Below are 72,089 nucleotides of genomic sequence, written 5' to 3' on the forward strand. Positions count from 1 at the left end.
AGCTTATTGAATATAATAAGATGAATGTTGGAGGTAGAATCAAGATGACAGAATAGCAGAAAATACAGTGTTTCCCTCAGTCTCTCCCCTCCAAAAAAAAATCTTCTAAACCGTTCAGATCAAATTCTATACAGAAAGTCTAAGAAAGCAATCACAGTGAGTCATTTTTCCAGTCTAGGTTAGTATAGAGAAACATAGATTGATGGATACTGGGAATGGGGGTCTAATCATGACTAGGAAGAAGTTGTGCTACAAGAAAATAGGAGGTTCCAAACCCATCTTGGTACCATGTCAGGAATGGGTATATACTGGCAGTTTTCTGTCTCTTAACACATAGTTTTGAGTTATAGGCGCTGGGTGTTCTGAAAAAGGAACCTGGACTGTAGGAATAGTGGTCCAGAGTGAGAAACAACTGTGAGTCTTAAACTGTGGACTGAGAAAGGAACAAAATTCTAAAGCTAGTAGCAACTATGTGACTCCCAACTCTCAGAAGAACAATGTCTCAGTTCCAAATGCTAGCCCTATCTGAAATAGGCAACAATATAACCAAGGCAGGGGTCCTAGACCAAAGGGAAACCTACAGTTCTGTCATCCTGGACCAACAGAGTTTTCCAGATGATTGATAGTGGCTGAAGCCAGCAATAGTCTATTGAAACTCCAAACAGGGTAGGACTACAAATCTGTTCCTCTGACCTATATCCATGTGAGAAATGTACAGAACTCAAACTATTTTGAGCAGTAATCAGACTTTGCTATGAACCAAATGGCTTGAGGAGCATTGAAAGTTTTCACATCTTCTACCTTGAACTAGTTCTAAGATCCTGAAATAATACAACACTTAATACCCTAGAGAAACTCAGACTTCCCTTCAAAAATTCACAAAGTCTAATCCTAATTTCAAATCCAAAGTCAGGAAATAGAATGAAAAAATGTACAAATAAGAAAAGAATCCCACCATAAAAAAAGTTATTATGGTACAGGAACAATCAAGATACAAACCCAGAAGAAAAGAATGGCTTTAGAACATCTATAGGCAAAGCCTCAAAAAAAAAAAAGAAGAAGAAGAAGAAGCAAAAATTCAACTACAATTCTTGAAAAAGAAGAGGAAAATAAAACATTTTAAGAGTTTAAAATTTTTTATAAATGAAATGAGAGCACTAGAGGAAAATATTTTAAAAAGAAATGAGAGTTATGAAAGAAAGAATTGGAAAGGGAATTAATAATTGGCCACAAGAAACACAAAACCTTGTCCAAATAACATATTCTCTGAAAATAAGACTATCCCAAATAAAAACTAATAAATCTTTCAGGCAATAAGAAATGTTAAAACAAAGTCAATGGACTAGAAAAAAAGTAGATGTAAGGGTTCTTATAGCCAAAAAAAAAAAAAACTTACCTAGAAGACAGATGGAAGGGGAAAAAATTAAAAATCATTGGCCTACATGAAAAGTGTAAGCAAAAACAGAACTTGGACATTATATTTCTTTTTTCTAGTATATGTATTTATTTTTAATACACATTGCCTTATGAATCATTTTGGGAGAGAAAGATCAAAGCAAAAAGGACAAACCATGGGAGAGAAAAAACAAAATGGAAAAAAGAAGTGAACATAGCATGTGTTGACTTACATTTAGCATCCTTAGATCTTTTTTCTAGATGCAGATGGCATTTTCTGTCCAGAGTCTATTGGGATTGCTTTGGATCACTGAACCACTGAGAAGAACCAAGTCTTTCATAGTTGATCATTTCACATTCTTGCTATTATTGTGTACAATATATTCCTGGGTTCTGCTTGTTTTGCTCAGTATCAGTTCATGCAAATCTTTCTCAGCCTTTCTAAAATCAACTTGTTCATCCTTTTTATAGAACAATAATATTTCATTGACCAACAGGATCATTTCAGAAAGGCCCAGAGAGACTTACACGAACTGATGCTAAGTGAAATGAGCAGGACCAGGAGATCATTATATATTTCAACAACAATACTATATGATGATCAATTCTGATGGACCTGGCCCTCTCCAGCAATGAGATGAACCAAATTAGTTCCAATGGAGCAGTAATGAGCTGAACCAGCTACACCCAGTGAAAGAACTCTGGGAGATGACTAAGAACCATTACATTGAATTCCCAATGCCTATACTTTTGCCTGCCTGCATTTTAGATTTCCTTCACAGGCTAATTGTACAATATTTCAGAGTCCGATTCTTTTTGTGCAGCAAAATAACGGTTTGGTCATGTATACTTATTTTGTATTTAATTTATACTTTAATATATTTAACATGTATTGGTCATGCTGCCATCTAGGGGAAGAGGTGGTGGGGAAGGAGGGGAAAAATTGGAACAAAAGGTTTGACAATTGTCAATGCTGTAAAATTACCCATGCATATAACTTGTAAATAAAAGGCTATTTAAAAAAAAAACAACAATATTTCATTATCTTCATATATCACAACTTGTTTAGCCATTCCCTAATTGATGGGCATCTACTCATTTTCCAATTCTTTGGAAAATATATTTCAAAAAATATAAAAGAAAACTTTCCAGACCTCTTAGGACCAGAGGGCAAAGTAGAAATAGGAAGAAAAAAAATGTCAATCATCTCCTGAAAGAAAACCCAAAATTAAAACTCCCAGAAAAATTATACTCAAAATCCAGATTTCCTAAATCAAAAAAAAAACTTCAAACACTCAGAAAGAGAATTCAAGCACTGTGGAGCCACAGTCATTATCACACATGATTTGGCAACTAGCATTATAAAAGAGCAGAGAGCTTAGAATATGATATTCCAAAGGATGAAAGATAAGATTTACAACCAATAATAATTTATCAAGCAAAATAAAATGAAAACCTACAGAAGGAAAGGGGATCTTTGGTGGAAAAGAGGACTTCCAAGTATTCCTAAGGAAAAGAGTCAAACTTTCTGGAAATTTTGAAGTACAAGCACTGAGGTTAAGAGAGACATAAAAAGGTAAGTGTGCAAATTCTAATATGGAAAAATGATATTTATGTGTTCTGTGAACCCAAACATCATCAGAGGTCATAAAAGGAGTCTTCTAAGATTAAATGTCTAGAGTTGGTATGTTACGTTTTGATGACTTAGAAGAAAAATAGAAAGGAAAAAGAAGAGGAGTATATTAGGAGAGGGAAAAAAAAGAAAGATTAGGAGAAAGTATTTCATGTAGTTGGGGTACAAGTAGAATAGGATTAAAGAATAGGGCAGTAGTTGACACTTTAACACTCATTCTCACCTGAACTGATCAAAGGAAGAAAGGAGAGAAGGGGAAGAAGGGGAGAGGAAGAGGAAGAAAGAGAGGGAGAAAGAAAAGGAAAGGGAGAGGGAGAAGGAGAAGAAGAGGGAGAGGGAGAGGGAAAAGAAGAGGGAGAAGGAGAGGGAAAAGAAGAGGGAGAAGGAGAGGGAAAAGAAGAGGGAGAAGGAGAGGGAAAAGAAGAGGGAGAAGGAGAGGGAGAGGGAGAGGAGAGGAAGAGGAAGAGGAAAAGGGAAAGACATGGAAAGAAAGAGAGAAAGGGAAGGAAAGAAGGAAGGAAAGGAAGGAGGGAGGGAGGGAAGAGTTGGGTACAGAAATATATTTCACTCAACTGTAATAGGAAGGAAATGGGAGAAGGAAGAAAAGGAATTAGAGGAGGGGTAGATTGGAGGGAGATTTGTCCTTAGCAAAACAAACTCTAAATAAGATATATAAAAATATTCACAGACCTTTTTGCAGTGGCAAAGGATGGAAACTAAGAGGGTACCTATAAATTAGAGAATGGATATCCAAGTTACAGTATATAAATGTGTCAGAATACTATTGTGCTGTAAGAAATGATGAAGGGCATCATTTCAGAGAAACCTAGGGAGACTTGAATAAACTGATGCAGAATGAAATGAACAGAACTAGGAGAATAATTTATACAGTAATAACAACAATATAAAGACAAATAATTTTGAAAGATTTAAGAACTCTGATCACTATAATGATCAACCATGATTCCAGAAAACATATGAGGAGACGTGCTATTTACCTCCTTACAAAGAGCTGAAAGACTGAATTTTAAAAAGAGACTTAAAAATTTTGGGACAAAGGCAATGCAGAAATATGTTTTGTTTGACTCCACATATTTGTAAAGGGGGGTTTGTTTTTATTCTTTTTTTAACTGGGAGGAGGTTGGGTAGAAGGCAAAAAAGCAAGATTTTGGCTGCTTTAAAATAACCTTTAAAGACTGAGTGTAAATTGTCATGAGATTTTGTTTTGTTTTTCTTGCTTTATCAATTGAGTGAGAGGAAGATGAAGTGTATCTTCATTTTATAGAATTAACACTAAAAATAAAAAATTCATAAAGGTATAAACATATTTGAATTTTTAAAAAATCAACTTTATAGCTACAAGATTGGGGTAGAAGAGAAAGATTGGGATGGTCAGAAAATCATTTGCCAGAAAATGATCTAGGAGTCTTAGTGGACTGTGAGTTTACTATAAGCAAAAAAGATAATTCTGGCTTGAGTTCAGGAAAATTATACTATCAATTCGAGCTATGCAAAGCTGGGATGAGTTGCTCAGAAAGGAATCCCTACTTCTTAGGGATTTTATCATGGAGTTTCAGTCTTCTAGTTATGGGTTAGACTGGATGAACAATGAGGTCCCTTCCATTTCTGAAATTCTGTGGTTCTAAATGCTTCGTGTTTTAAGGTCCTTCCTAGATTTCATCTTCTAAGTTACAAAGTCCCTTCTACTCTGACATCATCTAAAATCCCTTCCAGACCTATCTAACATTCTATTGCTCTACTCATTAAGCAACTAGACAACAATATATAAGTCAGCCTATATCAGGTACTGATTAATGTTACAGATAGAAGGTCTTAGAAATCTGAGAACCTTAAGCTCCAAGCCATCTATTCCAAGCATTAGGCTTCCCTGTCCTACCACTGCAGCTGCTGTTATCTCTGCAGAGAAAAAGGAGAAAAGAGACCCCCCCACACCTTCCAGACACGCCACTCCCTCCGCCTCCATCCCCAAACAAAGGAGGAGGGGAGGCAGAGATCTGCTGCAGAGGACGCCCCCTCCTCCTTACCCCCCAAAAGGTCCCCACAAAGGCCCCACGCGGGAGGCTGCTAACCCAGCAACCCAGCACCATGCTAATTTCCACATATGATCACCCTCCATGAATGGCGTAACTACCCTAAGTACAGAAATGTACAATTTACTTGAAGGAATTACATGCTGCCGGCTACTTTTAAAATAGAGAAAAGGCCCCCTGCAGAACTGTTTACTCTCCTCAAGTGGCATAATCTTCCACATCAAATCTGGCCTTCCCTTCTAATTGTGCCATCTGTGCTGGCAAAGGGCTGGGGGTGTTTATTCTAATTCTGTTGCCCCATCTCAAAACCTGCACATCACCCTTTCCATTTAGGGGTTCTACTGTACCTCAGTTGCTTGGGGACCTTCCAGGACAGGCACCTCTCCTTTCCCAGGGAGGGAGGGAGGAAGGAAGGAAAGAAGAAAGAAAGGAAGGAAGAAAGATAGGAAAGAAGGAAGGAAGGAAGGAAGGAAGGAAGGAAGGAAGGAAGGAAGGAAGGAAGGAAGGAAGGAAGGAAGGAAGGAAGGAAAGAGGGAGGGAAGAAGGAAGGAAGGAAGGTAGGAAGGAAGGAAGGAAGGAAGATAGGAAGGAAGGAAGGTAGGAAGAAAAGAAGGAAGGAAGGAAGGAAGGTAGGAAGGAAGGAAGGAAGGAAGGAAGGAAGGAAGGAAGGAAGGAAGGAAGGAAGGAAGATAGGAAGGAAGGAAGGAAGGAAGGAAGGAAGGAAGGAAGGAAGGAAGATAGGAAGGAAGGAAGGAAGGAAGAAAAGAAGGAAGGAAAGAAGGTAGGAAGAAAGGTAGAAAGGAAGGTAGGAAGAAAAGAAGGAAGGAAGGAAGGAAGGTAGGAAGAAAAGAAGGAAGGTAGGAAGGAAGGAAGGAAGGAAGGTAGAAAGGTAGGAAGGAGGGAAGGTAGGAGGTAAGGAAGAAAGGAAGGAGGGAAGGAAGGTAGGAAGGAAGGAAGGAGGGAGGAAGGAAGAAAGGAAGGAAGGAGGGAAGGTAGGAAGGTAGGAAGGAAGGAAGAAAGAAAGGAAAGAGAAAAAGAGAGAGGAAGAAAGAAAGAGAGAAAGGAAGAGAGGAAGGAAGGAAATAAGATACATCAAAGAAATACTAAAAAGAGAAGGGCAGAAGGAAGTTCAGAAAGGGATTCAAATAAGTAGGGAAGGCTTTTTCAAATTATGCTTGTTTTTATTAATGTGTTCAATTTAATATAAACTTTTTTTAATTACAAATAGCATAGTTCACAATTTCATATGCATTTCTTTTTTCTATTCTTAGTATATTTAAATGTTCAGTTCTTATTTGTTGTTAAGTTCACAATAACAAAGAGAATTTTAAAAACAAAAATTAAATTAAACTAAATTAAATTCTGGGGTTGAACTAGCTCATCTCTAAGATTCCTTGGGGCTCCATATCTGTGATCTTTAATAACTGGCCTCTGGTCCTAGCTCTCTTTACCCTCCTTCCTTTGTAGCAATCAGTGTCAGCTCTCTCTCATTCCTATAGACTGGACCAATTAGTACCTTCCTGTGTCTATCCTCCCAGGATCTGTGCATTCAGTGGCAGTTTGTGATATTTGCAGGAATCCTAGATACTGGGGATCCTGTTCCTGACTCTTCTGTGTGATTTTTGGTCTCCATCTTCAGACCTAGTTTGTAATCTTTAAAAGAAATGGATTAGACTAAATGATCTCTGAAGTCTCTTCTACTGCCAATCTGTCTTATAATTCTGATAGTCTACATTTTAAAGTCCCTTGCAGTTCTAATTGCCTATGACCTAAGATCCCCTACAAAGTTTTCATTTTCTAATTCTAAGGTCACTCTGAACCCTGACTCTATACCCTATGTCCTGCCCAGCACAAACATTTAATATTCTAAGTACCTTTTCAGTTCTGACATTCTTTTAATGTTCTTCCCAGTTCTGATATTCTGTTTTAAAGCCTTTCTTAGTTCTGATATTCTGTGTTATAAAGTCCTTCCTAATTTTGACATTTTATGTTCTAATGTTCTTTTTTGTTCCACTATTCTATGTTCCAATGTCTTTCCCGGTTCTTACATTGTGTCTTAATATTCTTTCCAGTTCTGACATTCTATATTCTAAAGTCCTTCTTAGTTCTGATATTATATGTTCTAATGTCCTTCTCAATTCCGACATTCCATGTTCTAAAATCCTTTCCAGTTCTGACATTCTGTTTTGTAAAGTCCTTCCTAGTTTGACATTCTATGTTCCAATATGCTTCCCAGTTGTGACATTCTATGTTCTGCAGTTCTGATATTCTATGTTCTAAGTACCTCCCCTCATTCCAGCTCTGACAGTCTACATTCTAAGTCTTCTTGTCAGCCTATTAGTCCGTGTTCTGAGATTTCTTTCAGCTCTGAAATTCTAGGTTCTAGCATCCCTCACATTATTAACATTCTGCTCTCTACAAACCCTTCTAGCTTTCATATGCCATATTCGAAGATTTCCTCCAGCTCAGTTGAGCTATGTTCTAAGAAATCTGGCTCTAGATGGTCAATGGAAGCTGCTGGAGCAAAGAAGTTAAACTGAACCTCCAGGTCCCTCCTGCCCAATTTTCTGTTTCTTGGAGCCCAACTTCCTTTCCCAAGGTGCTTCCAAAGCATAGAGCAATGGCTAACTGATTCATTAAGAGAAAACACCTAGAGGACTGGAAACCCAGTAAAGGAATCTTAATATCTTCTTATTTGGAATCTGAAGGAATTGATCCTTTCCCTGTTATTCTTTAACATGCTTAACATGCTACTTCTTAATATTCCTTAATCTATTCTCTCTTGTCCAATCTTTTTGGCTTTAATTCATGTATTCAAAGAATGTTTATAAAGCATCTACTTTGTGAAAATGCTGGGAGAGAAACAAAGTGTAGGTAAAAATTCCAATTCTCAAGTAGTTTATAGGGTAGGAGAAGGAAAGACACAAATACAAAAAACTCTAATAAACAGTATTGTGTTAGAAATGATTACCTATACCCATAGTCCCAACTACCAGGAGACTGAAGCTGGCTAAACTCTTGAGCATAGAACTTAACTGAGTGACAGTGGGCTAAGCTGACTTAAGGCTCATGCTGATGTTATCACTAACATGGTGAATTTTTAGGAGTTGGGGTGGGATACCCTCCTTACATATAGAGGGGGGAACAGACTCAGGTCAGAAATGGAGCAGGACAAAGCTCCTAAAGAAGAAAAAGGAGGGAGGAGAAAGGAGAGAAAGGGGGAAAGGAGAAGGAAGAGCAAGAGAAGGTGAAGAAGGAGGAAGAAGAACACAAGAGGAGGAGAAATAAGATAAAGACAAGGACGAGGAGAAAGGAAAGAAGGAGGAGGGTGAGGAGGAGGAAGAATGAGATAAGAAAGAGGAGGAAGAGAAAGAGAAAGAGGAGAAAAAGGAAGAGGGAGGAGACAGAAAAGGAAGAAGAGGAGGAAGAAGAAGAGACTGGACAGTAGAAAGAAGAGGAGAAAGAGGAAAAGTTAAAGGAGAAGGAAGAAAGAAGAAAAAGGAAGAAGACAGGGAGAAATCAAAGGAGGAGGAGGGAAAAAAAGAAAAGTACAAGGATAAGAAGGAAAAGGAATTAATTTTCCATTTGCATTATAGTTACCTCTAGATCTGTCCCGGAGTGGGTTTTCCCTGACAAATAAGTAAATCCCAGACCTGTCGGCCCTCTTTCCAATGATATAAATTTATTTCTGTCACTGGCAGGAACAAAACAATGTGTAATTTAAAAAAATAGGAAAATTCCTTAAAACAATCAACAAAAGGATCTTTTAAAAATTAAAGCTTTTTTAAAAAAAATGTTCTCTCATACTTTTAATTATCTGCATCTCCACACATCTTAATCCTTTGACTTAGAACAACTGATGAATAGTTCTATAACACAAGGCAATAACAAACAATTTTGACCTTATGAGGCATAAGTGCCAAATGGCATTTGAGAAAGTGATACCAGGCATTCCTCCTAAATCACCCTGAGAGGCAGAGATTTCAGAACCCTGGCTTATCTTTGAAGAAAGACTCCTTGATTTCAAAATTCTCTCTTTAAGTTTATTATTTAAATATTTACACACTCTAATTGTCAGGGCACTGGGGCAAGGCTTCAGTCATCCACCCTAGTTATAGCTCTAAGATAACAAGTTCTATTTCTATAGCATTTTAGGCTTATAAAGAGCTTTCATTGAAACAGTGCTGTGAGACAGGAAGCACAAGGACTGTTATTTTCCTCTTTTGCAGCAATGCAAACTGAGCAAGGATTTAGGAACCAGAAGAATAAGAATTTCCTCACTCGTCCCTAGAGCATCGTTATATTCCAGAAAATGAGGCAGGATCCTACCATCTTTTCTTTTCTTCCATCTTTTGTTAATGTCTTTTGTTTTTATGTAACAACTTCCAAATATAATCCATTCCATTCCCCTTGCCAATAAGCTTTCCCCTCAATAAAGATTTTTTTAAAGAAAAAAAAGTTCAGTAAAATGAACTAACACATGGACCACATCTGACAATATATGTAACATTCAATACTTATATCATTTCCTTATCTCGAAAAATTAAGGGTGAAATGTGCTTTCCCTTCAATTCTTTTAGCTGCCCTTGCTTATAATTATATCACATTCAGTTCTGTTTCATTGATCTTTTTGTTTACTTTATTCTAAACTGTGGTGAATAGAATGTAAGCTTCTTGAGGGCAGGACCTATTTCCTCAGTGCCTTTTCATTCTTGTTCCTAGCGCAATTCTTGGCACTGTCTGACCCCACCCTGGTTTAGTTCTCATCACTTCCTGCCTGGGCTCTCTACCTGCTAGTTGTCCTCCCTTTCTGGGAATGTGTCTTCCCACTCTAGTCCCTCTTTCACTCAGCTATCAAATTGATTTTCCTAAAATGCAGGACTGACTTTATCACCCCTCTACTCAATAAACTCTAGTAGCTCCCTTTTATTTCCAGGATCAAATATAAAGTCTTCTGTTTGACTATTAAAGTCTTTCATAATCTGGCCTTTTTCTGCTTTTCCAATATTCTTTTGTCTTCTTTTTTAATATTATTTTTCCAATTATATTTCAAGATAATTTTTAACATTCATTTTTAGAAGATTTAAGGTTTCAAATTTTTCTCCCTACTTCCTTTCTCTCCCCTCTTCCAACAATCTGATACTGGTATAAAACATGTTTCCATATTAGTTACAGTTCTGAAAGAAGAAACAAAACAAAAGAAAAACAACAAAAAATAAAGTAAGTGGGAAAACAATGCTTTGCTCTGTATTTACACTTCTTCAGTTCTTTATGTGGGTATGGATAGCATTTTCCTTCATGAGTCCTTTGTACTTGTCTTGGATAACTTTGTTGCTGAGTAAAGCTGAATCATTCATAGTTGATCTTTGTACAATGTTGCTATTACTATGTATACTATTTTTTTGATTCTGCTCATTTCACTTTGCATGAATTCATAGAAGTCTGTTATGGGTTTTCTGAAATCTGCATGTTCATCTTTTCTTACTACACAGTAATTAGCATTCAATTACATTCATATACCACAGCTTGCTCCTTAATTGATAGACATGCCCACAATTTCTAATATGCTGCCACAAAAAAAAGCACTGCTATGAATATTTTTGTACATGTAGATCTCTTTCTTTTTTATGATCTCTTTGAGATACAGACCTAATAATGGTATTGCTGTGTCAAAGGATTTGAACAGGTGGGTTGACTTTTGGACACAATTCCTCTCAAGAATGGTTGGATCAGTTTACAACTCCACCAACAATGCATCAGCATCCCAATTTTCCCACATTCTCTCCAATATTTACAATTTTCTTTTTTTAATCATATTAGTCAATCTGATAGGTATAAGGTAATACTTTAGTTATTTTAATTTGCATTTCTGTGATCAATAGTGATTTAGCACTTTATTATATGCCTATGGATAGTTTTGATTACATCTGAAAACGCCTGTTCATATCTTTTGATTATATATCATTTTGGGAATAGTTTGTATTCTTATAAACTTGACTCCATTTTCTACATATTTGAGAAATGAAGCTTTTATCAGAGACCCTTGCTGTAACGATTATTTCCCATTTCTGCTTTCCTTCTAATCTTGGTTGCATTGGTTTGGTTTGTACAAAAGCTTTTTAATTCAATATAATCAAAATTATCTGTTTTATATTTTGTAATGTTCTCTATCTCTTGTTTGGTCATGAACCTGTCACTCACTTAACTTCTTTAAGAAGTTGCTATACCACTTGGTGCATATGTTTAGTATTGATGTATTACTTCATTGTTTCTGTTAGCTTTTAGCAAAATTTAGTTTCCTTCCTTATCACTTTTAATTAGGTCTATTTTTGCTTTTGCTTTCTCTGAAATCAGAATTGCTATTCTTGATTATTTTTAACTTCAGCTGAAGCATAATGGATTCTGCTCTAGCCCTTTAACCTTATTCTGTGAAACTTATCAAGTGTGGTTCTTGTAAATCACATATTGTAGGATTCTGGTTTTTGATCCACTCTGCTGTTTCCATTTTATGGGAGATTGCATCCCATTGACATTTACAATCATGACTACTAAATGTAGTTAGCACTAGTACTCCTGTAGGTCAGGGGAAAGAAGAGAGGTGGGGGGAGCTAGTTAACATTTGCCTGCTCCACTGCACTGGGGTTCATTTGCTAAGTTCCTCTTTTACTCAAGTGAGACAAATCTTTTCCCCCCAATCTTCCAAGTTTCTTGGGTTCAAAGATTTTTTAAATTCTATCATTTTTGCTGGTTCTACTATTCCAGGATATCTTTTAGCACACAATTCTGTGGTTGTTTGAAGGTGAATATGGGGAAATTATGACAATTTACTACTTACTCCCTTTTCCAGTTTTCTTATACTTTGTCCTCTACTCCCACCTTCTCTAATTGGTCAACTGGTAAATTAGATAATAAAAACCCCTAACTCAAAGAGCTGTTGTGAGAATCAAATGAGATAAAATCTGTAAAATGCTTAGTACAATGCCTGGCACATAGCAGGTATCATATATAAATGCTTATTTCCTTCCCCTCCACCTCCCACTATCTTCTCTGAATGCTTCATAATTGTCATTTCTTACAACACAGTAATATTTTGTTAAAACCGTGTGCCACAATTTGTTTGGGCCTTTTTATTTCTAAGGGGCATAATTAGCTGCCTCAGTACCTAACAGCTATCCTAGTCTACAGGGAGATTCTCTTGAGATACTACCCAACCATATTTGGGCAGTGCTCATTCTCACTATGTAGTTGTGACTTCTTTCCTCTTCCCCTTCCCCTATGTGGTAAATGGAGGTGCCCCCCTGCCCTGATTGTTGGCTGAAAACAACTCACATCCAAGGTGGGCTTTGATTATGGCACAACAGAAAGGTGCCTTGTTCTTCCAAGCAAAGAGATGGGAGATGTGTGCACTCCTGCCCAGCTCCCCAGCCCTCCCAGCTCCACACCCACAATAACCTATAAATAAGACTGAAGGATGTGAGGAACACCAAGTCACAAGCAGCCTCCCTCCTACTCAGGAACTTGACAAGGGACAAGGTGGCAACAGCAGCAGCCCTTTCAGGGCTTAAATAGAGGCTGGGGTGGGGGGACGGGGGTGGAAGGAGCAGAGAAAGGAAGGGAAACAGAGATATGGGGAAAGCACTGATGAGTGAGGAAAGACATAAGGTGGGGGGGGAGAGAAAGGCAGTGAAAGAATTGGGAGGGAAGGGGAGGAAAGAGGACGTGCTCAGAAAAATCAAATAAGGAAAATGGAGAGAGACAGAGAGAGAGAGAGATAGAGACAGAGAAGCAGACAGAGACAGACAGATGGATAGACAGAGATTAGACAGAGGCAGACAGGGAGAGACACACAGAGAGAGACAGATACACACACACACATACACACAGACCGAGAGACAGAGACACAGAGAGAGACAGAGAGAGAAGAGAAGGGAAGGGAAGTCAGAGAAGAATCAAGAAAAAGAAGGGGAGAGTAGAGATGAAGAAAGAGAAAAGAAGAAAGGAAGGAAGGAAGAAGGAAGGAAGGAAGGAAGGAAGAAGGAAGGAAGGAAGGAAGGAAGGAAGGAAGGAAGGAAGGAAGGAAGGAAGGAAGGAAGGAAGGAAGGAAGGAAGGAAGGAAGGAAGGAAGGAAGGAGGAAGGAAGGAAGGAAGGAGGAAGGAAGGAGGGAGGGAGGGAAGGAGGGAAGGAAGGAAGGAGGGAGGAAGGAAGGAAGGAAAGAAGGACGGAGGGAGGGAAGGAAAGAAGGAAGGAAGGAAGGAGGGAGGGAGGGAAGGAAGGAAGGAAGGAAGGAGGGAGGGAAGGAAGGAAGGAAGGAGGGAGGGAAGGAAGGAAGGAAGAAAGGACGGAGGGAGAGAGGGAGGGAGGGAAGAAAGGAGGAAGGAAGGAAGGAAGGAAGGAAGGAAGGAAGAAGGAAGGAAGGAAGGATGGAAGGAAGGAAGGAAGGAAGAAGGAAGGAAGGAAGGAAGGAGGGAAGGAGAAAAGGAAGGAAAGAGAGAAGGAAGGAAGGAGGGAAGGAGCAAAGGAAGGAAGGAGAGAAGGAAGGAAGGAGGGAAGGAGAGAAGGAAGGAAGGAGGGAAGGAGAGAAGGAAGGAAGGAGGGAAGGAGGAAAGGAAGGAAGGAGAGAAGGAAGGAAGGCGAGAAAGAAGGAAGAAGGGAAGGAGAGAAGGAAGGAAGGAGAGAAGGAAGGAAAGAAGGAGGGAAGGAAGGAAGAATGGAGGGAAAGAGGGAAGAAACTTAAGTGTCTATTATATGCCAGACACCATGCTAAGAGCTTTATAAATGTTATCTCATTTAATCTTCACAACTATCTTGTTGGGACCATTAATATGCACATTTTATAGTCAAGGAAATTGAGGTTAAGTGACATACTCAGGGTCTCATAGCTAGCTAAAGTTTTATGTGGAATGTGAAATCAGATCATTAGTTAACTGCTTCTAACTCTTGATCTCTTTTTAAGGAACTTTGTAACTCTGACATTCTGTGTTCTAACGTTCCTCCCAGCTCCAACATCCTGGGTTCTAAGGGCCCTTCCCAGCTCTGACTATGTTCTAAGGGCCCTCCCAGCTCTGACACCCTGGGTTCTAAGGTTCCTCCTAGCTCCAACATTCTGGGTTCTAAGGGCCCTTCCCAACTCTGACTATGTTCTAAGGGCCCCTCCAGCTCTGATATTCACTTGTCTTCAGTTTCTTCCAGCTTTGACATTCTCCAGTTTTCTAGTGTCCCAACTACACTGTAAAATCCATAATGGTAGGGATTGCTAGATTCTTATTCACTACTCAGTCTTCATCATATCTCCACTTTTAATTGCAACAACAAAGACTACAGAAGGAGCAGGAGATCTTGGCTCTAGGCCCAGGAACCTGGAATATTTGATTCCTCTTTTCTGAGTCATTTTCCTCATCTATAAAGTGAGGTTATCTATCTACATGTTCTAACCTGTTCTATCATCTGTAATTTTATCTTCCATGAGAATATACTAAGCCAATGAAACGAAATAAAATGGAGTAGCACTAAATTGTCAGAGCTGGGAAGAAATTTAAAATACAGATTACCAAAATTGGAAGGAACCACCCAGATTCCATAGGACAGCAGAGACAAAAAACGAGGGTTCTTTGTGCAAAAACAAGGAGGGAGGTTTTTCCTTTAACAGTCCCCTATACTCCATCTGGGCTGCCTGTAAGGAAGAACAAAATGGCAGGTCACATCATCTGAATGAGCCTTCAGTGAGATGATCACCCATGAGGCCTTATTAACTGCCTTCCCACTAAGACCTAGACTCCAGGGCACTGTCATCCAACCTGCTGATGGATCCTAAGAACTCATAGGCTTGGCTATCCATGCCTTCACTGAACTTTGGGACTTTATAATCTCTCAGTTCTACATTTTTACACAGGTTAGTTTCTATCCATGTTAGTTCCCATATGATCTCTTTGACAGGACTCTCTTTTATGCAGAGTGATTGACACATAGTAAATATTTAATACATCCATTTATTTAGTTGGAATGGACCTTACATGAAAGAGAGTCAGTTCTAGGAGGTATCTTAGAGCATAGGATGTCAGAGCTGAGAGGAATATTAGAACATAGACTATCAAAGCTGGGAGGGCCCTTAGAACCCAGGAGGTCAGAGCTGGGAGGGTCCTTAGAACCAGGATGTCAGAGCTTGGAGGGCCCTTAGAACCCAGGAGGTCAGAGCTGGGAGGGTCCTTAGAACCCGGGATGTCAGTGCTGGGAGGGTCCTTAGAACCCAGGAGGTCAGAGCTTGGAGAGCCCTTAGAACCCAGGAGGTCAGAGCTGGGAGGGCCCTTAGAACCCAGGAGGTCAGAGCTGGGAGGGCCCTTAGAACCCAGGATGTCAGAGCTGGGAGGGCCCTTAGAACCCAGGAGGTCAGAGCTGGGAGGGTCCTTAGAACCAGGATGTCAGAGCTGGGAGGGCCCCTAGAACCCAGGAGGTCAGAGCTGGGAGGGTCCTTAGAACCCGGGATGTCAGTGCTGGGAGGGTCCTTAGAACCCAGGAGGTCAGAGCTTGGAGAGCCCTTAGAACCCAGGATGTCAGAGCTGGGAGGGCCCTTAGAACCCGGGATGTCAGAGCTGGAAGGACTATTAAAATACAGAATTTCAGAATTGGGAGGGACCTGGGAAACAACCTCCTTCCTTATCCCAAAGGAAACCATGATTTCCCCACGTTATACAACCAATTGGAGGCTGAAACCAGACAAGAGGCTCAGTCCCCAGACTCCCAGTCAAATCCTCTTTCTCCTTACCTCATTGTTTCCCCCACTCTCTGCCTGACAAGTGGAGTTTAATTATTTACGGCGGGGCTTTATAGCCACTGGTGAACCCACCAGAACATATTTTGTAAAAGTAATGAAGGTTCAGTAATGCGAGACCGCACTCCAGCTCTCTTCAGTAAATCTTGGCAAGGAGTAGCTCAGAACCACGTCGGCAGTTTTTCCCCCTTCTCTCTTTCAGGGAGAAATATTGAGTTTGCATATTAGGGGCGGTGGGGGCACAGGGGCTCCCAAGATATTTTTACTTCCTTAAAAAGGAGATTTCCTCCTTTGAAGTTGCTGAGGTTTTAAGCCTCTCCAGACATTTAAGACATTAGACTTCAGTCAGATGGGCTCTTAGGGCTTAGATGTTAGAAATGGAAAGAACTTTGGAGATTATCGAGTCCAGCCCCCTTGTTTTATTGATAGGGAAACTAAGGCTAAGTTACTTGCTTAATGTCACACGGTGACTAGAATTCAGGTGACCTGATTCTCAAAGCCGCTTTCTCTGTGTTTCATCACAAGCTTTTCTTGAAGCAAGCAGCTGATTCGGTTTTGTCTTTGTGGCTCAGCCCTTGGAATGGGGCCTGGCAACTGGAGGTGCCTAATGAATGCTTGTTAGTCGATTGATTAATCCCCATAGGCCCTATTGCTCCCTATCCCCCTGATTTTTCCCCAATCTTAGGATAACAAACACATTGCACAGTGAATGAAGATGGAGCGGAAGGGAGAAACACACAGCAACAAAAAATGAAGCAAACAAAACCCTACCCACAGCTATTGAATTTTAGCTGCTGAGCCTTTATTAGTGGTGATAAAAGCCAGTAAAAGCAGCTCTGGGCCTTCAGCTCCCAGGTGAAAGCTGCAGTGTTCAGAATTCCTTATATTGTGACTGGTAGAATTAGGGAATTTATAATACAGGTCTCGGAGAAATTAAACATGGATTTTGGCCACCCCTCCTGCAGTGGCCAAATTCTTCTGGGGATAGCAGATCCGTCAAAGGTTCAACATCCCTTAAATGCTGATTTGGCCACTAATGTAGGTAGAGGGGCCCAACTTGTGCTGCTCCAGGCAGCCCCTCCCCAGGACACAAGGGGCAAACCCAGGAGGTCAGAGCTGGGAGGGCCCTTAGAACCCAGGAGGTCAGAGCTGGGAGGGCCCTTAGAACCCAGGAGGTCAGAGCTGGGAGGTCCTTTAGAACCCAGGAGGTCAGAGCTGGGAGGGCCCCTAGAACCCAGGAGGTCAGAGCTGGGAGGGCCCTTAGAACCCAGGAGGTCAGAGCTGGGAGGGCCCCTAGAACCCAGGAGGTCAGAGCTAGGAAGGTTCTTAGAACACCAAGTCTTGAAGAATATATGGATGTTCTCTACCTGCTGCTAAGCCAGCAACATTGAATACTGTTTTCATCAATAATGACTCAAGGACTTTACTATGGAAATTCAGATCCAGAAGGATTCAGAAATCAAGAGGTATTTTGGAACCACATTTGCAGACAAGAGGATTGATTCTCCCTTTCCTTGACTATTTTAGTCCTTTTTCTTCCAGCTGTTGAGGCAAGAATGACTAGGAGCCCCCAGGTAGGGGAAAGAACATCAGTGAGCTACTTCCAGACCCAATCTGGAGCCATGGATGTCTGAGCTCATGATGCCCTTTTCTTGTGTTTGGTCTTTCCTGATCTGACCCAGTTACAAGTCTGTGAGCTTTGAAAGGTCAGAAGCACCATCAGACACGCTCTTAATAACCAGTGTCTATAGCAGAAACCCCCAGAGCCCGTGCCACTGGTAGGCGAGTCTAATGAAGAACTAGTCCAGATGAGAAATCGGAGCCTTTTGTCCAAGGGCCCTCCCAGCCCTGACATTGTGTTCTAAGGTTTTCCCCAAATAAGATCCAGGGCTTTACAGCTCTATCCTTGCAGGGCACATTATAGAAAACTAGATTAAGCAAGCAGGGCTTTTCCCTAGCACTTGGTCATTCGGGGACAGGATGGGCAAAAGCTTTGTGGAGAAATACAAATAAAGGCTCAACAAGATGTCGGCTTTCTTCACAGGATCAGCTGGAACAGATTTCCTCCAAGGCTTCCCGCCTGACCACCTGGGCCCAGAATTTGAAGACGACCAAGCACAGCTCCCCCTCCCCCAGTGGGCATCAATTTGCCCCAGGCCCTGGGTGGCAGACAGGCAGAGCAGTGGGCCCCATCTCGCCTGCCAAGTCCTCTCCTCCCCCCTGCACCTGGCTGACCCCGGCAGGAAGCTGGGGCCTCTGCGTAGAAGATGAGCCAATTCTGGCTTTGTTCAGCTGCCAGACTGCCGGGCATCTTCTGGGCACCGCTCTCCACCCTGCTGGCCCTGGCCTGCCGTCAGATCTCTGCTAACTTGATGGGCCCAGAAAAGCAATACTGAGTTGCTATTTTTATTTTAATTGGAGTAGCAGAGAGGAGAGAGAAAGAGATGTTACTTGGTGAGGAAGTTTGTAAAAGATCTTTGGGATTTTTTTTTTGAGGGAGGAGGGATAAAAGTTCATAATTATACACCAGGTGATTGGTCTTGATGCTTGAGCCGAAACATTGTCTTTTACATAAATGAGAGAGTATTCTTCTGATTGCATTTCCTCAGAGGTCAAAAAAGGAAGGGAACAATGAAGAAAAGAAGAGAAAAGTCCTAGAAAGAAACCCTAGCCTCGGTCCACATTGCTAGTTATTTTGTCCTGGTCATGATGTCAACAGATCTGAGTTAGGATCTGAGCTCCCTCCTAGCTAAGCCTATCACTTAATCTTTCTAACTCTCAGTTTTTTCATCTGGGGACTGGGACATAATCTTTGCAGACTTGGTTCCCAAGAGGAGCTCAGGTGACACTGGAAAGATTGGCAAGGACAGCTCCATTTCCTCTACCAACAACAACTGAGCCTTCTGTAATTCTTCTAAGTCTTGATATTCAGGGAAGGTAAGTGATTTGCTTAAGCTCTCACTGTTAAATGGTTTTTCAGTGGCCCCATTTTGGAGTCTCTTGGCAAAGATAATTAGAATGGGTTACCATTTCTTTCAACGGCGCATTTTATAGATGAGAAAACTGGAGCAAACGAGGTTAAATGAGATGTTTAGGGTCACATTGGTAGTAAGTTTCTGAGCCAGGATCTGAACTCACGATCTTTTCACAATTAGTGTCAAAAATAGGATTTGAATGTAGAACATTCTGATTCAGAGTCCTAACATGCTATATAACAATCTGGAAAGAATTTAATAAGTGTTAAAATTTGCATTATTCTATGGTCTCCTTCCAAAGTGAAAGAAATACACTCAATATGATATTTAGTTAGGTAACACACATTTAGTAGTGTAGTGTGGGCCAGTGTTGGGAATACTGAGAAAGGAGAAATTATGGTCCTTGCCCTTACAATCTAAGGGGGAAGATCACATGCAAACTATCTCAAATACACAAGATGTAAATAATTGCATAGGCAAGTGATCACATGGAGATTAGAAGAAGTATAACAAGGATAATCTCAAGGTCTGTCTGAAGAACCTTGGAATTGATTGCAAGACAGGGGAGATGTCAACACAACGTACTCACATCAAAGAAGTGCTCTGTGAGCAAAGCAGATGAGATGCACAAATTTAGAGACATCTCCACTCCAAGTGTTCACATGGATTATTTGTGTCTGACCTGTGGAAGAGCCTTCTAAACTCACGTTGGACTGATCGACTGAACACACACATCAACTGAACTACATCTGAAACACTATTTCCTAACCCCAATAGCATGAAGTCATTGGTCCTCTTCAAAAATGAAGGAGGAACAACAAAATGTAAAATAAGTAGAGAATAATCTCAGAGGAAGTACTAGATTTGGGAGAGAACACTAAACAACCTCAAAGGGGATACTTGAGTTGAATCTTAAACACTGGATGTTGCCATAGTCAAACTGAGACCTAGCTTAAAAAGGCCAAGGTCTCCCATTGAATCCAGGGCCATCTCTGGTCATCCTGATCATATCTTGCCAATGGATGCAGATGGCTGCAGAGAAGAGAGCTGGTGACTTTGCACAGCCCTGCCTCACTTAAATCCAATCCACTTGCATCACCTTTCTGATGTCATTGGTCTTCTTCCAGAACAAAGGATAAACAATAAGGAAAGCCAGGAAGAAGGGTTTCAAAATTAATGGACAACTAGTGAAAAGCCATGCAATCTGGAGACGGAGCATCATGCCCAAGAAACAGCAAGGCCAGTGGGTGGATCATATAGTATGTAAAGGGAAGCAAAGAATAAGAATACTGGGAAGGTAGGAAGGAACAAGGATAAAATAGGACTTAAAAGTTCAACAAAGCGTTTTATATTTGATCCTGGAGGTCTTGGGGATCACTAGATTAATTGGATCAATTAATTGGCAGCTGAGTAGAGGATGCATTGGAATGGGAAGAGACTTGAGGAAGGAGCGCTAACCAGAAGAGTCTTGAATTAGACCACACGTTAAGTGACAAGGGTCTCTACCAAAATGGTAGCTCTGTGAGTGGAGAGAAGGGAACAAGAAAGGCTGGAAAAGTAGAAACTACAAGAGTTGACATCAGATTAGATATTTGAGGTAAAAATGGCAAACAGAGCTTGGCACTAAAGCTGTGAGCCTGGGTGACTAAAAGACAGTGCTAGTAATAAGAAATTTGGGGAGAAGGGAGAATTGGGGAGAAGGGTAATGCGTTCAATATGTAGAGTTTGAGAAATTTACAGGACTTCCAGTGCGAGATGCCCAAAAGGCAGTTGACAGTGCAGGATCAGAACTCAGGAGAGAGACAAGGGTATATAGACTTGGGAATCAACTGTATAGAGGGCGGGGGGGGGGGGGGAGGGAGAAGGGAGAGGCGGCAAATGAATCCATAGGAACTTATGAGATCACTGAGACAGTGATTAAGGTTCTTAATCTTTTTTGTGTAGCACAGATTCCTTTGATATCTAAAAACTTATGGATATCTCCTCAAAATATTTTAAATGCATAAATAACAATAATAGCCAGCTTTATAGTTTGCAAAGTACTTTACATATAGGAGCTCATTTGAGCCTCACAACCACTTTGAGGTAGTTGCTATCATTATTTGCACTTTACAAATGAAGTAATAGGCTGAATGAGGTTAAGTAATAGCCCAAGGTGACATGGCTAGTAAGTGTCTGAGATAGGATTGAAATATGGTTCTTTCTAATTTCAAGTCCAGTGTTAGAGGAGAGTGAAAATAAACACATAATTTTTCCATCTAGATGCATATATTCACTGAAATCTATACAGATCAAGAACCACTAGTATAAAGAAAGAAGAGGAGATCCAGAACAGGTGCATTGAGGATACCCAAAGTTAGAGACATGACCGATGGACAAAGACTAAAAAAGGAGACAGAGAAAGAAAGGTCAGATAAGCAGATGATAAATTGAAAGGACAATGTCAAGAAAATCTAGGGAAGGGTGTATCCAGTGGAGAAAGTGATTACGTGTCAGTCCATAGAGAGATCAAGGTCACGAAGGATGAGAATTGAGAAAAGATCATTCAATTTAGTGATTGAGAGATGGTTGGTAATTTTGGACAGGGTAGTTTAATTTGAATGATGACATACATAAATATTGTTGTTGTCATCCAATCTATCCAAATGGAAGGATCTGAAATGTGTAGGAGTCTCAAAAATATGTAACTGGTCCTTTGGGGAATGGGAATTAGAGCAGAGTTAAACTGATTTGGGAATAGAAAAGAACACAATACTGGTCTTAAAAGTATTTGAATGGTTGTCTTGTGGAAGAAGAATGAATGGTCTGAGCTGCTAATATTTCTGACCACAATTGTTCCCTAAGGTTCTCTCCCTAACTTTCTACTCTTCTCAATACCCTATAGGCACCACATTTGATAAACTAAAGAAGAGGATAACTAGAATGAATAAACGCTGGAATTTATGCTACATAAAGATTAGAAAGGAAGCAAGCAAATTGGAGTTACAATCTCTCTTTTCATCTTTTTTCAAAATCTTTTGTAACCTACTATCTTCTATAATCTTTTTGACAATGAAGTAGCCTTCTCTTTACCAAGATCACTTCTATATGTGCCTTTGATCGCATCCTCTCCCACCTCCTGTATTAATCAGTCAATATTTATCAGTCATTTACTGTATGTCAAGAAGGTTCCCCTCACCATCTTCCTCTCTCCAGTCTTCAGAAGGGCAACTAAGGAGTAGAATAGATAGAGCAATGGACCAGAAGCTCAGGAAGACCAAAGTCCAATTCTGCCTTCAGATCTGTACAAGTTGGATAACTCTAGGAAGTCATTTAACTTTTTTCTGCCTCGTTTTCCCAACGGGGATCCCAAATGGAGATGATAACAATAGCAATCTCTACCTCACAGAATCATGTGGATTTAATCCATTTCCAATCTCATTCTCTCCACTCACAGGATTAAATGAAATAATATTTATAAAGTACTTAGTAAAGTGCTTAGCATATAGATATTTAATAACTGTGTTCTTCTTTCCCTATCTATTGATTTTTCCAGTATTATCTTCCAACATCCTCGAGTCTCTCAATTAAAAAACAAACCTTCACTAGATCCTATCATCCTCTCAAATTATCACCTCTCCAATCTTTCTCAAACTTTTTTTTTTTTTAATGAACTGCTGGTAGTTTGTTGTTATATAATTTGAATACTCCCTAATATTCTGCTGGGCACAACAGTGTTCTCTTTTGTTTTTTTTTTTTGTTTTGTATTCCTTTTTGTTTCTTATTGTTTGCTTTTTTAAATAATTTTTTGATTAAAAAATTATCTATACTTGCTACTTCAATTCTGCTTGCTCGTGCTCGCTCTCTCTCTCTCTTTCTCTCCCCCTCCCTCTCTCTCTTTCTCTCTCCTCACTCACTGCTCAACTCTGTCATGTGGCTTCCAATCTCAAAACTCAACTGACACTGCTCTCTCCAAAATTATCGATGTTCTCTTAACTGCCAAATCTGATGGCTTTTTTCCCAGTCCACTTTTTTTTTTGACATTTCTGCTACACTTGACTGTACTGACCACTCTGTCCTCAAATACTCTCTAGGTTTTCATTATATTATATTCTTAGTTTTTTCTCTCTAACTGGCCTTTTGCAGCTTCTTTTACCTAATTATCATCCATATCATGTTACCCATGACTGTGTTCAAGACTTTGCTCCAGGAACCCTTTCCCTTCCCTCCTTCTCCTCCTTTTTTTCCTCCACAATGTTGCATATATCTCATATGTTCTCAGTTACTTATGTGCCAGTTCTCCTTTCTTACCAATCAGAATGTATGTTCTTTGAGGGTAGGTCCTGCTTTTTCTTTCCTTTATATCCTCAGCACTTAGTACAGCCTAAGTCTGGCATGTGGAAACGATTTGACAAAAATTCAGTGACTAATTTACCGACTCTCACGTGGTGACCTCATAAACTCTCTAACTATAAATTCCATGTTGGTAACTCCCAAATCTGTCTATAATTATGCACATGTGTATGATTGTGGGGAGGGATATACACACATTTATATATACACACATACACATATGTGTATGTATACGCACAAATATACACACATACCAGTCTTTCTGAGCTCTAATTCTGCGTCATCACTGGCCTGCTGAATGTTTCAAAATGGATTCCCAAGACCTCAGACAAAATCTAAAAGAGAACATCCCCTTCTCCCCAAACCCATTCATCTTCCAGCCTTCCACATTATTGTCAAAGGCATCCCTATTCTTCCAAGTTCACTCCCACTCCTCACTCTCCCTTGAGTCACACAACTAATCAGTTGCCCAATCTTGACTTTCTACTTTTACAACATGTTTCCAATCTTATTCTCTCCACTCGCAGACCTCACCCAGCCTTGGATCTTCATCGCTTCTCACTTAGACTACTGAAATAGCCTCTCATTGATCTCCCTATTCATCTTTCCCCACTCTAATTCATCCTACACACAAATGCCCAAGTGATTTTCCTTAAACACAGATTTAACCATGTCACTATCTTACTCAACGCAAGTGGCTCCATGTTTCCTCCAGAATATATCGTAACTCCTCTGGCTCCTGAAGGCTTTTATAACCTAGCCCCAAGCCCTCTTCCCAACTTCATTATATATTACGCCCCCCCCCATCCTCTTCTCTGAACCATATGGTCCAATCAAATTGCCCTTCTTTCCATTCCTCCCTAACAACTTTGTTTTCTACTTCCCTGCCTTTGAATTCACCATCCCATGTGCCAGAAATACATTCTCTCCTGAGTTCTACCTCATGAACTCCCTCTTTTTTTTCAGCTCAGATATATTCTCCTTAATGTTTCTCATTCCTTCTCCTGACTTCTAAAGCTCTCCCTCCTTCAGGTTTATCTTCTATCCCCCAATAAAATGTAAAATCCTGGCGGACATAGATTGTTTCGGTTCTTATCTTTTCTTTCCTTGGTAGTTGTACCTCTAGTGTCTAAAGTGTGGTAGGTACTTAATAATTGCTTTTTAATTGAATGAGGGCTGTTCATCCAGGAGAGACAAAGAGGAAGAGGGAGGGGAATGAGTATCTTCAAAAGTTTGAAGTTCTGGCTTGGAGACTAATCTGAGGGATTAGCTTTGTTCTGCTTGGCCACAGAGGGTAGAAGAGAGAAATGTGTGGAAGTTGCAGAAAAGAGGATTTTAGATTGGATATTAGGAAAAAATCCTAAACCTGCGTTATCCTAAAGTGGACTGCACTGCCTCAGTAGTAAATCAGTTATCCCTCATTGGAGGACTTGAAGCCGGATGAACAATTGTTGAACACACAGTCGATGAGTTTCTTTTTCAGGCATGTGTCATAACTACCCAGCAAGAGACTTGGTTGGAAAGGGTGCCATAATTTTACCTTCTTTGATGTTTTTGTTTGGTTTTTTGGGAGGTTAGCAGAAAAGTGACATGACCAGATACGTGTGGAAGGAAAATTGAATCGAGTTATGTCGCTGGGTATAGACACAGGATCATGAGATGCCCAATGGCCTGTCATCTCTCCTTCTTCACCAGTCCTTGTGCTCCAGGGCTGGCAGCTCACCACCATAGTAGGCTCACATTCCCCCCTCCATGAGTACTCCCCACTTTCCCTTTCCTCACCACCTAAGCCATCATCACAATGCTTTCAAGTTTATTAGATTTTCATATACAATTAAAAAGAAGGCATTTCAGAACAGAACAGCTCCCCTATGGAGACTGGGCAGGAGTTATATGCATGGCACTGCCAGTCCCATAGCACAGAGCAAGGGCTCCAGAACAATCAACCGTTCCCCAGGCAATAGGAGAGAATTGCATGGATCTGCATCTCAGTCCAAACCTCCTCTCCAACTCTCACTGTAACCCCTTAGATATGGAGGTGCTGACCTTCCTCCCCACCCCCACATGGGCACACAGCATGTAAACAGTGCATCCCAAGAGAACATAAACTTCTACCACAGTCTGCAAGGCTGAGGCACTGAGAAACATCTGGGAAAAAATAGTTTTGCTTGTGGAGGATATGCTGTAGGGGATTTTACATCTAAATGCTCATTCCCTGAGGGAATTCAGGAAGAGAGAGAGAGAAGGGAGAGGGAGAGAGAGAGAGAGAGAGAGAGAGAGATATGCAGGGAAAAATGAACCAAGAGCCTGACTTAGGAAGAGAAGTTCTCTGGAGGGCCCAGCTACCTCAAACATTTAAGTCATAGGAGAGCAAGCTCTTGTCGTATATATCCCCCTTACCAAAAAGATGTACCAGTCCCAATTTAGGTGGCATTTGGAAGTACCTGCCCCCACAGAGCACTTCATAACTCATACTTAAGCCAGGATGCCGCCTAGATGCAGGGAGGCCCAGAGCTTAATTAACTAGTAGCAGCTGTTCTTGATTCGACTCTGTCCCTTGTAGCTCTCCAGAGAAAGGAGCCTGAAGGAGTTACTGCTCACAACTATTGAGCACTCTTTACTGCATCCCAAAATCAGATATCCATTGCAAGATATCCCCAATACCAGAGAATAAAAGGAACACCAGATCTAGAATCCCAGAACAAAGCAACGATCCCTCCAGACCCTAATGTTAGAACCACAGAAGATGCTTTCCTCAAGGACCAAGTTTTTCCCGTGCCCAGATAGATATTGCCCACTAATCTAGTTCCTTAAAAGCCCAAAGCCTGTGTTGCTTCTTGATATTCCTTATTGGTCAAGTATTGGTTGTGGAAGGTTGATAGGCAGGACACGATGGACCCTCCCACCCATGAGAGAAGACCCGATTTGGCCGAGACACAATCTGAGCTGGGAACCAGTGGGGTCTGATGTTATTCAGCTCCCAGAGAAGACGCTCTGGGAAGCCAGAGAAGAGGGTATTGCCCCCAGAAAGGACCACATTGGAGAAGAGGATGGCCCGCTCCTCTGTGTCACATTTTATGACCGTCTCAATAACTTCTGAGCTTAGGTCCAAATTTGGAAAATCACCGTGGGAAGTCCAGAAGAACATATCAGGAGAAGTACGCAGTTCTTTGGCCAGGGTGATGATCTTCCCGTCAGGGAGGGCAGTCATTGTAGGGAGACTGGACACCGAGTCCACAGCAGAGTCTTTCTGATTAGGATGTTTGCTTACATAGCATAACTTCTCCTTTACTATGTCCATATCATTCCGCTGAGATAGGCTGTCCAAGTTCATGTTTTTGTTAAACAGAGCTTTGTGTAGAAATAAGCTGACATCTATCCCAGCCATCTCAAAAACCTTGGTGGATAACTCCTTGACTTTGCCATTGCAAACAGGTGAGATAGAGGTGATTCCAGTCCCAGAGTGCAAGACCAACCCTGTCAAAAAGCCTGAGCCAAAAAGACAAAGCTCAGCGTGGTTGCCGATATACACAGACGGAACATTAAAACTCTCCATCATGATCTTGAGAAAAAAAAAAAATCAACACCGGTCATGAGTCTGAGAAAAACAAGCATATCCCCACCTACCCCCACCAAATAGACTGGGAGCTCCCTGAGGGCAGGACTCTCAAGGGCTTTTACCCAGGTTCTTAATAGATGCCTGTTTGATGGATGATATCCGACTTATCCTAAGAGCCTGTGCCATAGGATGGAGTTCAAGACTCAGGCCACTCAAGGCACTGGAGTTTGAGTGGACGTTCATCAACTGGGGAATAGTTGACTAAGTATGATATATGGATTTGATGGAATATGATGAACAAGCTGATTTCACAAAAGCCTGAAAAGGCTTACATGAACTGATGCTGTGTGAAGTGAGCAGAACCGAAATATTATTATGCCCAGAAAGAACAAGATTATGTGATGATCAGCTGTGATGGACTTTACTCTTCTCAATAATGTGGTGTTTCAAGGCAATTCCCATAGACCTGGAATGGAAAATGCCATCCACATCCAAAGAGAAAACTATGGAGACTGAGTATGTGTTTTTTGTGTATTTGTTTGCTTTTCTTTCTCATGTTTTTTTTTCCTCTTTTTGGTCTGATTTTTCTTGTATAACATGACAAATATTTCTATATATTCTTTCCCCTTTAGACAACACAATTGTGTATTTTAACCCAGGATAAGGCAATTTTGAAAATACAGAGTAAACATTCCTATATAGTTCCTCTTATTTTTATGTACTTCCTTCTTTGTTGTTGTTGTTGTTGTTTAGTTAAAGCTTTTTATTTTCAAAACATATGCATGGATAAATTTTTCAGCATTGACCCTTGAAAAATCTTGTGTTCCCAGGAGATCATTATACTCTTCGACAACGATATTGTATGAGGACATATTTTGATGGAAGTGGATTTCTTTGACAAAGAGACCTGAGTTTCAATTGATAAATGACGGACAAAAGCAGCTACACCCAAAGAAAGAACACTGGGAAACGAATGTGAACTATCTGCATTTTTGTTTTTCTTCCCGGGTTATTTATACCTTCTGAATCCAATTCTCCCTATGCAACAAGAGAACTATTCGGTTCTGCAAACATATATTGTATCTAGGATATACTGCAACATATCCAACATATAAAGGACTGCTTGCCATCTAGGGGAGGGGGTGGAGGGAGGGAGGGGAAAAAAAATCGGAACAGAAACGAGTGTCAATATAAAGTAATTATTAAATAAAAAATTTAAAAAAAAAAAAGAAAAATCTTGTGTTCCAATTTTCCCCCCTTCCTCCTACTCCCTCCCCTAGATAGCAAGTAATCCAATATATGTTAAATATGGTGAAAATATATGTTAAATCTAATATTTATCCATATTTATATAATAATCTTGCTACACAAGAAAAATCTAGATCAAAAAGGAAAAAAAAATGAGAAAGAAAACAAAATGCAAGCAAACAACAACAAAAGAGTGAAAATTCTTTGCTGCAATCCACCCTCAGTTCTCAAAGTCCTCTCTCTGGGTGTAGATGACTCTTCATCACAAGATCATTGGAATTGGCATCAGTCATCTCATTGTTAGAAAGAGCCACATCGATCAGAATTGATCATTGTATAATCTTGTTGCTGTGTGTAATGATCCTCCTGGCTTTGCTCATTCCACTCAGCATCAGTTCATGTAAGTCTCTCCAAGCCTCTCTGTATTCATCCTGCTGGTCATTTCTTACAGAACAATAATATTCCATGATATTCATATACCACAATTTATTCAGTCATTCCCCAGTTGATGGGCATCCATTCAGTTTCTAGTTTCTTGCCACTACAAAAAGGGCTGTCACAAACATTTCTGCACATGTGGGTCCCTTTCCCTTCTTTAGTATCTCTTTGGGGTATAAGCCCAGTAGTAATACTGCTGGATCAAAAGGTGTACACAGTTTGATAATTTTTTGAGCATAGTTCCAAATCACTCTCCAGAATGGTTGAATCCAGAATGGTTCACAATTCCACCAACCATGTATCAGTGTCCCAGTTTTCCCACATCCCCTCCAACATTCATCATTATTTTTTCCTGACATCTTAGCCAATCTGAGAGGTATGTAGTGGTTTCTCAGAGTTGTCTTAATTTACATTTCTCTGATCAGTAGTGATTTAGAGCACCTTTGGAAATATGTTTCAAAGAATTATATATGTATAATCTATATCAAATTACTTGCTGAATTGGGTAAGGTGAAAGTAAGGGAGGGAGGAAGAAAAAATTTAGAACACAAAATCTTACAAAAACAAATGTTGAAAACTATCTTTACCTGTATTTGGAGGAAAAAAAGACTAAGGCCACTGCAAGAAGTGTCACAAGTTAGAGTCCACCCACCAGGACTGAAAATAAATCACTATTTATGTGTATTTTACCACATAATGTGGTCAGTGTAATGTTTTTCTCAAGGTGACATCCCAACCTTTCTACCTTTGTATAAGCTACTATCTTCTTGCCTTGAAATTATGCCCTTTTCCTGGAGCCCCAAGTCTCCTTTAATTCTCAACCCTAATATCAACTTCTAATGAGACCTTTCTTTATTCTCCAAGTCATAGGTGCTATTACCAAGAAATTGCTACATATTCATTTTGTATCTATTCATTATGTGTATTCATTATGTATATTTACATGTATATAAATATATTTGTACATATACACACACGTGTATATTTATATTTTTATGTATGTGTATCATACAGAATATTCCAAAAGTCTTAGTAAATTTTAGGCATATACACACACTACTTTTGTGAACACATACATATATACATGTAATTGGAAACACCATAGATATTTACACACACACATATACTGAGCAGGAAGCAAGCCTTAGGCAAACAGTCTGGACCCTCACTTTTAGAAATAAGGGCCTGGCAGGAAAGTTGACACTATTTGAAAAACCTGACAGTGGGAGTTCTATGACTGTCCCTTTCTAGATAAGCCCCTGTGATGAATTCAAACTCCTAAGCTCCCACATTAGTAGTACAAGGGAACTTGTGGGAATGAGTGCTCTCTTTTCCCCTCCATAGACCATTACCCCATTCCCTTCCCTTGATTACTGTTAACATAAGTTTGTAGGGATACTTTACTGAGCCACTGAGGTCCAGTCAGTCCCATCCCTGTAATTCCTCTTTATTTTAGTGGTCATCACTTCCAGGTATCTCTCCTTCCTTGCAAGGTTTAGCCTCTCTCCTTCCACTAGCAAGTTTAGCCAGTCTGAACATATACACACATGCATATATACATATGTCTACATGTTTGTATGCTACCTATATGTATATTAGATTAAATTATTAATAAATTTGAAGTTTTAACATTGAAGTCAAGAGTCCTGGACTTATGGTCAAAAAAGCTGGGATCCATTCCCAGCTGTAACATTTACCAATTATGTGTGATCAAGCACTTGTCTTCTCTCAGCAGGCATTTCTTGTACAATGTACAAAGTACATTGTACCTTTTGGCAAGGGACATCCCCAACCTTAAAGAGATATGGAAATGTGAACTCTTGTTGATTTTCCTCTCCTACTGGATGTTTTTCTCTCTTTGAGTTTTCAGGATGCTCTTCTCTGATTATTCCCCTTTTACTTTTAGAGCACCTCTTGGTCTCCTTTGCTGGATCACTGTCCATATCCTAAATGCTGTGAATGTTGCCCAAGTCCTGGCTTTGACCTCCTCTTCTTTCTCTATACTCTTTCACTTGGTGACCTCATCAGTTTCCATTAATTTAGCTATTATTTCCAGGTAGATGACTCCCAAATGAACACATCCAGCCCCAGTCTCTCTCCTGAGCTCCACCACACCCCCTTCTTAGACATTTCAAACCAGAGGTCCCAAACATATCTGAAATCCAATCTCTCCCAAACAGAGTGACTGTCCCTTTCTAGATAAGCCCCTGTGATGAATTCAAACTCCCAAGCTCCCACGTTAATAGTACAAGGGAACTTGTGGGAATGAGTACTCTCTTTCCCCCTCCATAGACCATTACCCCATTCCCCTCCCTTGATTACTATTAACATAAGTCTGTAGGAATACTTCACTGAGTCACTGATGTCGAGTCAGTCCCATCTCTGTAATTCCTCTTCATTTTAATGGTCATCACCTCCAGGTATCTCTCCTTCCTCTCCTCTACCAAACGTTCCTATTTCTGTCCAGAGTACCACTATTCTTCTAGTGTCCCAAATTTTGGACCTTAACATTATTCTTATCTCCTCATTCTACATATCTAATCAGTTGTCTAATCTTATGTGGATCTCCATAACATCTCTGTTACATGGCCACAGTCAGGCCCTTATCACCTCTCTCCTGGATTATTTTAATTGCCTCCTAATTAGCCTCCTGCCTCAAATCTCCCTCCAGTCTACAGCACTTAGTTACCAAAAAGATTTCCCTTAACTCTAGATCAAGTCACTCCTGTAGACAATATATTTCAGTGACTTTTTTGCCTTTATTACGAGTTTTAGAGTCAATCTATCTTTCTAGCATCTCTATACATGACCCCCCTTCCTGTACTCTATGGTGCAGTTACCCTAATCCTTATTTTGTTCATCAGAGAACATTTATCTTGAGTTCCCGTTGCTGTGCTCCATTCTTGGAATGTTACTCCCTTCTCTTCTCTACTTCAAATAAATCTCCCTCTTCATTTAAGATGCACCTCTCATACCTCCTTCTCCATGAACACTTCTTTGATTTCCTCTCACTTCTCAACTACTAGAGCCTCCCTTTATAATTACTTCATCTTTATTCTGTACATACTTATTTTTACAGGTATCCTTGGAAAAAAGATAAGCTCTCAAAGAACCAAAATTGCCATCCGTCCTTTGTATCTTCATCCCATAATACAGTGATCATATATAATAAGCCTTTAATAAATGTTTTCTGACTCATGAACAACCAATTTCATCAATGATTAGAGGTCAACCACCCAAAAATCAAAATATGAAAATAATTTCTATCTATATTTATTTAAACATAATTTGGGTTGCCATTACCAGATCTGCATCCCCCCAAAAAATCATATATAGCTGCTCTTTTTGTGGTGGCAAAAAATTGGAAAATGAGTAGATACCCATGAACTGGTGAATAGCTGAATAAGTTATGATATGTGAAAGTAATGGGTTATTATTATTATTATTATATTAAAAATAATGAACAGGTTGATTTTAGAAAAGCCCAGGAACAATTTACATAAACTGATGCTGAGTGAAGTAAGTAGACCCAGGAAAACATTGTACACAGCAACAACAAGATTGTATGATGATCAACTATGAAAGACTTGGTTGTTCTCAGAAATTCACTGATCTGAGGCAATTCCAATAAATTTTCGATGGAAAATACATTCCCATCCAAAGAGAAGTATGGAAACTGAATGTGGATTAACACATATTATTTTCATTTTTTTTTCTTCTTGTTATTTTTTTCCTAGTGGTTTTTCCCTTTTGTTCTGATTTTTCTCTCACAACATGATTCATAGGCAATGAATGTACACGTATAACCTAAAAAAATAAAATAGTTTTTAAAAAATAATTTAGGTTAAGTTTATTGATAAGACCTGGGAAAAATGTTAGAAATGACTCAGTTCTTCATTTTGCCTCATTTTGCAGGTGAATGAACCAAAATGCAGAGAAGTGAAGGGTCATAAAGATAGAAAGTTACCCAGGTGAATGTAGTGAAAGAATTTGATTCTAGGTCCTCTGCCTTCAAATCCAAAAGAGATAGAAAATGGATTCCTTATCAAAGAGATATCCTCCACAGGATTTTCCCAAGATAGCACTAGGAGTCCTACTTAGAATGCCACACTTAACTGGCAATCTTTTTCAGCATGTCAGAAACTTAAGAGATATGACAAAGGCACTTAAGGTGGTATCCACACTGTTGGGCATAGGACAGACTCTTGTGTTTGCTGAAAAATGGAATGATGACACTGGAGAGGATGTTAGACCCTGATGCTTTCACCCTGTTTCCTCTCAGGGTGAAGAATTAGGGAGGTTGAATATGATATATGCCAGCACACATCATCACTGTCAGTTGATTTTGTTTAAATGTTTTCACTGTTAAGAAGAAGAGATCAAAGGGAAGGCTGTAATGGAAGGGAAATGACAGAAAAACAAGAGACAATGAAACAAGTTTGTTGTTCTTGCTCTCCAACAGAAACCAAACCACTCAATGGTTAGTCTCATCTTTTACAATCTGGTCCATGTTCTCCTCACTTCATGACCTGATCTCAGCATCTCTGCTGCCTCTGGACAAAATGACAGAGGAAAGAAGCCCCGTACTGTATTTTTCCCGAGATCATTTCTGACTAGGGTCTTGGTCATGGAAGTGGGAAGACAATGTTTTAGCTCTATAGCAGTAACCCTCAGCAATGCAAGAAAAGAAGGGAGAGGGGATCAGAGGAGGAAGATGCCATCTTACCTCCATCAACTTCTGCCGGTGATTCAAAGAATTCACTAGAAACCCTGTTAGCAGCACAGGATGGTCCTCAGCCTTGAGCTTAAGGTGCTCATAGCTATATTTCAAAACTGTCTCCATAGCATCCCAGTTTGTGACCTCGCGTCGTTGGACAAGAAACTCAGTAGGTATCTGCCGGAGTAGGGGCAAGTTAGCAACACCTATAATCTTCCTTGTCTTGGGATTGCTTGGCCCTGGGTTCTCTGGGTAGGACTGGTATCCGATGACTTCAGGAACTGCTAACATTGGATGATTTCTTCCTCCTAGGCCAGTTCTGCACCAGTCACCGCCAAGGTCAATGACCACAGATGTGTTTTCCATCAGGAAAATAAAGGTGGAGCCAATGAGAGAAGAGGAGGGTGTCTGTGAGAGCAGGTTCTGTGGATGTGACCTGGAGCTTTGAAGGATAGTAAAGAGAAGAGAAAAACCTGAACACTCAGTAAACAGGAACTACTTGGATTTAGGAAAACATCAGAATTAGAAAAGAAAGGGGGAGAGAGCATTTTTCCCCAATCCATCCAATGATACCTGTAGCAATTTCACGTGAAGCCTGCTGGGATAGAACACTGGGCTTAAGGGCTATTATACTAAGGATGGAATTCTGGTTCTGCTACTTCCATCCATGTGACTTTGGGAATCTCTTACCCACTCTGAGTCTGCTTCCTCCTCTAGAAAAAGTAGTGGGTTCAATCAGAAGTTCTAAAGATCCTGTGCTTCTCTTTTAGAGAAAAACCAACTTAGATGTGTTCCCATGTTACCAGCCTGCTGAGCAGTTCTATCAAAAGTAGCAGTTCCATTTTTAGAAGTAAGGGAATGAATAAGGGATTAAGTCTACCTGCAGTCGTATAGCAAGTCAACTTCCTCTAGGTTTATGATACAACATAGGTGTGGGAAAGCAAAGAAAAAGGAAAGGCCAGCATCAAAACCAATGGGCTAAATGAGAAGTGACTGGTATCAAGGATCATCCACAAAAGCCATTGTCTTCAGCCTATGGCAACAGATCCATCTCAGAAACAAAATGGGTCTAGGAGGTCCTTCACATAGAATTTCAGCCTTTTTTAACCCAGTGCTTGGCACATAACATTAAATTATTTCTGTCTTTTCTTATTTGTTTATATTCCACATTTCCTGGGATAATTGGAATGTTCACTTTTCCAAATTCTAAGAATAAATATTTGTCTACCACAGCTTTCTCAAGATCATGCCCATTAGTTTAAGCTTTAGTCAACCTAGAGAGCAGCTAGTTGATATATATTCTAGTAATAATGATAAATATAACCATAATAATAACTATGTGCCAGGAACTTACTAAATACTTTGCATTTTATCCTCACAACAACCTTGGGAGTTGGATGCTATTATTATTCCTACTTTACAGTGGAGGAAACTGAAGCAAACAGAGGCTTAGTGACTTCCTGGATCACACAGCTAGTAAATGTCTGAGACTGGATTTGAACTTATGTCAACTCAAGACCTATTAATTCACTGTGATATATAGCTACATCATCCACTGGTGAGGTTCTTGTTGTTTCAGAACAATTCTTTTTAGAGATATGCCAGAGCCAGCTTATGTCTACCCAAGAGCTGATTGTTAAATTTTCAGTGGGAGCATTTATCCTGTAGAAAACAGCAAATATTTTAAATGAGGACTTGATTTTTTTTGTTGTGTTGATTATCTAGACTTACAAAAGAAATAGAGAAAAAATTAATAATTCAGGTTAAACATAAAAGTATATTATGCATACTTTTTTCTGTCAGCCACACATTAATCATTTATCAGCATCTCCCTGGCTCCAGCATATCAAGTGAAAATCAAGCTGTTTATACACTCAATTCTTCTAGTTCTAGAATTCCCAAATGAGTTTAATCCCTTTTTCACATAAGGGCACATCAAGCTAATTATGTCCCTTCTTAAATCTTCCCCTTTCTTCACCCTAATCAACCTTATCTCCTGGAGAGCAAGATTTGCCCTAGTATCCTATTTGTATCTCTAATCCTTGTCACAGCACATTGCAAAAACACTTAATGAATGCTTCATTCATTCATTGTTGAGCTGCAGGTTCCAGGACACTAAGAAAACATAGACTTAGACACACAGAAGATCATATATGAGGAAATAGTCCTAGGTCTCCAGGCATGAATGAGGAACCTTGGTCTCCCATAAAATCATGGGATGTGCAGATGTACTGAGGACTCACTACTACCATGATAGAATGCCTCCTAGCCCCAGATATCTACTCCGTGAGCCCCTGTATAGAATACTAGGCCCAGGGAGGCAAGGAATGGGGTAAGAAGAAGTGAGAAAACCTGAAAAAATTCCCTAAGCCTATTCTCCTGGTAGAATCTTCCAGCCTCTATTATAGAATGTCCTAATAGGTCTCTACTCACATATAACTGGTGCCAGATAACTGCCAAATTGTGCCCAGCTCTGGTTTTCTCTGGGAAGAATGCTCATTCATCTCAATATCGAGCAGCTTTCACCTAAATCTACCAGTTCTGATGACCTCTTTTCCCTGCCAGGAAAACTCTGGGGGTCAGAAATATTTTCCTTCTATCAAGAGGAAGTCAAGCAATTTAAACACTCATTTCTTCTAGCTCAGTATATTGTTGCTATGAATAAGCCTAATCCCACTTCTATAGGGCTTCAAAATAATTATGTCCCTCTCTAAGCTTTTCCTTCCCTAGATTAATCATTCAGTTCCATCAAGAGCTTTGTATTACATGGTCCCCAAATGTTGGTTCATCTTCAATATTCAAGCTGTGGCACTATTGGTAAATGATTAGAATCCCAGTTTCCCTGTTTATAAAGAGGTGATAAGACCATTTTAGTGCCTCCCTCACTAGGTTGGTGGGAAACTCAAATGAGCAAGCAATCAAAGTGCTTTCTATAAAGACTTTAACACATCAGAGATGATCGTTACTAGCATTCTCCAAATCGCCTTCCTTTAAACCCAGTCAGTCTCCTGTGCAAAGAAGTAATACCCAGTACTAAGCAATCTCCCAGATGTCTTCTAGAGGAGACAATGGGATTGCTCCCGAGCCCATTGATAAATTGGAAGAGTCAGAGGATTGCCATGTTGGCTCCCATTCTTAAAGGAGAATCCATAAGTCCTGCCTGCTGTCTCTCCTTCATCTGAAATTTCACCTTTCTACCCCTGTCACCATCACAGACTCCCCTTTTTCCCAGGTAACATTTTGTGTCTGTTTCCTATCTTCCCCCATCACCACTTGAACTTCCAGCACAATATTTCCACTTATTTGGGGAGTTTGATGTATGTTTTAAAAAGATTTCAAAACTGGACAGCTCCTTCAGAGAGCTGGGCAAGGGCTGTGTATATAACACGGCCAGTCCCAAAGCACAACGGATGGTGTGCAGAACTCTTGGGATACCCCTAGGCAAAAGGAGACATACACTGTAACTTCTTGCCTATGGAGGTACTGATATTTCTCCTTATCCCTTCAACACACACACACACACACACACACACACACACACACACACACACACACACACACAAAATCAGGGAATCCCAGAATACTCTCTCTTTTCCCCCAGATAGTCTTCCTGGTTAAGGTGCTGAACATCATTTGAAAAGGGCTGGTTTAGTTTTGATGGGGAGGGCTGAATACTTATATGTCTATTCTCTGAAGGGATTCAAGAAAGGGGGTAAAAGATAAAGGAATATGAAACAACTCACCAAGTTTCAAGAGAGGGATGAGGTTCACTAGAAAGCCCAATGAGCCTGAACTGTTCAAGTAATGGGAAAGTTATACTCTCTCCACCCTCAAATCCTTCCCAAAAGATGTAACAGCTTCATTTGGGGAGGAGACAAGAATTGCTCCCTCCTCAAGAAAGCATCCATTTGTGGTGGACCATGGGATTTCTTCCACCCTATCTTCTTCAGAGAACTTCAGAGTGAATTTTTCAGATATGATGCAGACTAAACATTGAAATCTCACAACTGTTGGATTTCAATCCTGCTTTCCCAACCAACACTTGAGATACATCTCTTCCTAGATTTCTAAATCAAGTCACATTATCATCCAGAATTTCAGACCATAACTAGAGCCAGCAGGGGCAGAGGAATAAAAAGAAAACCACAGAGATGGAACCCTAGAGTCAATCCAAGAGCCAAAAGTTATAATTCTAGAAGATGAGGCTTCCCTCAGGAACCAAGTGTTGTCTACAGCAGTCATATGCTTCAAATGGTCCCACTTGGGGAAATCTTGGTGAAGAAGCACCCTATTGGATTGCATGTGATCCTTCTTGGTTGTATTTTTCTCTGGTTATGCAGTAGGATTTGTAGGTTGACAGGGAAGACAATATGGAACCCCCTATCCAGGGGAGGTCAATCCGATTCGGGCAGGATATCACATCACTTGACCAGAAGCCAGTTCTAGTTCTACATAAATCCCTGAAAAGGCGCTCTGGGAAGCCATCAAAAAGGGTGCTGCCCCCAGAAAGAACCACATTAGAAAACATGGATTTGAAATTCCAACCACTTGATAAGGCTGATTTAAGAATTCTATCACATAATTCTTCTCCTGGCAAGTCAAATTGGGAAGGCTTGAAGAGGACATCAGGATAAGTCAGATGTTTTTCAGTAAGAGAGACAACGTTCCCATCAGGAAGGACAGAGACCCTCACTTGAGTGGAGTTCATGTTGCTGGAAGATTCCTTTTGATCAGGTTTTTTGCTCACGTAACAAAACTTCTCTTTGAGGTCCTCCATTGCTTCCCTCTGGACAAAGTGGTTCATTTCTGCATCTTTGTTGATCAAAGACTTGTATAATAATGAACTGACATCTAGCCCACCAAGCTCACAAACTACTGTGGAGTGAGATATCACTTGGCCTCCAAAGATCGGTGCAATGTGGGTAAGGCTAGCCCCACAGTCTAATACCATTCCAGTCAAGAGTCCGGCACCAAACAAAGCTAGTTCCGCCCGATTGCCAATGTGCAGAGACGGAACGTTGAAGGTCTCCATCATGACCTAGGGAAGAAAATAGGAAGGGGAGAGAGAAAAAAGATCGTGAGTTTTTCCAGAAAGGATTAAATATATGACTAGAGATAGTGTCATAGAAAAAAGTCCAAGGGCCACAGATGACTTGGGGATGGAGAATTACCTGTTGAGTAGTTCCAATGCATGATTTCATGACACACACTTCCCAATTTTTACATAGTCTGTGTTCTGGTCAATGTGGACTGTTTAATATTCATTATACATGGCTTTTATTCCATCTCCTGCCTCCTTGCATCAAAGAGGCTTTCTTCCTTCCTTCTCTGCCCTGACCACCTCACAAACTTGGATCCTTTTCTCCTCTTTCCTCTTGCTTAGAGGCTCAGTTCAAGTGCTACCCTATAACAATAAACCAATGCCCATTCTTCTAGTTCTTAGCCTTTACTTTACCAACTTCTTACCAAGAAATTATTTATTAATCATTCTGTATACATTAGTTTCTTTGTTTCTACGTACATATTATTTTCCACCCAATAGGATGTATTTCTTTTTTTTAATAAAACTTTTTATTTTCAAACTATATGCATAGATAATTTGACAACATTGACTCTTGCATAGCTTTATGTTTCAGATTTTCTCCTCCTTCCCCCCACCCTCTCCCCTAGATGGCAACAATCCAATATATGTTATACATATTAAAATATATGTTAAATAGAAATATATGTAAACATATTTATACAACTCTCTTCCTGCACAAGAAAAATTGGATCAAAAAGGAAAGAAAATGAGAAGAAAACAAAATGCAAGTGAAAAACAACAAAAAGAGTGAAAATGCTATGTTGTGGTCCACCCTCAGTTCCCACAGTCCTCTCTCTGGATATAGATGGCTCTCTTCATCACAAGATCATTGGAACTGACTTCAATCATCTCCTTGTTAGAAAGAGTCGCATTCATCACAACTGATTATCCTATAATATTGATGTTGCCATGTACAATGATCTCCTGGTTCTGCTCATTTCACTCTGCATCAGTTCATGTAAGTCTCTCCAGGCCTCTCTAAAATCAGAGGATGTAAGTTTCTTAATGATAGGTACCATCCAACTTCTATTACTGTATCCCCATCACCTGGCACAGTGCCTGACATACCGTAGGTACTTAAACCATTCTTGTTGAACTTTAAAATACTAGAATGGAGTCAGAAGAACCTATATTCAAATCTACAGCTGTCCTTGTTTACTACATCACTTGAGACAGGTTATTTGTCTTCTCTCAGTTTCGACTTCTTAATCTTTAAAATGGAGGGTCAACTTTAATTCAGCCTACCTTATGGATATGTTGTTTGCAAAGCACTTTCCTCACCTTAACTCCTACTCATATGCTGCTCTACAAGGGTGAAGAATGTTAAAACATCACAAGACTATGCCAACAACAACAAATTATCTGATCTCGACTAAGCCCTCATTCCATGAAAGTAAATATTCTATTGTTCCCTAATTGATTCACTATTTCACTCTCCAAAGTTGTTGTTCCAAGCCTTTTTGTCTTTTCTCTAGTCTCCCACCTTTTTAGCCAAGGATGTCAACTCATGTCCCTCTAAAAAACTGAAATCATTTGCCAAGAACTCCCTTTCTCTCCTTCTCTTGCCTCATATCTTTCAGATGTCATCATCTACTGTCTCTTCCTTCAATCCTGTGACCCTTTACCTTTCTAAGTCAGTACCTCTCCATGTGCCCGTGGAACAAACAAAATTTGTTTCACCAGTTGTCCGTCTACCACCAATCTCAATTTCATTTTATCCCTGTAGACTCCTTCCCAGATGCCTGCAAATATGCTCATTGCTCCTCACTTTTAAAACTAAAACAAAAAAGCCTGACCCTACTGTTCCCATTGTTATATTCCTATATAACTCCTTTCCTTCATGGCTAAAATCCTTGAGAACATTATATGCAAATGACAACTCCAGTTCCCTCTTTTTTGAACCTTCTATAGTCTGGCTTATCATTCAACTGAAGTGAGTCTATACAAGTTAAAAATTCTCTTAAATGCCTAATCTAAAGGATTTTTCTTCACCTGATCTAAGTTGACCTCTATGATCACCTTTGACACAGCTGATACTGCTTCATTCTGAATACTCAGACTTCTGTAGGCTTTTAAGCACTGTTGTTCCCCGAGCCCTCCTCTTCCTTTTCCTCTTCTTCTTTTAAATCTATACTATCTCTCTCAGTGATTGCCTCTTTTATTGTCATCTCTGTGGAGATAAATACCAGTTTTACATATCCAGTCTTAACCTTTCTCCTGAGCGCCAGTCTTTCATCACCAACTGCCTTTTGGACATTTGAACATCCCAGTCTCCCAGACTCACAGCCACTATGTCTATTCTCAACTCCTTCCAATCTCCTCCATTAAGTATTCTTTTGCCAAATCTTGCCATTCCTATTTTATAACCTTGTATATGTCCCCTTCTCTCTTTGACACTGCCACCACCCCGAGACCACTATCCTAGACCTTCATTTCCTGATGTCTAGACTAAGATAATGGCCTTCTGATTGGTCTACCTATCTCAAATATCTCCCATTATAGTCTATCCACCACTCAGATGCTAGAATTATCTTTCTAAAGTACAAGTCCTGCCATATCACTCTTTTCTTCAATAAACTCTAGTCATTCCCTGTTATCTCCTGGATCAAATTTTAAAAAATCAATTATTTGGCATTTGAAGCCCTTCACAAACTTGGTTCTGCCTACCTTTCTAGCATTATATTTTGTTCCCTTCTGAACACTTTGTAATTTAATACCACTGACCTTCTTACTGTTCTTCATACAAATTTATCATCTTCCAACTCTACATATTTGCTCTGATTATCCTCTCCAAGGCTGAATTGTTCCCCCCCCCTTCCTTAGTTCTGACTCGGCTTCTCCAGTCTTCAAAACAATCCCAGCAACACCAATGCATTGTTGATGGAGTTGTGAACTGATCCAACCATGCTGGAGATCAATTTGGAACTATGCGCAAAGAGCTATACAATTGTGCATACCCTTTGATCCAGCAGCATCACTATTGTTCTGTATTCCAAGGATATCATTAAAATTGGAAAAGGACCCACATGTGCAAAAATGTTTATAAGCAGCCTCTTTTGTAGTGGCTAGAAACTGGGAACTGAGTTGGAGCCCATCAGTTGGAAAATGGCTAAATAAGTTATGGTATATAAATGTTATGGAATATTATTGTTCTATAAGAAATGATGAATAAACTGATTTCAGAAAACCTGGAAGACTTACATGAACTGATGCTAAGTGAAGTAAGCAGAATTAAGAGACATTGTACACAGCAATAACAATGAAGTGATTCATGGCAATTTCAATAAATTTGTGATGGAGAAGGCCATTTACATCCAAAGAAAAAACTATGGAGATTGAATGTGGATCAGCGTTTTCATCTTTTGTTGTTATTTGCTTGTTTTTTCCCCTTTTGGTCTGACTTTTCTTGCACAGCATGACAAATATGGATGTACATTTAGAAGAATTGCACGTGTTTAAGCTGTATTGAATTGCTTGCTGTCTTGGGAGGGAGAAAAATTTGGAACACAAAGTTTTGCAAAAGCGAATGTTGAAAACTGTCTTTCTATGTCTTTGGAAAGATAAAAAGCTATTAAAAAAAAAACAGCTCCGGTCCCACTTTGTGCAAAAGACTGTTCTCAGTCTTTCCAACTTCCCAAGATCTTTCTCTTTCAGGTTATCACAACATAATCTGCTTATATCTTTTATGTTGTCAGATATTAACATTCATATATAGAAATTTTTATCTCCCCCAGGGAATGTATCTCCTCGAGAAGGGGGAATATTTTTTTTGCCTTTCTTTGTATCTGCAGTCCTTAACCCAGAGTTTATCACAGGGGAAATACTTCATAAATGTTTGTTGATGGACTGAATCACTTAAATATGCTATAGGATTCTGGAGTGATATGATCAGAACTAAGAGGCGTTTAAGATTCCATTTAATCCAGTCCCCTCATATTATATACATGAGTAGATCAAGGCTCAAAAAAGTGAACTTGTCTAAAGTCACCTAGATATTAAGTGATAAGCGAAAGTTTAGAATCTAGGCTTTTAGATTACAAACCTAGTATTTTTTTCTGCCCTACCACGTTGCCTACAAATATGAGAATTCTTATTTAAGGTAACTACCAACAATTGTAGTCAGGTACTAAAATTTTCTGGTGTTTTCAGTTTCCCCTATCTGCAGGCTGAACAGAGGCAGAATTTTCAAGTTTGCTAAAGAATGAAAATGACAATGTAAAGAATCACTGGACTCTGATGATCAAATGAACAACCTCACACCTAGGCTTATAATAAGGGAAAAAAAATCTGCTTCCTCTTAGACAAAATGAGGAACCAGAGATGTGGAATATGATATTATATGTGTTGTTAGACATTGTTACTGGGTCAGTTGGTTTTATTTAATGTTTTTCATTTTTAAAAGGAAAGGTTCAAAACAAAACACAACAAAAGTTTGCTGAACCAATTGGTTCCTTCTCCCTACCCAAAACCCACAGTATCTTCTCCTTTTCCATCTGCCTTCATTCTGACTCCTCATCTCTTTCCTCAATGATTTTGCTTTCTTAGCCCCTGCACTCAGCAGTCCAAGGGCAGTTGTCCCTGGGTAGAATAGTGGAGGAAAGGGTCCCTTTGCTGCTTTCCTTTGAAGATCATTGCTGACTAGAGTGCTAATCATAACATTGGTAAGATGCTGATTTTTTTAGCTTCATGGCTAAAGCACAGTAATGCAAGAAAAGAAGAAGAAAAGGGGAAATCATTTGGGGGGAAGACATTTTCTTACCTCTGTGATCTTCTGACGGCTCTGCTCATCCTTCTGTAGGAGTCCTGTTATCAGGATAGGATGGTCATTAGATTTATTATTAAGCTCATCAAAAATATAGCGCCACATAAACTCCATGGCATTCCAGTTTGTGATGGCACCCCGGCTGATGATAAATTCTGTAGGCAGATCTTTAATAATTGGCAAATTGCTGGAGCCTATTACTGGTTTCAGCTGCAGAGAGCTTGGTCTTGTGCCTTCTGAGAAGGGTATGTATCCAACAACTGAAGGGACTCTTAGTGAGGGACAGTTTCCTCCAGCCCAACCAGCTTTGCAATAGGCACTGCCAACGTCCACAACCAGGCAAGGCTTTTCCATCAGGAGAATGAACGTACAGTCAATAAGGGAAGAGGAGGACGTCTTTGGGGGCAGGTAGAATGGGTGTGATCTGGAGCTACGAAGAGTGACAAACAGAAAATCTAAGGAATCAGGAATAATTTGGAGTATAGGAAAACATCAGAATGAAAATGGAAGGGAGGAATAGGACAGGCAAGGCAATTTCCCAAACCCTAATACTTTTACTGATTTTTCCTGTAACCTGTTGAATTGGAGGCGTTCCCTAGTGATAAAGAAGGCATTTCTACTATAGGACAGAACTAACTTTAAGAAAGCTTTTTTGTTATAATAAATTATACATCTCCATTTCCTGTTTTTACACCATGGAGTCCAGGGGAAAAAAAACCCAATCCCTCTATTATATGCAATTGCATCAAACTGCTCCTTCCTAAGCTTTTCCTCTTCTCTAGCTTACTCATTCCCAGTTCCTCCTGGAGGATCTACTTTACTATTCTATTTGTAACCCTGACATTTGCCACAGTGCATTACATATGGCAAAAATTTAATGAATACCACAAACATTCATGCCATTGGTGACTATGAATTACAGAAAACAAAGAAAGCATAGAATTAGAGACACAGGGGATTAAAAGTGAGGAAATAATCCTGGTTTTCCAGACTTGAGGGAGGAACCTTAGTCTCTCATAAAATCATAGGACTTGCAGATGTACTGGGTTTTTTTTCACTATGTATACCATAATGGAATACTTCCTAGAATCTGTTTCTCCATTTATAAAAATGTGATAAGATTACTTCTATTACTACCCTCACAAGGTTGACAGGGAGCTCAAATGAGCAAGCAAAGTGCTTTCTTTACATTTCTTTATTGCATCAGACAAGTGACAGTTACTAGTGTTCTCCAGGTTATCTTCCTCTGGATATAATCTGAAATGGGCAGCTTCCTGTGTAACATATGGTGCTTAGCACTAAACAGTCTCTCAGATATCATCTGGAAAGGACAGGATTGCTCCTGCGCCCATTAATATGTTGGGGAAGAAGGTATTGTCCTTTTAACCTCCATATAGAGGAAGATCCAGGAGTCTTCAAATTTCAGATGGAGGAGAAGAAAAAGCAGGCATCCCTCCCTGTTCCTATTCCCATCATAGACTCCCTCTTCTATTAGGTAAACCTGCATTTTGTGCCTTTTCCCTACCTTCCCTCATCACTACTTGAGCCATCATCACAATGCTTCCATTTTTACTGGGTTTCCATATGCAGTTAAAACAAGGCATTTCAAAGCTGAACAGATCTCCTTTGAAACCTGGACAAGGATTGTTGTGTGCATGACATTCCCACAGCATAGGGGATGGGCCACAGAGCCCTCAGAATCCCCAAGCAACACAAGACATCCACTATAGCTAGGCCTTTGGTTATAGACATACTAATATTTTTCTCCATCCCTCCAATACACGAGAAAGAGATGATATCTGAGAGACTGTTTAGTGCTAAGCACCATATGTTACACAGGAAGCTGCCCATTTCAGATATATCCAGAGGAAGATAACCTGGAGAACACTAGTAACTGTCACTTGTCTGATGCAATAAAGAAATAAAGAATAAAGAGAGAGAGAGAGAGAGAGGGAGGAGAAGAAAGAGAAAAGAGAGCAGAAAGAGAAAGAACAAGAGAGAGCAGAAAGAGAAGGTGCCCTTTCCTATAGCTGCTTCAGGTCAACCATGATTTGTCAGGCTAAGGGACTGAAAAACATCTTTGAAAAGAACTAGTTTTGGCTCAGGATGGCTAAGAACCAACAAGTCTATTCTCTGAGGGGATTCAGGAAAAAAAAGAGAGGAGAGAATAAGGAAGATACATTGCCCAAGTCTCAGGAAGAAATACAAATTCTCCAATTTTATCTTCTAGGTGATAATATATTCATTTTCTCTCCATTCTCCCTCAATTACAAAAAAAAATTAGCAGACCCATCTTGCCTGGGGACAAGAATTTTACACCCTTCCCCTCCTTTGCATTGGTGTGACATGGACACTCTTTAACTCTGTCTCCTGCATAGCATTTCCAGAAAGGAAGTGAACTATCAGGGGAAAGCAAACTAGAAGCTTTCAGAACTATTTTGGATTTCAATGCTGCTTCCCCAAAAATCCCCTGAGAAAGACCTTTTCTAGAATTCCTAATTCAGGCCTCACGGGAAGCCAAAATCCCAAGCCACAGCTACAGTGAGGAACAAAAATTTAAAAAAGGGGAAAACTCCAGAACAAAGTAAAGTTATATAACCCTATAAAAAGGCACTTTTCTCAAGAACATGCATCTTCCGCCCTCAGGCAGTCAGTATTCACTAGTTCACCCCTTTGGGAAAATCTCAGAAGAAAACTTCTCTAAATTAATAGTGCAGCTCGTGCCTCATAGTATTCGTTTCTGGTTATGCATTGGGAACTAAAAGTCGACAGGTGAGACAACACGGCACCTCCTACCCAGGGCAGGTAGATCCTATTTGTTCTGCACACAACCTCAGTTGAGTACATTGAAGGTTTCATGGCATTTAACTCTGAGACAAGACGTTCTGGAAAGCCCGGAAAGAGGGTGCTGCCCCCAGAGAGAATCACCCGAGAAAATATGTAGCCTTTGGTCGGGTTGGGGCATGACATGGCTGATTTGAGCACCTCAAGCGCTAATTTTACTCCAATGCCTCCAAACTGGGAGGGGTTGAAGAGCATGTCAGGGAAAGTACAGTGTTTTTCAGTAAGGGAGATAATCTCCCCATCAGGAAGCACCGAAACCCTCCCTTGAGTAGAGGCCAAATCACTAGAAGACTCCTTCTGATCAGGGCTTTTGCTCACGTAACATAACTTCTCTTTGAGCTCTTCCATTGTTATTCTCTGGAGTAAGTCATCCATTCTCATATCCTTCCTGAACAGGTGTTTATATAGTAGGGCACTGATATCCAGCCCACCGATCTCACAGATTAGCATGCATTTAGGGATGATGTGGCCTCCCAAGATGGGTGCAATGTGGGTAAGACCAGCCCCACAGTCTAGTACCATTCCAGTCAAGAATCCAGCACCTAACATAGCAAGTTCTGCCTGATTGCCAATGTGCAGAGATGGAACGTTGAAAGTCTCCATCATGACCTAGGGAAGAAAATAGGAAGGGGAGAGAGAAAAAAAAAACACCATGGGTCTTTCCAGAAAGGATTGAGCTTTAGGATAAGGTCTAAGGGCTCTGACAAAAGACAAGATCCCACCACAGATGATTTGGGATCGAAGGGGAGGGGAATTACCTATCGAGTGGCTCCAACCTATCTTCTAGAATGATTTCATGATGTACCTTTCTTACCCCTTACTCATTTCATGCTCCGGTCTAAGTAGCCCATTTAATGTTCCCTGTACATGGCTTTCAGTTTATCTCCAGCCTCCATGTATCACAAAGGTCCTCTCCTTCCCCAAACCTGAATCCTCTTCTCTCCTCTAGGAACAGGCTCAGATCAAGTGCTTCCCCTTAATGAGACCATTACCCATCATTCTACTTCTCAGTCCTTGTTCCAACCCTGCTCCCCCTACATTAACAAGAAATTACTTGTAATCATTCTAGGGATATTTTCACTGTGTGTATATATGTGTGTGTGTGTGTGTGTGTGTGTGTGTGTGTGTGTAAATATTGTTGAGTATTAGATATAAATATATATTGTTAAATATGAAGATTGCTGAATGTATATCTACATTTACACACACATATATGTACACATATATAGTGTTTATCTACACACATACGTGTGCATACATTTGCATATACACATACATATATACCTGTGTGTGCACATGCAGAAAGAGAGAGAGAGAGAGAGAGAGAGACAAAGACAGAGTTTTCTGCCCCAGGAGGGTGTAAGCTCCTCAAGGGCAGATAATCACTTTTGTGGGCAGAGACTCCCTTCTGTTACTATGTCCCTAACACATAGCACAGTGCCTAGCATACAGTAGGTGCTTAATTCATGCTTGCTGGATTAAATTAAAGAGACCTGGACTAGTTTGAAAGAACTTATATTCAAGCCCAAGCTGTACTACTTTATTAACTTTGACATCTGGGGCAAAAGTTTTTCATCTTTAAAATGGGGATTAAACCCTAGCTCCATCTACCTTACAGGCTTCTTGCTTGCAAAGCACTTTCCTTACTCTAATTGCTATAGATTAATAGAATCAAGATTTCCCAGTGGAGTTGGGAGGGAGGGGGGACATTTAAAAAACATCTAGTCCCACCCCCTCATTTTACAGATAAGGAAATTGAAAGTTAGAAGACTTGAACAATTTGCCTCAGGTCACATGGATAAGAACCTTGTCCTCTGCCTATAGATCCTGATTTACTGCCTAACCTCAGACAAGTCACGTAACCCCTAGGAAGTGGATTGAAGGCCCCCTGGAGTTCCAATCTAAGGGTTGAAACCCACATTGAAAATGGAGCACTGATAAAATCTCAGATACTTCTCATATTCAGGGAACCAGAAAATGTGAAAAGAGAAGGAATGGGGAAGAGCTCGATTAGTCCAATTTCCTCAGTTGTTCAGAGGAGGAAGCAAAACCAGAAGAGAGAAATGATCTTTACCATCACTCAAGATGGCATCCTATGTTATCCCTCCCTTCCTCCAAGCCCAAATTCTATACTATTCACTCTCTCCCAAAAATCTCTGTCTTAACTTCTCTCTCTCCTCTCTTCACTCCCCCTCACAGGGTGCTTTCTCCCTCAATTCCCTTGTGGCTCTTTTCCTAGATCTGCCATTGCAGTGTTCAATCTTCCTTGCATCATAGCTATTTGAGTACAGATCTTTTTTTCCCTTTACATCATAAGCTCCCTGAAGTCAGGATCTGGTTGTCTCTATGGTAGCTCACTTAGGGTTGGACACGGAACAGACTTCACCATTGGAAACTATGACACTATAAGGGCCTTAGACTGATGATTCAAAAGAGCAATCTCAGACTCACAGCCATAAGGCACCTGCCTCCCTCCTATCACAATGAGGGAGGAGAGATGTGGAATGTGCTCTATGCTGTCAGACTTTGTTTCCTTGATTTGTCTTAATTGTTAAAAGGTAGGGTTCACAGCAAACTCTTACCTCCAGAACCTTCTGCTGGTAACTTCTCTCTTTCCATGGCAAGTCTGTGATAATCACCGGGTGGTTCTTGGGATTGACTTGAAGGCTATCAAAAGTATGTCTCCAAATAGCTTCCATAGCATCCCAGTTTAAGATTCGGCCTCGATTAACAGGAAATTCTATAATAGGCAGTTCCTGGAGTGTATGCATGTTTTCCAGACCTACGACTTTCCTTATCTTGGAAGGAAATTCTTCCAGGTCCTCACAGTAGGGCTCATACCCAACAACTGTAGGGATTGCAAAAGTAGGGTAGTTTTTCCAAGCCAAACCAACTTTGCAACAGGCACTGCCAATGTCAATGACCACAGAAGATGATCCCATCAGGAGGATGAAGCTGGAGCCAATTGGGGAAGAAGAGAATGTCTCTGAGGAGGATAGAATGGATACAACCTGGAGCTTTGAAAGATGACAAATAAAAGAGAAGAATGTATACTGTTGGCAGTAAGGAACCACTTGGAGTTTAGGAAAAAATTACTAGAAGTGGAAGGAGCAGAGAAGAGATTGCATTCCCCCTATACTCTAGCCAAAGATGCCTTTAGTCATTTTACACTGAGCCTGGATGCTGATTTTGGTTTCAGAGAATTTAGAGTCAATTCTGTCTCTGCTCCTTCTAAGGATGACTTTGACCCATTTCTTCATCTAATAAACATGGGGAGAGATGTCAGATCCGATGAACTAAAATCCCTGGTATCTTATGTTTTTCCTTTAGAAAATCATCAGCTTAGTAGATATGTTTCCATGTTACCAGTGCTCAACAGTTCTAATAATGGCAGGTCAACTTTCCGCAGAAGGGAATTGAAAACAAATTATGTTTGCCAAAGTTCTATATGCTGGTATTCTCTAGAATTGGGTTGATGTGGGGATGGGGGCTAATCAGAGAAAAGAAAATGCCAGTGAAATAATAAAATCAAGTAAAAACTTTTGACTGGAGATGGGAGTAGAGGAAGAAAAATATCAGTCTGGACATCACATAAGACATTGCTTTCTGGTGTCGATAGATGTATAAAGGAAGCAGCTCTCTTGGAAGATCTATACTTTGTGGTAATTGTCCTTATCAACTGTCCATACTACTTTGGTTTCCAAGAGACTAACTCTGACTAACAACTCATCCAGCAGCAATGGTTGAATGTCTTTCAACATCTGGAATATCAAGCAATGGCTGTCAAATGATAATCAGTTAGTTTAAATAATAATACTTGTTATTACTTTCTTACAATAATATCTATATTATTATAGGTCCAGTCTTATCCCTCTCTAATCCATTCTTCTGAGTTTCCAAATTGATAATTATTCCTAAAAATCAGCTCTAATCATTAGTTCAAGATGTTTCAGGGGTCCCCTCCTCTATGACATAAAAACTCCTCTTTTTAGCAGTTAAAGACCCTTACAATCAGATTACAAATTCTTTCCCCAGACTTGTTTCACATGGTACTCTTTGTTTTATTTACTGGATGATTTATTTGCTTATGCCCTCACATGACATCTTTTCCCCTACTACTGAATTTTTCCATAAATTATTTCCTATTCTTGGAGTGCTTTTTTCTTCTTATCCTACCTTTTGGAATCCCTACCTCCATTCAGCTTTATCACTGCCTCCTGCCTGAGCTCTCTCCTAATTCCCCAGTAATTACTACTTCTATACACACATGCCTAGCACACACACATTCTCTCCCTGTCCGGTCATCTCTCCAAGTCTCAGTCTCTCCCTGTCCAGCCATCTTCCCATCTCTCTGTCTCTCCCTGTCCAGCTGTCTCCCCATCTCCCCCTGTCCGGCCATCTCCCCGTCTCTCCCTGTCTGGCCATTTCCCCATCTCTCTGTCTCTCTCTGGCTGGCTGTCTCCCCATCTCTCTGCTGTCCCTGTCCGGCCGTCTCCCCGTCTCTCCCTGTCCGGCCATCTCCCCATCTCTCCCTGTTCGGCCATCTCCCCATCTCCCCGTCTCTCCCTGTTCGGCCATCTCCCCATCTCCCCATCTCTCCCTGTCTGGCCATCTTCCCGTCTCTCCCTGTCCGGCCATCTCCCCGTCTCTCCCTGTCTGGCCATTTCCCCATCTCTCCCTGTCTGGCCATCTCTCCATCTCTTTCATTGATCCTTGATGCTGAATCATAAAGAATGATAGAAAACCATGGTTTGACAGTATTCCAGTTAAGGAGCTCACTGAAATCAACCTCCCAAATGCCAGCACCCTACCCTACCTCACTCACTGCATGATGGATGGACACTTCCCTAGATCTGGTATTTGAGGAGCAAGATGCCCATTGGGCTGGAAACTTTCATCCCTGACAGAAATATCTGCCAGTTCACAAGTTCATTGTGAGCCACAAGAGCCATTCTTCATTAATCAGGAAGCTTCACAAATATGATTGGATTGTAAAGTATTTGAATCAAATCAAATATCTACTATGTACAATACACTGAAAACACAAAAGTTAAATAGTCTTTGGGCTCCAGGATGTGTGTTATGTCACCTATAGATAAATTTATATGGCACATGAAGAGAGACATAAGGGAACTTTTAAGGGAAAGACCCTAACAGTTAAGCAGACGGACAGAAAAGGCTTTCTATAGAAGGTAACATTCAGCTGGGTTTTGAAAGAAGCCAGGAACCTGAGAGGTAGAGGTAAGAGGGGATAGCATTCTAGGTGTGTGAACCAGCCAGTGCAAAATTATGGAGTTAGGAAATTGAGCATTGGTAAGAAACAGCAAGTTAGCAATTATAACTATAAGCTCCATGAAGGGCAGGGTCTGTTTTTTTGTCTCTTTTTATATCCCTAGTGCTTAGCACAGTGCTTAGCATATAGTAAGTGCTTAATAAATGTTGATTGCTTGATTAATGGACGGGATTGTGGTACATATGAAGGAATTAATATATAAGGAGATGGGAGAGGTAGGAAGGGGCAAGTTATAGAGAGGGTTAAATGACAATTGGAAGTTTATATTTATTCCTAGTGGCTTAAAAATAGAAGAAAATATAACTTATAATTAATCCTAGTGGCAAAAGAAAGCAAATGGAGTTCATTGAAGATGTAGGTGATATGGTCAATCTTTTTTTATATGTAAATCTCTTTTAGTAGCATTGTAGAATATGAACTGGAACTTAAGAGGCTGATTCAAAGAGACTATAGAGCAGAATGAGGATGAGACTAATTCTGGGAAATTTGAGTTCCAATCCCAATTCAGATATTTCCTAGCTCTATAATCCCAACATATCACAACCTCTCAAAACCTCAATTTCCTCATCTTTAAAATAAAGGTATTATTAATAACATCTACCTCACAAAATGATTGAGAGGTTCAAATGAAATTATATATATATATGTATACACACACACACACACACACACATACACAAACATAATGCATCACAAACTTTATAACTCTTTATTAAAGCTAGTTATCGATGGTATCATTAAGAAGTTATTGCTATAGTTCATTAAAGAGGTAGCAAGTGATTGAACTAAAGTGGTTGTGAATGTGAAGAAAAAGGGACATGCAAAAAATATTGTGGTGCTAGAAACAAGATTTGGCCCCTAACTGGATAGTGAGCAACAATAAGTGATCCAAGATGATACCAATTATGCAATTAGATTGCTGTGTATCCTCACTATTAGTAGAGAATAAGACTAGAGAAGAACTGTGGGTTTGAAGAAAAGATAATGAGTTCTGGTTTTGGATATGTTGAGCTTGAGATATCAAGGGACATCTGTCTCCACTTTCTCAATTCTCATTTACTTCTAAACCACTTGCAATCTAGCTTCTGACCCCACTTCTCAATAAAAACTGCTTTCAAAGGTCACCTATCATCTCTCCATTGCTAAATACAGTGACATTTTCTCAGTTGCCATCTTTTCTGACCTCTCTTACAGTGTCTGGAATGCCATCATTATAGATCACTTCCTTCTGGATATTCTCCATGGATTTTGTGACCCTGTTCTGTTATAGCTTTCTTCCTACTTATTCCACACATCCTTCATAGTTTCCTTTGCAAGATTATTCATATGACCACTGTTCCTGAGTATATCCTAGACTTTTCCTTCTCTTTTTATACTTTTGGTGATATATCATTTCTCATGGATTCTCAACTATCATCTCTCTATATATATCATTCTGAATCTACATATCTAGTTCTTTTTCTTCTGAGTTCCAGTCCTACCTGCAAGACATAATTTCACCTTGATAACCCATAAGCATCTCAAATTCAGCTGTCCAAAATCTGACTCATTTCTTTGCCTCTCAACCCTTTTCTCTCCCAAATTTTCCTATTTTTTATGAAGGGTCTCATCATTGGCTAAGCAAAGATGGCAGAGTAGCAGCAAGAAGTTTTACAGTCGACTTCTCCTTCACCCCATCCCCAAATAAACTCTTCCAAACAAATCTAGAAAATGTATCACATCCTGAAAAAATTCAAGAAAAAGTCACATGTCCAGCCCAGATAGACATAGAAACAAAGAGAGGGCAGTGAAAATGAGTCAGACCAGAGAGAATGCCAGAATACTTCAGCATTCAAGAAGAGGAGTTAACAGTTTGGTACAAGAACTAATAAACCATGTAAAAAATTCTCAGAAAATTAGAATGGACTAAATAGAAGCAAATGATACCATGAAATATTAAAGTAAAAAATCTTTCAAAAAGAGAAGAAAATATGAAATATCTCAAACTAAAAGCAATTTATCTTATAAAAAAGATTAAAGAGGGAAAAAAAATTAAGTCACTGGCTTAACTGAATACCATGACCAAAAAAAATCTTGGATACCATAGTTTAAGAAATTTTAAAAGAAAACTTTCCAGATATCTTAGGGTCATAGGACAAAGTGGGAATAGAAAAAATCCATGGTTTCTTCTTGAAAGAAATCCCAAATGAAAACTCCTAGGAATAATATACCAAAAATCTAAAGCATCCAAGTTCAAGAAAAAATACCACAAGCAGACAAAAAGAAATAATTCAATTATTATAGAGCCAAAGTCAGGAGCTACATGACTTGGCAACAAGTATTATAAAAGACCAGAGAGCTTGTAATATCACCTTACAGAAGGCAAAGATTATAACTTTACAATCACAAAGAACTTATGTGGGGAAACTGAACATAATTATATAAAAAAGGAATGGACTTTTAATAAAATATAAATTCAAAGCATTCCTGATTAAAATTTCTACAAAGCTTTGTTTTTATTCTTAAAGTTCAAACACAGGAGTTAAGAGAAAACACTAAAGGGTAAATATGAATGATCAATTGTAAAAGATAAAAACAAGGATAAACTGTTTATGTTAATAAATGGGGAGATGAGACATTTGTCCCCTCTAAATTATTATCATCAGGGGTTAGAGGGAATCCAAATTAGAGTTTTTATATGTCTTGCTTGATAACTTAAAAATAACAGAAAGAGAGGAGAAGAGGAATATACTTACCCGGGAAGGGAAAGAAAGATTAGAGAAAACAGTCACATGATCAGGGTAAGCAAATAGAAGTCTATACAAAGAGAAAGGTGATAAGAACAGAGCTGCCAATATTTCAAGGTCATTCTTACGGAAATTAATCAAAGGAAAGAAGAATACACATGTGCGCATGCACACACACACACACACAAAATTGGGTACCAAAATGCATTTCACTGTATCAAGATCTAAGATACCATAACCTAATCACAATCATTTAAGAGAGTCTGACCTAAATCATCTACATGATGGAAAAAAAATAAATGATGCCTTTTGCCCAAATGTTTACATATGTTCAGATGGTCAGTCTATAGACCTAGGAACCTGGATGGTACAGGGGATAGAGCACAGGTCTTAGAATTGGGAAAACCTGAATTCAAGTCCTGACTTAGATACTAGTTAGAAGATCCTGGGCAAGTCACATAAATACTGTCAGATTCCATTTCTTGATCTGTAAAATGGGGGTGATCACAGTACCAGCTTCCCAGTGTTGGCATGAAGATCAAAATGATTATACAACATTCTTCACAACCCTTAAGGCACCATAGAAAGGCTAGCTATTATTACTATACACCCCCATTTGTATCTTGGACAGAGTTTACAAATGAACAAAAAGTTGGACTTAGAACAAAAAAAGAAAAACAAAAATGGATAGTTCTGCCTTCAGTAAAATGTAACACTCTTTTAGGGATCCCCATATGTCTCATGTGAATAAGAGGCCCATGTTTTAAATACCAATATTCTGCTTACTGAAGACATGGTATAATAAAGAGAGGGAAGACCCGGAATCCAAACTCTGGGGCAAATTTGTTAATCCCATTGCTCTGGACTGTCCCTAAGACTAAGTGTAGGACAACACCTATCTATGTTGGCAGAATACATTTCTACCAAAGAAATCAAAGTTCTAGATCTCAATTTTTAAAAAATCTACTAGAATAATATGATTATAATTCATCTGAACCCTGTAGTCTCTTAGGTCAGCTAAGTGTTTCAAAGGATAGAACACTGGGCCTAAAGACAAGAAAACTTGAGTTCAAATCTAGCTAAAGATACTTACTACCTGTGTTGCCCTGTACAAGTCACTTTTCCCTGTGTTCTCATCTGCAAAACAAGTTGGAGAAGAAAATGGCAAGCTAATTCAATTTCTTTGATAAGAAAATTCCAAACATGACTGGAACAACTTAGCAAATAGTCTCTAAGGAATTATAGGAGTATCACTTAGAAACTTCTTGATCCATTATGCCCACCTATCCCCTCTTAGAGGGCCTTGGAAAAAGCAGCAGAATAGTGTGTGAGCAGATTATAACCCAGAAGGTAAATAATTATGAAAAAATAGGAATAAAATAAAAATAAATAAGTATAAAGGAATGAAGGATAATAGATAAATAAAAATAAATGGTATTAGAATGTATGATTGGAAAATAATTTGGACTGGTCAAAGGACAAAAGCAAGACATGACTGGCCACTAGTCTTGTGTTCCACCAGTACTATCAGTATTGTTAATGGGGAAAAAAAGATAGATTCTAGCATGTTGGGTAGAGCTCCTGTGCTGAACTTTGTGGAGGAACATGGGCAAGAATTCCACAGGATGAATTGCAATTTGCATCCTCTTCAGAGAGAAGATCTACCTTGATGAGATAATGATAATGATAATAACAACAACTAACATTTATAGAGCACTTACTATGTGCCAGACAATGTAGTAAATGTTTTACAATTATATTATTTAATCTTCACAACAATCATAACAGAAACTAGTATTATCCTTATTTTATAGTTGAGGAAACTGAGGCAAAGAGTTAAGCAACTTTCCCAAGATTACATAACTAGTAAATTTCTAAATCTGAATTTGAACTCAGACCTTCCTGACTTCAGCTCCATTGCTCTATCCATTGTACCACCAACTGTCCTGTCTATCAGAGTAATTGATGCTAGCATTTCACTCTTCTAATAGAATGGAAGCTCAACCAGGCAAGAATCTTTCTTGACTCATCTCCTGAATTCCTGACTTTATAAGCTTTTTCTATCATGCCACAGAAGACCTCTCATGCTAGTAGTCACTAACTCCTGGACTTCTCAGCCTCTCTGACTATGGGGTCCTTTTTTTCTGATGGACGTCTTACTCTCCTATAATCTCTATCTTAAGGAAAACATCCAAGACAGATGTGTATGTCTTCATTCTTCTCCAGAATCTACCCATGACTCTCCAGGCTTTAAAAAAAAAACACACACACACAGGCTTTCCTGAAATACCTTCTCCCCTCACTCCTTTTCAGTTCTCCTTTATGTGTTGTCTTCCTTCTTTAAGATATATGTTCCTTGAGGGCAGACATTTGTCTTTTTCTTGTCTTTGTGTCCTTGGCACAATACCTGGCACTTTGTAAGTCCTCAAATAAATTCTTGTGGATTCCTCCAAAGGCTGACTCCTTCCAGGAACCAGCACAGACCTAAATGCAAAGGAACATAATGAACAGAAACAAGAGTCGTCCCAGTGACATAGCCTTTGGTATTCCAAATGAGGTTTCCTTGAGAGCCAGAGAGTACAGTCTTTCCTGACAGCAGATGGGCCAAACTTCATTTCAAGGGAAGTGTGAATCTCAGAGTATCATACCATCCTAGTACTCTTAATGAACATCTGGATTCCATTTGTGTTTTTCTGGAGCAGGAGGGGCATGAGAGTAAGAGGAAGAACCCAGTCGTAGAGAGGACCAACCCCATATCAAATTTGCATGAGGGAAAGACGGGTTTTAATTACTCCTTTTCTTAACCTCATTGTACCTTGAGGTATTTTAACATTACTCTCCCTGGCAGGCCGGATTGATTGATTGTCTCTTGGCATTCAGAAACCCTGATTAATGTAAAACTAACCGGTCGTTCTGAACTCTGGGGAATTAATCACTTAAATGTGGGAATTACTCAATAAACCGTTCAAACACGCTATAAACCAAGCCATTAAAAATTAATCGCTCGACATCCCTGCCATGTAAACACAGCTAATAAGATTCTGGCAGCCAAGAGTGGGAAGGAAGTTTTAAAAAAAAAAGTTAGCCAGTAGTCCTGGACAACTAGGATGGAGGAAGTCGTACTCTGATTCCCTCTTCTAACTTCTAGGATTGCCAGAGTTGATCCCTCTCAATGATGTTCAAGGCAAATCCAGCCTCACCCAGATGATACTATGCAATCTTTTCCATTTTGGTAGTACATTAAGGTTAACTAACTTTTTTCTCTGAAACAGGTCCGTGACACAGAGAGTATGTTTCATTATCATCACCCTAGAAAGGAGGAAATTATAGCTCAAGAAGTAAGGCAAGTTGTTCACAATTATGGTACTGATGGGATAGAGCTGAGATTCAGACCCACGTCACTATAAATTAGGACTACCCCTTAAGGGACTCTTTGCAAAGAGAAAGAAAGGAGGTAGTGATACCCACATAGCTATTGCCCACAACCACTATAGGGAGCTTAAACAATAGTTCCTTCTTGAGAATTAGGGTTTTTTTTCCTTAAAGGATTCCTCTGGGTATGATAATTCAAGGCAATGAATACTCCTCAAACTAAATTTGGCCAATGAAATACTCTGGGACTTGAAATATGTTGATGGAATTCATAAATGCTGATCCCTACGGTGGATATCCTGGCATTTCAACCAAGAACAAAGGGAAAGAAGGGACATTTAAGTGCAAAGTAGAAAGTACACTTTCATTCTGAATATATTGCTATATGTAATATATACCGATATAGACATAATTTCATATTTAATATTCTAGGGTAGAAAAAATCCATGGAAATATTGAAATTTATAACAGCCTGACTCTCTAAGTAGAGGCAGCATTGTGTAGAAATTTGATGTCGGGAATAGACGGATTCAAATGTCTGCTCTACCTCTTACTGATTGTGCGAACTTGAACAGATCACCCTCTCTGGACCTCAGTTTCCTCAGTAGTAAAATGAAGGAACTGGACTAAATGACTCCTAACGTCCCTTCCAGTTCTATGATCCTATAATCTCTAGTCCTATATCCCAAAAGAAGCTGAAGATGCCATAAGGATCCCATAAGTCTATACGTTTGTTAGCTACCACTCTCAGGTAAAACCATTGTCTAAAGTGATGTCATACTACAGGTGTCTATTGCCCCAGTAGGAATTTACAAACAGAATCACTCCCCACCATTGACTGACAAACCAATCATAAACTGTCAAGTGTTAATTATTAGGGGAAAAAATATATTCTCGAAAATCTGCTATATTCTTCTTTGTTCCTCCATTAACATCAAATTGGTCAAGCATTTATGAAGGCTTCTACTATGTACCAAGAAATCGTGCTATACGATTGAGAAACAAAACATTTCGTGACCTCCAGGAGTTTAAATTCTGACATGTATCTATTTAGGTTGACATAAAAAAATCTTTTCCATGTAAAAAATCTCATGAAGTGAGTAGTGTAAAAAAGTATCCCATTTCAGAGATTATGAATGTTATGCCAGGAAAATGGCTGTCCAAGGGCTTAAAACTCAATGTGTTGATGTAGTTTGGTCATTTCTGTTGTGTTCAACTTCGTGATCTTATTTGAGGTTATTGTAGAAACCAAGTGGTTTGCCATTTCCCTTCTCCAGCTCATTCTACAGATGAAGAAACTGAGGCAAATAGGATAAAGTGACTTACCCAGGGTCACACAACTAATAAGTACCTGACACTAGATTTGAACTCAAGTCTTCCTGATTCCAGGATTGGTACTCTATCTGCTGCAGTGCCACCTAGCTGTTCCAGAAGAGATCTTAGCGATAGCTAAATTCAGCACCTTCATTTTACAGATCAGGATAATGAGACCCAAAAAAGATTAAGTAACTTACTCAGGGTCACACAATAAATGGCAAAACTACTAGAGGAAAGGAAGAAGAATTTATATAGTGCCTACTGTGTGGCAGGCCCTATGGTAAGCACTTGACAAGTATTTCATTTAATCATCATGACAGCTCTACAAAGTAGGTGCTTTTTATACCCATTTTACAGTTGAGGAAAACTGAGGCAAACACTTCATGGTTACAACAGCCAATAAGTATCTGAGACTAGATTTGCATTCGGGTCTTCCCGACTATGATAAGAACTCTACTTATTGCACCACCCAGCTACTTCAAACCTAAGTCTTCCAAAAACAAGTCAAGTGTTCTTTCCCCTTTACTAGGTACTTCTAGACCAGAGATTCTTAACTTAGGATCCACAGATAAATTTCAGGAGTCCATAAACAAAGCTTTTTTCTCATTGCTCTTTGTTGACACAAATACACAACTGAAATTTAACATTTCCTTCAATTATTTAAAAATAATTATGAGAAGGGTTGTATAGGCTTCATGGCTGTCCAAGGTACCCAGAACACAAACAAGATTAAGAAGCTGTGCTCTAGAGGATAGTTAATTTTTCTAGTTTCCTAGCATGCCAAATACTAAAACCATAATTATATCACAATTACTTATCACATGATTTTGATGAGCTGACTTTTCTGCTCCAAAAATCTTCAATAGCTTTTTATGAACTATAGGATAAGTTAAGCTCAATAGCAAAGTAGTAAAATGCTAGACCTAGCAATCAGTAAAGAAGCATTTATTTTACACCTATTGTGTGCTGAGAATTGTGCTTACTGTTGGGAAAACAAAGGAAGAAAGTAAAACAAAACAAAACAAAAAACCATTTTTCCCCCAGACTCAACTAACCACTTCCATGAAACTTTTATCAATTCTCTCATCACTCCTTCCCCATCTATGAAATTGAAGCTCTCTTCTTTCACATTTTCCTGGCTAATTCTGCCTGGATCTCTCCTCTTTTGCCATATTCGAACTAGAATTATATTTATGTGCATATATGTAATTCCCGTTCCCTCCAATTAGAATGGAAGCTCTTTGAAGGCAAAAGTTATGGCATTTCCATCAATATCTCTCCCATGCCAAGCTTAAAATCTAGCACACAAGAGGTGGTTAATACATATTTCACTTATAATTGCACAAATTTGTTATAAGGCCAAGTATCAGGTTCCATCCTGCATCTTTTCCCCCTATAGACATGACTATATGCACAATTGTCTAATGTTTTTTTTTTGTGCTGGAGATTTCTGAGACATGTTCTAACATTATTAATATCACCACTTTTGAGTTGCCTTTTTAGGCAATCAAGGTTCCAAAAAATATTGACTTACTCAAAACCATAAGCTAATAAAATGTCAGATGTGGAATCAAACCCCCAAGTGTCCTGACTTCAAGCCTAGAACTTTGTACTTTTTCTTTGAGATTTTGTTTCTTTTTTCTTCTGTAGAAGTGCATATGCTCCCTCATTATCCCTCTCAGCTTCTTTAACTATTGTGGTGTTCCTCTTCTTTTGTATAATATATGATGGTTCTCTCTGGGAGCAGTTTCTTGGGGAGGTTTTCTGGAGGCAGCCTTAGTTTCAGTTCAGAGTAATAATCACTCCAAATACAGCCAGCTGATAAAATCCAAACATTTATTTTCTCCTTCCAAGTCTTATCTCTTTCCTTGGGCCCAGTTAGCTTTCTTAGAGACCTATCTCTCTCCTTGGTTCTAAGAGCTTTCTCCAAATGTCTCCAAATCCAAAGGTTTATCCTTCTGCCTCCAGCCAGCACAAAGGTGGAAATGGAATGAATCTGACTCTGCCTCCGAGAGTGGGCTTCTGTATCTCCCAAAGTGCTCCTTGGTCCTGAGAGCTTTTTGCTTATATGCTGTAGACCGAGTACACACCAATCATTATATCACTGGGAAACCATTATTTGTTGTCGGGTTAAATCAATTCTAAAGTAAATTTAAACATTGTCTCCTCAATTCCATTTAGTACCTTGTTTCAAGTTTTGGCCCATAACATCTCCTTGTAAGATCAGATCAATCATACTGAATCATGCTAAATTAGATAATTATTGTCTTTATCCATTCTAATGACTTAACATTTTGTAAGGATTCCAACAAACTATGATCCCTAAAGACAGATCTTCCCTATTCCTTCATCATTCCTCAAAAATGAGTTAGCCATTACTCAGGCAATAACATAAATAGACCTTTCAGTTAACCTCAGAGTCTCCCATTAGCCAAGTTAACTGTCCAAGGTGCTGCCCAGATGAAGTCCTATTTCTTCCTTCATTTTATTCTTTTCAAACAATATACTATTTAATTGTGCAAAATCCACATATACATCCCCAGCAATCCTAGAAGCCAGAGGGTTTCACCAAGTTGAATGAATACTTAGGTTCATAGATTTAGAGCTAAAAAGGATTGTAGAAGCCATCTAATCTATCTAGCTCATTTACAAAAGAGGAACAATGGAGAGGCATACGAGCCATATGCCCCAAGAGGCCAGTTGGGCCAGAACAAGCTGTTGAGTTGAAAAGATTTTGTCTTATCTTTGTTTCCCAATTTGTAAAGAGAAAAATCATAATGGCACCCACTTCCCAGGGCTGTTTCTGTGAGGTCAAAATAATATAATGATCGTAAAGTGCTCAACAGAGTGACTGGAATATGCTAAGCACTACATTATTATTATTTTTCTAATTGAATGTAATTGTTATATGCCTGCTAATTCTAAAGTGGTTTTAAAATGCCAAAGGTTATTAGATTAATGTTTTTATATGATATAATTTGGAAATGCAATTGATGTCATTTGAAGTTTATTGTTGTATTATTACTGTATTTCTAAATTGCCCTGTATTTCTAAATCTATATTGTGAGCTTTGAGAGAATATTGTAAACCAGAAATGCTGTTAGAAAACGAAAAAAAACTTTCCTTTAATCTAGGTGCTAGTAGATTATGAGTTGGGCTTTTAAAAGTATGTATGTAATAAAAGCATGTAATTTTATTACATAAAAATTTGAAAATTGTTAAATACTTAATGAGGTCTATTATATTATAAAACAAGTAATACTATCACTACCACAAAACAGGTAAAATTACTAGTAATAATGATTATAATATTGACTACAATAGCAAATTTTCACTTGAAACTGTTAACTACTATGAAAGTATATAAGGTGGTTTTAAAAATATAGTTTCAACATGTTAATAATGATCATATATTTGCTGTTTGTTTGAAGCCCCAGAATATGGTTAGTTTTAATTTATATCTAAAGGATTAATAAAAGTGTTAACTGTTAGAGAAACATCATGAAAGATATTCAAGCCCTAAGTTTTGATTAGTGAAATATTGCTATTTGAGGTAAAATTCCTGGAACTTTAATTTACTATTGTTTTGAACTTTAATTACAGGCATAGTTGTCTGAATTGTCATGAAGTCAATAATGAAAAACAGCATGTGCTGTAGTCTGAAACTGCTAAAGATGGATGTCTGGGCCTGGGAAAGGTTTTGGGGACAACCTCAGCCATGACCTAAGTAGGAACTCTGTGACTCTGTTTTCGTATTGTGCTGTTTCCTTTCTGAAAAGGAAAATATCCTCCTTGTTAATCTTGAGCCTGCTTTTAACACTCGATGACTACATCATTGGCTGTCAGATGTGACTCATGGCTGACATCAAATAGAGCTAAGGAACTTTTTCCTGCCATTATGATACATTGCTTTAAGTATATCCCTCTTTTTCCCCCCTTTTATAGCAAATTTCCATAATCAAGAAGTTTTATAAGTATAATGCTGAATCTATTAAATAATATATTAATGCTGGAAAACCTCTGGGTTGCTATAATAAGATGCAGTATGAACATCTTATAATTTTAACTTGCATTTGTGGACAAATTATAACAGAAGGATGATATCTTCTTAAGGGAGAAATGATTGGAAAACGTAATAATTATACAAACTATTAAATTTGAGAAAGCAACAGGATTAGACTATTTTCTCTGAGAACTATAAACATATGCATATGATTTTTTTCTCCATGATGGAAATTTAGGCTTTAAGTATGTTTTGATAATAAGTTCTAAAGTTTTATTAATTAAGCATTAATTGGATTTTACATATAGATTGTATTGAGAAAGGTAAAGAAAGTGAACTTATGTTACTGCTTTTTTAAAGTATCTGTTCAATCATTTTAAAAGGCAAGAGAGTTCCTTTTACAGTCGGACCCTCTTAAATTTTGCATATTTGTTTATTTTGTGAGGCAGTCAGGATTAAGTGACTTGACCAGGATCACACAACTAGCAAGTGTTAAGTGTCTGAGCCAGATATGAAATCAGGTCCTCCTGACTCCAGGACTGATACCTCACAAATCTGTTAAAGATTGTATCAGGTATAAGATTTAGGTAAGGATGGAAAAATCAGATGGTATATAAACTGAAATTCTCTGAAGTCTTAAAATTGGAAAACTAAATTTAAATAGTTGTACTAATCACTAGATTTGGAACAAAAAAAAGCAGAGCTTCTTATAGAGCTATCCTGAGAATAAAACACATTGTCCAAGAAAAAATATCTAGAGACCACATAACTACATGAAGCTCTGGAAGTATTCTGTCTTCATGCTCTGTTCCCTTAATCAACTGTTCCTGCCTGCTCTGTTCCAGCTTCAGCCTTCACACAGGCTAAGAGCTAACTGAACATTTAGTTCCATGCCACTGTTAGATGGGATTTATATTAATCGTTAAGTTTTCTTGGTTACCTTGGTGACATATAAATGTCCCTTCTCAGGTTCTTTCAGATTCCCTCCCTTTGGCCAAAAGGAAGAAATGTCAAGGTATTAGGAGATATCCTGTTTTCAAGAGCTAAGGCCCAGCAAGCAGACCACAGTCTGCCCTGAGCTTGACATGACAACAATTCTTTATATATTGGATGACCTCCCTCTTTGGTGAAGTTTGACCAGTACCAGGTGTTCAGTGAGGGATATATTAATCAATAACTATTTAGATCTGTTGAAGCTCCTCCTATTTCCCAGAGACCTAAAAGCCATCCATCAAATCTCTTGACATACTCACAGTCCCTATTGCTTGAACCTGATTGCAATCCCTTTCCTGCACACTAACTCTGCTTCAGTATCACAAGGCTCAACAACTCTTAAGATTTGAGACAATCATCTTGGATACCATTTCCACAAGATTCAGAAATATCTGCATTGTCCATGCACGAACCTGCTGTAGAAACTGCTACTCAAAACCGAGAATGATTGTATCATGGTCCAGTCTACTTGTGGTTTTGTATTTTTAGAATATAAGCCTTTGTTTCAGCTTGTTAAACTCTCCTTCTCAAGGCTTCCACTTGCAAGTGGTTTCCTCATTCTGAAATTAATTAAGCTTCTCTTTGATCCCAAGTTCTCCTGTGTTCTAGCCTGCTCTGTTCTATTCTGGCCATTTACAGGTTAGAAACCAGTTTCAGTCAAGGTGAAAAGGGCTTATTGTTTGTAGAACACTACTAGCAGAATACATATTCATACTGAAAAGGAGAAAATATGTGTGTATTCTCTACCATCCTGATATTTCGAGACTTTCACTTTGCCATTGTATATGGAATTGAATACACATACACACATGTAAAGCTGAATACCATGAAACTAATTGGATCTTAGTGGCCCACAGATGTTAGGGACTATGGGTTTTATAGTAAAATTGACCAAAGGAGTTGATCCTTCAGTATCAATGTCTATGGTTTGTTTGCCATAAAATACTCTAGGCATGAACAAGTCAGGAAAGTCTGACTCTGAAGGAGTCTGTCTTCATATATATTTAGTCACCCCTGTTTTATTTACATGGGAAAATCTTAGGAGCATAGATTTTCAACCTCAAGGAACCTGAGACCATTTAATCAGCTTCATGATACAGGGATAAAAATCCTGGCGCGAGTTTATAGGATCAAAGACGGAGAGCTGGAACAACTATGGAGACCAAACACATTCAATTCCCACGGTTTGAAGATGAAAAAACAGTCACAGTTATTAAATGATTTGCCCAGATAACTCAGCTAGAAAGTGTCTGAGGCAAGACTTTAGTCCAGATCCATGTGGTGCTCTGTCCAAGGTGCTAGATGGCGGTTCAAATCCTACCTCTGACTACTTTAGTTTCACAAGATAGTCTGTTGGATTAGATGGTCTCTGAGGTCTTGTTTGGGTCTAAAGCTATGAACCTCCTCACAGAGTGAGCTAGCTAGCCTATGTCACACTGGTTGGGGGCAAATGAGATAAATCTTGGAGCTTAGGAAGGCAACTTCATCCATCACACACACACACACACACACACACACACACACACACACACTCAGAGTCATATAAACTTGCTAAATATCTCTAGCTATCTCTCTCCACTTGTTCCATCTTTTTACTGATTGAAGAATTCAAGTTTACTGAAGTTATCGATCAAAATCTTACAAAATTTCAAACCTATAACCTTGTGAAATAAGTAGTATGAGTTTCTGTACCGTTTCACAGATGGGGACATAGAAGCTCACAGAAGGAATATAATTTCCTCAAGATTGCATACAAAGGATCAGGGACAAGATTCAAATTCAGCTCTCCCAACTCCCTTCCTATTCCCACTATGCTGAATTGAAGGTATTTTCTCAATTTCACTTTTTCCTTCCCTTCCTTCAACTCTGACATGTTAACATATTTTCAGCAAAGACTGTGTACCCAACACACACACACACACACACACACACACACACACACACACACACAGCCACAATGTATGAATTATGTCAATGAACTAAGCTGTTTCTCTCCCTATTCTACCTCTTTAGGGCACCCAGTTCCAGCCCCCATGTCCCTTCCCAATTCCAGCCCCTATGTCCCTTCCCAATTCCATTCCTACCAGAATTTCCCAGAGATTCCCAAATAAACCCCCAGTATGCGAAGCTGGGCACACTCCATAACCAGGACAGGTGCAGAGCGCCATGGGGTTACCTGGGTTACTGCTGACTTTAGCTCTTCCACCCTGGTGGGAAACACAGCAGGGGGACATCTGTATGCCTGCAGCTGCTGTGGAATTCAGGGAGCTGCCTGCTGGGCTTCCTGACTTTTATCAGCTCTGTTGGAAAGCCTGGGGAGGAATCCCAGGGTTCAATTCCAAGTAGGAAGCATGGGCGATTAAATGACACCATTTACCCGATGCCAAGTTCTCAGGCTCCACAGAAATCTTGTCATGGTCCAAGCTCAGCCTCAGCATGGAAACAGCTACATACTCACATCTCAGTCATCTTGTGTAATTACTATAGACAGAATCTGAGCTGGGGAGGCAGGATCCTCTGTAGAAGTCATGGAACTGGAAAGAACATTGAGGAATCCCAGCATCCTGCTTCAAAGTCTTGGCGCTGGTTTTGACTCCAGCTGTTAATGATGGGAGGTACCTTATGGAACCTCTACTCTATCCCTATCACTGCAGAGATCAGGAAACCAAATCCCAGGAGAGTTAAGTGGTCTGTCCAGCACGGCGTGGTAAGTTAGTAACAGCACCGGCACTCCAACCAACTCTTCTTACTAAGTCCCATTCACTTTCCACTGTGCCACAACTTTGACTCAGAGATGAACAGAGAGGAGACTGTTTGACCTCCGAGATTCAAGGGCACCATTCCCGTGTTTAATGTGATCTTCTCTTCTACAAAGTCCTCTTTCATGTCATACACAACTCTCACCCGGAGATAAAACCCCTGTCCTAATATGTAGGGTCTCAGTGGTGACAAACACAAAGCCCTTTGTTATGGGCTTTACACTTCAGAGATTCGAGAAGAAAGAGTATCTATCACTACAAAAGTTCCAAAAAGTTTTTACTTCCAAAGAATCATGGCAATACGTTGTGCCTTTTTCCCATAGGGCTCTAAGCCATGACAGTTACCTCAAGGAATGATTTTTCAAAGTTCAGTTGGAATTACAACACACTCACAGAAGTCATAGTTAAACAAACCAATACTTTGCCTGAAATAAGGAGATCTGGGTTAGAATTCCATTCTAATGCTTACTGGTTTTGTTACCCGACACTGGCCACCCCGCTCTCTCCTGCCACTTTTCAGCCTTCCATTAAAGCAAAAGGTGCTTGTCAGCAGGGATTGTCTTGATTCTTTTCTTATCTTCATATCCCCAATGTTTAGTTCAGGGTCTGGTACACAGCAAAATATTTATTAAATGCATCCTACGAGCCAGCGCCAAGCTAAGCACTTTACAAACAGTCTCTCATTTGATCCTCATAACAACTTTGGGAAATTTTGTTGTTCTGTGATTTTGTCCCTTTGCGAGCCCACTGGGAATTTTCTTGGCAAAGACACTGGAGCAATTTGGCATTTCCTTCTCCAATTCATTTAAGAGATGAGGAAATTGAGGCAAACCGTTAAATGACTTGCCCGGAGTCACACAACTAGTAAGTGACTGAGACTGGATTTGCACTTCCTGACTCCAGATACTGTGTTCTACCAACTGAGCCACCTGCCTGCATTTGGTGTAGGAGAAATTATTCTCCTCATTTTGTAGCTAGAGAGTAAGTGACTTGCCCAGGAAAACACATGATGTTTTGAGAATGGGATGCAGAAGATGAAAAAATCTGGACATAAACTGACATGTACCTTAGATTGGGTGAAAAAAGATTTACTCCATCCCCAAAGAAATCATATGTATATTCTCATGGTCTAAAAATGTACAGAAGTCAGCCAGCAGAGATGGGAAGCTCTCAAGAGTGAGATTCTGAAGATAAACAATTGTGATGAAGAACAAAGAAGGAATTTTCTATTTGTTTAGTTGGATGTGTACAGAGAACTCACCAGGAAAACTGAATTTCACAAAGGCATTAGCAGAATATGGAAGCAAGAGAAAGTCATGGAGAATGAAAATCAAAGCTTGGTATAGACTTGGAAGAACCTGAGGGTTGATAGAAATCCCAAGGACAATAAAGTGATGTTTGGTAGAATGAGGAAAAGAGGAGGAACAAATAAAGGATATTAATTGACAAGCAGGAAAACAGAGTTGGTCAACTCTTACTGAGGGTTGCTGTTTTCTCTGCCAAGCAGAATGATCTTTGGAGTGGGACAGACAGACAAAAAATAACAAATAGGGAATTCAAAACCAAGACATATGGGAGACAAAGTACTTGATTGTTCTTAATAAACATAGACAAGGGGCAGCTAGGTAGTGCAGTGGATAGAGGACTAGCCCTGAAGACAGGAGGACCCGAGTTCAAATCTGGCTTTAGACACTTAACATTTCCTGGCTGTGTAACCCTGGGCAAGTCACTAAACCCCAGTTGCCTCAGCAAAAAAATAAAATAAAATAAATGTAGACAAGCTATATCCCAAGATATGGGAAGAAGGGGTCGATCTGATTGCAAAACTTTTGTCAATGGTCTTTGAAAGATCAGGGAGGATGAAACAGGAACTTTAGGCCTGGAAAAGAACAAATCTTGGTCCTAATTTTTAAAAAAGAAAAGTAAAAGAACCCACAAACTCTAAAATCATAAAGCTTGATTTTGATTCCTGACAACAGTTTAGTATGTATTATGGAAGAAACTTTTACTGAGGACATAACAATACTCTGGCAAGGCTTGTACTGACTGTCTTGGAAAAGGATCACTAAAAACCCTCAGAGTTGTGTTTCTTCCCAGACTGAAAGAGAAAAGGCTAACATGAGATGAGAGTTCAAAGACATGTGCTAGGTGTGGGGATACATATCTATAATCCCTGCTACTGGGGGAGGATGAAGCTGGTGGATTGCTAGAATTCAGGAGTTTTGAACTAAAGTAGAACTAAAGTTGATTGGGTGTGATTGGGAGATGCTATCAAAAATACACAAAAATGTCGAACTGGAGGAGAAAAAGGGAGGGAAACTAGAGAAGAGAGAGAGGGGAGGAGTCTAGGGAAGGGGAAAAGGCGGAAAATCTAGAAGAGGAAAAAGGGAAAGAATTAGAAAATAAAATAGGAAGAGAAATGTAGCAATAGCTGTAACAATATCCCCAATTACTGTCCTCAAACCCATTCTTCTGAAGGTATGAAAGAAGTACAAGCTAGAAAGCCATGCAGCCAATTATTCAACTTTTTTAAACCATTAGTACTCACACAAGTGACTGTTGCACCAAGAAAAAACCACCAGACAGAAAATGTGAAGAACTTGTCCCCTTCCACTGCTTTTCTTTGGCTAAGTTCAACTGGCACCAATTTCAAAAAATGTTCCTTTGTTCTGAAAAGGACCACAACTGACAGATCTAATCTTATTTCTCATAAACACCTATAGTTGACCCACACCTGTGCATTTCCTTGTGCCATTTGTTCATGTCATAAGGGTGAAGGACAAGTCTGGGAGTTATGCAAGAAAAAAATGTTCTTTCCTAATATAAAGATGAAATCTCAATCCCTTCCCCCAGACTGATATTAGAGAGCTCTCTCTCTCTCTTTCTCTGTAGTGGTATAACATGAGCCATTCATAGGTTTCATAACTATATTTCCAAGAAAAGAATTACTCTGAATCTGGTCATTTCATTTTTTCCCATCAGACACTGGACCCAACCTGCTGTGACACTCCATGTTGTGATTACAAAGAGCCAACATGGCTTCATTAACCATAGGTAATATATTACACCAGCATTTTTTTTTGGAAAGAGTTGCTAGACTCGTCAATCAGAGAAATGTTATAGCTATAATTTATCTGGACTTTAACAAAGCATTTTACAATGTTTCTCATATCATTACTGTGGATAAAGGAAAGAGATTGGCTAGACCATATGGTTAAATAGATTTGGGAACTGATTGAAGGGCTAGACCCAAAGGGTGGTCATTAAATGGTTCAATTTCAACTTGGAAAAGTGTCAAGCATCACACCTCAGATCTGTCCTTGGTCACATCTTTATCGATGACTTAGATAAAAATGCTTAGTTAAATTATCTTTGTATTGTCAGATGTCCTTCTGGGAATGCTGCATGTTTGCAAGGCATAGAATAGAAAATAATGGAGAATTAAATTTGTGGGTCAGGCAAAAAGCAGTGACAAAGTACATGATGAGCTCGAATAGGCTAAAATACTACCAATAAAGAAGCAATATGAAGAATATCAGCTATATGACCAATGATTAGGTAATAAAAGTAACAAATGACAGATACTCACTGGTACCAAGGGAATGGCAAATAAAAGAGAGAGAAAGATCCTCTGAACAATGAATGGATCCTTTGTGAAATATTTATGTGAAGATATAGACGAGTCACACAGGATGAGGAACTATGAGTGGATCTCAATTTGCACCACTGAATACAGTGCCCAATTAAGACCATAGATCTCAAATATCAAAATAGTACAGGGAAAGCTTTATATAGATCAAGGTTCTTGAATAGGAATGGGATGGGGTTAACAAAGATGAGTCAGGCTGGGGAGTAGATGCCTATAATTCTAGCTACTAGGGGAAGCCAAGGCTGAGGGGCTGTTGAGGTTTGAAAACTCTAATCTGTAGTAAGACCAATGCCTCCACCAACTCTGATACCAGTATGGTAAGCCCTTAGAAACAGGATGAACTGATCTAGATCAATATGGAGAAGATTAAATCTCCCTACTGATCAACAATGGAATCAGATCCATGAGTAGTTATTGTACACCCCTTCTGAACAAGATAGGAGACCTAGTTACGCCCCTCTCCTCCCAAGAAAACCACAAACGTAAAAAAATCAAACTAAAAGAAAAGCAAAACCAAAAAAGCTAACAAACTAACCATCGGTGGGAGAGAATCTCCAAGTGAGAGCTGGTCAACTACCTGTTGGAGATGATGTTTAGGGAACAATAGCTCAAGATCACTTGGATGGTCACTGAGGGTCATTCTACCCTGAAATTCTGACACCTAGAGGCCAAATAAAACCAACAGATAACGGAATTGCAATTTTAAGGTAGAAGAGTTCATCATCTTTTATAACTTCTTCATTTTACAGATCAGAAAACTGAGATTCAGAGAGAAAAGATGACTTGCTTGTTGTCATACAAATGAATAGTAAGAGCCAGATTTGACCACAGAATTTCCTGTTTCTAAAGCCATCACTCACAACCACCACTATCATCCAACAAGCCTAAATGTCAGACCACAGTAATCCAGTGGATCAACAAGTTACTACCCATGGAGGCTGTTAGGAAGGGTTTTCATGATCAACTTTTGCTATTTCAGATCTCCAGTGGGCTGAGCAGATTAAACCCTAATGTGCTTTCTCCAGATGGCACAAAGAACAAAATTCCTGAGATTTGTATATGCCCACAGTCTTGAGTTTAGTCATAAATATCAGAGCCAGAAATAGAGTCCAGGTTTCTTCACATTTCATGATGATGCTGCCTCAGTAGACTGACCTGCATGTTTCATCAAGAACTAGCCACATTCTAAAGAACCAGAAAATGATTAGATGCTCATTGACTGGGGAATGGCTGGGTAAGTTTTGGTACAGGAAAATAACAAACGGGCTGGTTTTACAAAGGTCTGAAAAGACTGACATGATTTTACAAAGGTCTGAAAAGAATGACATGAACTGATGCTGAGTGAAATAAGCAGAACCAGGAAAACATTGTGAACAGTAACAGCAAGATTGTGCTATGATCAATCATGACAGACTTAGCTCTTCTCAGTGGTTCAGTGATCCAAAGCAATCCCAGTAAACTTTGGATGGAAACTGCCATCTCCATCCAGAGAAAAAACTATTTAGACTGTAGGCAAATCAATACATGCTATGTTCTTTCTTCCTATTTTTTCCCTCATAGCCTTTCCTGTTTCTTCTGATTTTTCTCTCCCCAACATGATTCATATGGAAATATGTAAAAAAAAAAAAATCAATGTACATATATAACCAAAAATGTTATTTTACATGTAAATTTTAATTTATAAATAAATTTAAATTAAAGTAAAATAATTACATTAAATTAAAAGAAAGAATTAGCTATATTTTCAAATACCTGAGATCAAGAAAAGAAAGTATCTATCTCCAAAGCATCCAAACAGTTAAAAAGAGACTACGTCCTTTTTTTCTCCTGAATGTAAATGGAAGATGGAAATGTCTAAGTGTCATCCATATTTTTTAAATGTCCCAGAGCAGAGGATTCTGGCAGAAAGGATCTTCGGGAAGAAGAGACTTCTCAGTTATAGCAGCAATGCAGTGATTGCCTTGGGAGCATCCAGCATCCCTGAATAAAGCTGGAACCTGCAGAAGCCACAACAATGGATCATAGATATAGAACTGGAAAGGACCTTGGGAGCCAGAGCCCAATCTTGTCATCTTCCAAATGTGGAAATTGAGGCAGCCAGGTAATGCAGTGGATAGAGCACTGCTCTGGAGCTTTTTAAAAAATAGAATTCAAATCCAGCCTCAGACACAAAC

General features: G+C 39.4%; 2 protein-coding genes across 2 annotated transcripts; both read right to left on the reverse strand.

Annotated features, from left to right (window-relative positions):
• Positions 1–24,948: 24,948 nt before the first annotated feature.
• LOC127555805 (actin-like) lies at positions 24,949–37,386 on the reverse strand. Its single transcript, XM_051988419.1, has 3 exons — positions 36,858–37,386; positions 33,124–33,556; positions 24,949–26,714 (listed from the first exon to the last, which is right to left on the reverse strand). The coding sequence occupies exons 2-3, from the start codon at positions 33,478–33,480 to the stop codon at positions 26,007–26,009; spliced, it is 1,065 nt and encodes a 354-aa protein (XP_051844379.1). The 5' UTR covers positions 33,481–33,556; positions 36,858–37,386; the 3' UTR covers positions 24,949–26,006.
• Positions 37,387–45,659: 8,273 nt separating this feature from the next.
• LOC127557527 (actin-3-like) lies at positions 45,660–48,745 on the reverse strand. Its single transcript, XM_051990839.1, has 2 exons — positions 48,386–48,745; positions 45,660–46,412 (listed from the first exon to the last, which is right to left on the reverse strand). The coding sequence occupies exons 1-2, from the start codon at positions 48,743–48,745 to the stop codon at positions 45,660–45,662; spliced, it is 1,113 nt and encodes a 370-aa protein (XP_051846799.1).
• Positions 48,746–72,089: the final 23,344 nt, after the last annotated feature.

This window comes from Antechinus flavipes, chromosome 3, assembly GCF_016432865.1.
Source record: "Antechinus flavipes isolate AdamAnt ecotype Samford, QLD, Australia chromosome 3, AdamAnt_v2, whole genome shotgun sequence".
Taxonomy (NCBI): domain Eukaryota; kingdom Metazoa; phylum Chordata; class Mammalia; order Dasyuromorphia; family Dasyuridae; genus Antechinus; species Antechinus flavipes.

Bases quoted from the DNA above. Each gene is read 5' to 3' on its own strand.
- LOC127557527 (XM_051990839.1), bottom strand. From the start codon at position 48,745: ATGGGATCATCTTCTGTGGTCATTGACATTGGCAGTGCCTGTTGCAAA. The intron at 46,413-48,385 runs GTAAGAGTTTGC...TTTCTTCCCTAG, and splicing joins ACCAGCAGAAGGTTCTGGAG to GTCATGATGGAGACTTTCAA.
- LOC127555805 (XM_051988419.1), bottom strand. From the start codon at position 33,480: ATGGAAAACACATCTGTGGTCATTGACCTTGGCGGTGACTGGTGCAGA. The intron at 26,715-33,123 runs GTAAGATGGCAT...TTTTTTCTCAAG, and splicing joins ACCGGCAGAAGTTGATGGAG to ATCATGATGGAGAGTTTTAA.